General features: G+C 38.8%; 2 protein-coding genes and 1 pseudogene across 3 annotated transcripts; 2 read left to right on the plus strand and 1 right to left on the minus strand.

The window, feature by feature from the left end:
- Positions 1-11,147: 11,147 nt before the first annotated feature.
- LOC143600276 (uncharacterized) lies at positions 11,148-16,510 on the plus strand. Its single transcript, XM_077078013.1, has 6 exons — positions 11,148-11,286; positions 11,514-11,577; positions 11,751-11,998; positions 13,200-13,328; positions 15,774-15,825; positions 15,944-16,510. The coding sequence occupies exons 1-6, from the start codon at positions 11,155-11,157 to the stop codon at positions 16,327-16,329; spliced, it is 1,011 nt and encodes a 336-aa protein (XP_076934128.1). The 5' UTR covers positions 11,148-11,154; the 3' UTR covers positions 16,330-16,510.
- A 4,408-nt stretch (positions 16,511-20,918) lies between these two features.
- LOC143600277 (pyruvate kinase isozyme A, chloroplastic-like) lies at positions 20,919-25,671 on the plus strand (annotated as a pseudogene). Its single transcript, XR_013147445.1, has 8 exons — positions 20,919-20,987; positions 21,063-21,220; positions 22,173-22,263; positions 22,342-22,397; positions 22,887-23,024; positions 23,130-23,251; positions 23,923-24,401; positions 25,198-25,671. The product of XR_013147445.1 is annotated as a pyruvate kinase isozyme A, chloroplastic-like (transcript).
- A 2,092-nt stretch (positions 25,672-27,763) lies between these two features.
- LOC143600278 (3-ketoacyl-CoA synthase 11-like) lies at positions 27,764-44,433 on the minus strand. Its single transcript, XM_077078014.1, has 2 exons — positions 43,688-44,433; positions 27,764-28,688 (listed from the first exon to the last, which is right to left on the minus strand). The coding sequence occupies exons 1-2, from the start codon at positions 44,405-44,407 to the stop codon at positions 27,906-27,908; spliced, it is 1,503 nt and encodes a 500-aa protein (XP_076934129.1). The 5' UTR covers positions 44,408-44,433; the 3' UTR covers positions 27,764-27,905.
- Positions 44,434-72,089: the final 27,656 nt, after the last annotated feature.

Genomic DNA, 72,089 nt, shown 5'->3' on the forward strand with positions numbered 1-72,089 from the left:
ACCACCGTCGTTCCCGTTCCGCACGCTCCGCCCTATCATGAAGCGCTTGTAATTCGCCGGAGGTGCGGGCCTCATCTTCAGTTAGAGATTGCAGAAGAGAGTCATACGCGGACTGCATTTCAGTAGCAGTTTTGTCTTTAAGTTCCAACTGTTCCTTCTGCAATCTTAGTTCATCCCCGAGCTTTGGATCTGGGCGTTTTGGCGAGACACTTCTTCCTGTGTCTTGGCCAATTCATCCCTCTTCCTTTGAGTTTCAGCTCGGGAAGCCTTAAGAGTAGAATTGGACCTTTCACAGGCTTCATTCCAACTCTGAGCAGCAGCAACACTCCAGTCTTGTTCCAGCTTGAGCATCGATTTGCTTCCATTTAGCCGCGACCGCTACTTTTCGCTGCTCCTCAGCTTTTTCCTCCGCAGCCTTAACGGCCTCGGAAGCTGCACCTAGCTTCCCACCCATTGTGCGCCACTCACGCAAGATTTCCTGGGTACAGGCTATGGTGTTAGCCAAATACATAGATAAATCAGTATGGAGGTCTTGGCGAGAGCGGTCTTGAAGATATGCCATCTCGGCAGGCGGCACACAATATTTAACAAAATTCATACAAGTTTGAGGGTCCGAAAAACGGGACCCATTGACGATGTCCCATGGCGGGACGAACAAATCGTAATCTCCTCCTAACTGCGCATCCACGAAGTACTGGGAGCTTGAGGCTACAAGACGGGTGGGCATTGAGGAAGACTGTTGAAAAACTTGAGTAGAACTCCCACCAATCCCTTGGACGGACGGTCCAAATAATGAATACCTCCTAGTACCCGTAGTCACGGGTGAGGAGGAAGAAAAATGTTGAGTAGAAGGTTGGAAGGGAGATCCATGCACCAAAAAACCAACATCGTCCATAACCGGGTTATCTCCCTCATAACCAGTAGCAACGCCAGCGTTAAAAAGATAGTCCAATGATTGGTTGGACGCTGGTTGCGAACTGGTCCCCTCCACTTGTGTCTCGGTGGGAGGAGTAACAGGCTTTCCCTCAACCACCCTCTCTGGAGGAGGAGACGGTTGCTTCTCAACATTCGGAGTAGGCGTTGGTAGCCTCTCAACCACGTTGTCCTCCACAATTGACGGATCTGCATAAGAAATTCACAATCAGATCCAGACTTCGAAAGAAATAAAGGTTGGACAATGAATACTTACCATCCACCGTCCCCAGACGCTCCGCAAGGCTAGGCGGAGGTGGTTTCCTCAAACGGCGAGTCTGTTGCTTCTTCGCCTTCGGTCCTTTCCCAGCATCCACGGTGCTACCACCCACGTCACTTTCCTGGGAAGTCCGGAGAGATCTCTTCCGGTATAGTTCTGCCAATAAATGTGAAACAGACTAAACTTCAGGAGCGTCATCCGAGCTTTCTCCCTCAAAAGTGGTAGAATTGTCACATAAAATGATGATCGTCCCATCGGAGGTCAGCGTATTAAGAGGAAGAGGGTTCAAGATGTACGCACCTGTTTCAAAAATAGTTTCCGAGACATTCGGCTCGGCCCGCACCTTCACAGGGAAGAGGAAATATTTGGCATTCCTCTCGAGGACAGGTACTTGCTTAACGTCGAGGATGTTTTTTCCCACGCATCCCTTGTCTTCGTACAAGGCGTTAAGCACCGACCCAAAACCTGAAAAACAAACGCAAAGTTCAAAAGCAGAACTTCGGTTATTTAAACCAAGAAAGCTATAGACTTACGGCCGTCCAATCCAATGAAAACAGGCTCTATAAAAGGAGCAGGCCACAGGCGGCTCACTCCTGCCCACACAAGGACCTCCTCAGGTAATACCCGCATTGGAGTTAGCGGAGTAGTCAACTTGTGATACCAATCACGGCCCTCATAGACAGCCGGTGTAACATCAATAAGAGGTTCATTGCCCGACCGGAGAATCATGGTCTCCGGCACTCGGAAATCCAGAAGAATTTCTTCTTCCAATCTTTTGATACGGCCTCGGTCTCTCGTCCAAGAGCCCTGTCGGTCAAAGAATGACAAATAAACCAACCATTCTGGCGAGCCATTTTGTAGAACACCGCAAACCGGTCTAACCGGGGCACCATATCGTGAGCCATACACACGAATCGAAATGGCGAATTCGCATAACGGCACGCGGATGAAGTTGGGATAAATGAATCCTGAACGCTTTAATCACCTTCATGAAAAACTTTGTGACGGGAAGACGAAAGTTCCCCGAAACAAAGTAGTCAACGTACAAAGCCATCTTCCCAGGAGGTGGGAAGCTGGCAATAGAACCGGTAGAGGGGAACTCCGGTCCCCACTCCGGTGGAATACCATACGTTTCAAGGAGTTTCTGATATTCATCCTGGTTCCATTGAACCTCTATTTCGTCAACTTCTGCCATCGTACTAGTCATAACGTAAATGTCTGGTGTGATGTTAGGTAAATTTACGAAAAAGATCAAAGGAATATGCAGAAAGTTTCAGAGAAAATAAGCAAGAAAATAATCAGAATGCAAAGGCGATAAAACTTCAAAAAGAAGTTAACTCCTCCTATATATACTCATCGCAATTAATACGATGGGAGGTGAACAGTGGAGAGAGAGAAAATCGCCCAACAGATACTCGCCACGTCACGCGGGAAATTCGAAAAAGTGAAAAAGTTGTACAGTCGGGTACAGTTGCAGCCATCACAAATGTCCTGTCACCTACACACGCGCCTGCAAGTAGTCAACTTGTCCTTTTTCATGATTATCCACAACAACAGAAGATATTTTCTACCCAACTTGAAAAAATAAAAAGTCCCCAAATACGCCTTAAGTCCGGAATTTCACCCGCATAAAATACTTAACACGGAAGAAACACTGGACTGAGGGGACTTATAGAGGTAGGGTACCAAAAATACCCAAATACCCTTAAGTAATACCCGCGGGTTAACCAGAAGTCCCTCATAAGGCACCTGCGGGACATATGAATCATCCGCATAATTCTTCTGAGGAAGAAACACCCTCACAGCACATGCGGAAGCACCCTAGCACCCTCAAAAATCATCCGCAAGAAGGAATATCCCTCCACGTAAATGACCACGAGGTAATGCTCCGGGACAGCTGTCAATAAGTAATTACCTTTTAGAAGATGTGCCAAGATGCTTTCTCGGGCAATACGTGATCCTTCGGCCAATCAGCCAGTGACACCTGGCAAGGCCGTTATAACCGTGCACATGGCCAATGATACATGTTCAGCCTATAACAGAGAGACACGTGTCTAGGTGGTTATACATGCACATGCAACATATAAACCGAACCTATCAAAAGAGGACACGTGTCCAGGTGGTTACGAGAGCATCTTCTGAAAAGGACAGCTGGCCCAATTACCTTCCCACACCCTTCGGCTATAAATACCCTATCAATCATCATAAGGTATTCATTCACTCCCACTGTACTCTCTCAATTTACTTAAGTGCATTATCTTCGTCAGAACTGTACTTATTCTCACGCCGGAGGGTGGTTACGGGAAGACCCTCTCTTTTCCTTCCCGTAACGAGCTCACGTGTCTGTTTTGCAGGACTTCGTCACTGGACTTTAGGCAATTGGGTTCATATCGTGTTGGCAATTAACCGTATCCTACCATGTTGATTCATCGGATCCAGGACCCATTAGTGGGGAGCGGATTCGTGTTTCTTCAGTAACGATTATGGGTTTGAATCCCAATTGATTGAATGGCGGTTATGGAAATTCAATCAACACCTGGTTACCTATCCTCTGCTTTAAATATGCCCCATGTTTTTGATGGCCTAATCCAAACCTAATTGTTATTTTCTGTTGTTATCAACGATGTTTATTGCTTCCTTGTGTTTTTTTCAAAACATAGCTCTACTTCGTTACCTCTTTTGTTTCAAACCCTGCGCTTCCAAGAGTACTTTCTGTTAATCAAAATGACCCTTCATGGCTGTTGTAAGTTGAACTTTACTAGAAACCAAGTCTTCATATTTAATCTTCATTTTCTTTTGTTAGCAGGGGAAGTGAATTTATGGATAAAGGCTATGATTTCAAGCAATTGCAGGCTCTATGTTTCTTCCCATGTACTAGAGGTGATTATTAAAAGTTTTTTTTGTTTTGTTTTAAGATATCCAGCTATCAGGTTTGTTAGTTATATTTTCTTTTGCTTTGACTCGTGCTAAACTTGCAGGCTCTCATGTTTCAACCGTTGCTTTCTTCAAGAATTTCACTATGTATAAATTTAGGTTGATCTTTTATTTCTCTAAAATGATATATATATATATATATATATATATATATATATATATATGTTTAAGTTCATGTGAGAAATCATATTAGTGTGAGAAGTGTGAGAAATAAGTTAAACCAATCAGATTTTTTCTTTTCCTTTTCTCATTTAATTAATTGTATGAATATATTAGTAAAGATCATAATTTTTTTTATGTGGTAAGTATTAATGATTTTGAAGTTTCAAATGACCAAAACAATTATTTGGTATCCTATATGTTTGTTAACTTAAAAAAACATTAATAGTCATATTATAATTCCGACAGTTGCTCATATAATTATATATTATATTAGTCAAAATAATATATTTACGTAACTAGTATGTTGTTCAGGAAGTTTTCAATTTAAACTTTTGGTTTTATTCTTTTTTATTTCCTTATATTCTTATTTTTCATCAAATTGTATGTATAAATTATTATATACGTAGGCTTATGTCTATTCGTGTAGTTTGATTCCTTCGATTTATTTATCTAGTGCTTTATCCCACATATTTATTAATAACCCTATACATTATTTTGAGTCATATTCATATGTAGTATTCATGTAACATCCTACACATTTAATATTTGAGTCGTATTCATGTGTAGGATTTGTTCACTAGACCAACATAATTTTTTCATTAGTATTCAGATAACATCCTACACATGTATAATTTGAGTCGTATTTATGTGTAAGATTTGTTCAACAGACCAACATAATTTTTTTAGTAGTATTCATGTACCATCCTACACATTCATTATTATTCCTACACACATAATAATAACCCTACATATATATATATTTTGAATGTGTAGACTTTTATCAAACCGCGTAGGTTTAAATATCCATTCGAGTTCTTTATAATTCAAAACCTACATAAACACATCATATATACTTACAGTGAACTAAACGATAAAAGTTATTCATAAACAATGTCAAAATAATCGTACACTTGAAGTAACAATAATTAATTACAAACAAAATAAAAAGAAATTTTGTAATTCGTAAGAGGATATTTATAATGTAAAATATAATAGTTTCCTTTTATATTGAAAAAAATAACGTAAGTAATGTTATCAAAATTGGACAAATATTTGGAATGTGGCAGACCACAATTTTAGAAAGGTATTAATATATGGACATTTCCTTAATCTTCTAAATAATTAAATACTAATATACCCTTTTAACATTAAATACACTAAAAATGGAGCATCAATATTACAATATTGCTATCTTAAATGTAGGTCATAGATCAAACACAATCAAGGGTCAAGATTAACTTCTCACGCTTCTCGCACTAATTTCATTTCTCCACTGAACTATCCCCTATATATATATATATATTGTGTGTGTGTGATGGCAGGGGACTTGTTGTCTGGTGATGCATGGAAGGAAGCACTTTATAGAGTTACTTCTGTTGTATTTATTTCCTATATTTTTTCCTAAATGTCCCTAATAAAATGTTTTATTTTATAACTTAAAATGGAAATATAAGGAAACATTAATGTGCATTATTGTTGTTTTAAGAAAATTGAAGACTCAATGCCCTTAGAGCTACAGCTGAAAAACGTTTAGGCTAAATTCATTTTTTCCTTCTATCTTCTTTAGTGTTTTTTATGTTGTTATGTATGTAGTAAGTATATGATACAACCTCAGGACACATTGAATAGAACTGATCAACGATTTGGGCTTCTTATGTTTTTAGCAAGCTAACACGGATAGTTTTGCGACCCCAACAACTTAAGATGTTGCGACAATAAAATCAGTTTCTTAACCAACAAGGCTGTCAAATAGAATAAAGGATACGACACGCTTGGCGCCTTGGCCTATGGTGATTCAAAAACATAGAAACAATCATGTTCTAGCAGGCCATTTTATATTTTTTGGGCGGAAAGAAAATTATATGAATTCATATTTCAAACCGAAATGCATATTGAATGAATTTCGACCTTAACCATTAGGCCTCATTTTGAAACAATGTTGCTCTTACACTGTCAGTTATGGTTTTCCAGTGTGAAAAGGAAGCAATTGACAGCTCTTGATCACAACAAGATAGTGGTTCATTGTTTTGTTTGATTAGATAGCTTATGTACCTTATGAGATGTTTGATGTTTGTATCTGCTTAAAATTAAACAAGGTAACCCCAAAAGGAAACCGAGTAGAATAGGGTTCTTGATGAAGGAGACGTGCATTTGACAAGATGTTTTCAGTTATTTTTTTTTTGGAAGTGAAATAAGTAATAATTTACTTTTCTAAGTAGCCTACCAAAAATGGGGATGTGAATGATAATTATTTTCATTTGTTTTGTTCTTCGTTAGTATGACACAACATAGTATGACATAGACAGTAGTTAATGATCTATAGTTTTGTGCTATTTTGGTTTTAGTAGTTCACTTGGGTTTAAAATGGTTCATCTGTTTATTTAGGTTTAATAGAGACTAGACAGAGGCATACTTTTTAGGAATAATTGCTTATATATATTGTCAGGGCCGGCTCCGAAAAACGAAAAAAAAATTTGGGCCAAATGCGAACTTTTTTTTGGGCCTTAAGTAAAAGAAACATTTTGTTGGGTTTAAACAATTTAATTATAAATAGGCTTATTTGATTATGATTTAAGTTATGTAAAAAACTTTTGTATAAAAATAAGCTTAAAATTGTCTCAAATAAGATTAGAACTCACAACATTTTGTTAGATGTCATACCCCTTTACCATTAGACCAAGCTAGTAGTTATGTAATTGTGTTGAAACATTGATTATACACATGTGTTTAATAAAAATACATATAATTTTTTTTGAAAAAAAAATCTTTTGGGCCTAGCGGGGTGCCGGGCCTGTGGCCGTCGACTACTCTGCCATGCCAAAGACGGCCCTGTATATTGTTTAACCGGTTATTGTGAGTAAAAATGGCCATTTGTTTTTCTGTTTCAATTATTAAAAAGAAAACAATCAGTAGTCTACTTGGGTATGAAAAGAAACACAAGATCATATGGTAATATTAGAGGAATTAATAAATTTGTATAGTTATAGGATACTGTTTGTGTGTTGAAATCTTGTTTTGCTTATGTCTGGTCATCTATATTTAGGTTTAATAAAGATTGGATAGAAGCAGACTACTTATAAATAAAAGTAAAAAGGTAAAGAAAAGAGAATAAGATGGTTGGATATGGAAGATTACATACTTTGCTTTATGTAACTCACTTTTGATGACATGCTTAAATGTTATGCTCACGACCAAACACATAATTAATCTAAATTAGTTTACAACCACAAAACCTACTTAAAATAGTGTTTGACTTAATATTATCTGGATCGTTTACTTTCGGCTGCGAGTAGGATAGTTGTTTGGTTTGGTCGTACAGGTGTCAGTAGCAAGGTTTAAAATTCACGTCCAAATGCTTTGGTTAAAATGTTGACTAATTGGCCTGAAATTTATCGAGCTCTTAAACGTGTAGTTCCTTTGTATGTTTGTTTTGCTTTGTGTAGGTGTGATCTCTACATTGCTTTATCGAATCCCGTGGGTTTTGCGTTTAAAGGTAAATTACTAAGGCTATAAGACTAATAATTAATCTCTAAAACACTTGCTAACTAAGGTTGGGTCGCTTACCCCCTAGCTAGCAAGTTCATATTGCTAATAGTCTATCAAATGTTGAGTGTGTAATTGAGCCTCATAATAATGTATATAGTAGTAGATTTAGAGGGTATGTCTTGGTTGTTTTAGAAAATATATATTTAAAGTAGGTTCGGTTAATTATTTAGTCTATTGAATGTTTTCTATTTCCTTTAAATTGTATGATGAAGAGAGGGCTACACTGAAAGTAAAATTCAATTTCTAATTTTTCACGTGTACAAAAATTACTCACTAGTTGTTAGAAGCACATGGTTATTGTTAGTAGCTATTCTTTTTTAAATATAAGAGTTGGTTTTCTTTTTATCAATTGTATTGTAACACCAAAATTAAATTTAGTTTTGTTCATGTTACTCTTATGTAATAGTGTGCATATAACATTCTATTTTATAACATTTGCTTTCAGGGGTAGAACAGTCAATATATTGTTATATTTGGGCTCGGTTATTGAATTTTAGAATGACATCAATCCTTAGATGAATCTTTTAATGGTTTATATATATTTGAATTAAGCCGTTTCATTCACGCGATAGCTACAGTTAAAGGAAATAAGTAAATTATTTTTGAAGTTAAACGGGCTGGGTTTTATCCAAAGTTGTGCGCTCTACATTTCATGGTAAATGTCATTTTTAAAGCATTGCAAACCATATTGTTAAGTAGTTATGTGCATGTAACATTATGGTTTTTAACAATTGTTTCTCAATTAAATGACTATTATATCCTTCAGCATCAAACATCTTAAATAACCTGCAACAAGAGTGTACAATGTATGTTATGCAGCATATAACTTCTTTTGTAGACCACGAATCATATTGGTTTAAATTGTATGCTATTCTATATATAATGATATAATTAAAAGAAAACTAAACTATATTAATTTGATATCATAAAATATGAAGTAGCGGTCTTCGTTGGCTGGAACAAAAAATATGTTCCTGTGAGCTCGCATATCCTTAACACATGTTTTCTTTTACTTAAGGTATACATGATGAAAAATAAAATCTTTAAAAACTATAAAACTTTTTTTGTTTTGGTTTCTCTTAATTTCAGATGATGGCACACCAACACTATTAGACAAACATGTGGCTGGCAATAGAACATAATATTAATATCTTTTCGCTTCAGTTTCTATCAATATTGTATCTGTGCTTTGCGCAATTGCAGAACAATGTGCTTGTGATATCATACAACTAATCTAAATATCCAATACTTGTAATTGGTGGATTAGTTTGTATGTAACATGTTATTGCTTGAAATTTTAATGTAACACCAAACACAAACACAAATACCTAGCAAAGATAATTACACCTAAGGGTTCAAAAGACGCTCTTTCAAATTTACTTATATAAAATTTGAAACCATACTGTTTTTCATATTTATGTCCAATTTAATTAACTTAATATAACACTGATAGTTAATTTCAAATGTGACCTCCACTTTGCAATCTTAGTTTAGTCAAAATTAAATTTTATTAGTACTAGAACAGACCAGTTCACAAATAGTTTTCAACTTTTATCTCAAGTATTGTACCGGTAGTTAATCCATATAGAAATATCATGCTTTTATGTGGGATTGGTACATCAGGTATGTTGGGAGCGTGAGAAACTTTTACGGGTATCAGCTCGCTCAGTTTTCTTATAATTTCCAAAATACTCCCTGTTGAAATAAATTATATGTTAATTATATTAAAACTAAAAAAGTATTATAGCAATATGATACTTAGGGGATGTTCGGTAGTCTCTTAATGGTCATTAAGTGGCTACCTCTTAATGACGCATAACCTTTGAATGGTTAAGAGGTAACTTTAAGTCTGAATGGTTAAGAGGCTACCTCTTAATAGTTACATCTTAACCATTCAGACTTAAGGCTATCTCTTAACCATTAAGAGGTTACGAGTTATTAAGAGGTAGTCTATTAATAATTGTTAAGAGGTTACAAAACAACCACTAAGTTTCATATTTATATACTTTTTTAGTTTTAAAAAAATTAACATGTTACCTGATTACCAGTTAGAACTTGCAACTGGTCGAGTCGAGAACTGGATTAGGGTCGAAACGAGTCGACAAAAACGGGTTAATTTGGTTCGGGTTGGGTTGGTACAGGTTTGAGTCGAAACGAGATAGGTTAGAACACGTTTTAGGTTAGAACGATGTCGGGTCATAAATGGATTCGACCCAAAATGGGTTAGTTTAAAAAGTTATTTATTTGAATTACTTCAAATTCCATCTTTTTTTTGTTTTTCGCCACCAACTATGTGGATGTCATTGTTTACATGTATCGGGCCGATAAAGCATGCCCAGCACCGCGTAACGCGCTTAACTCAATCTTGGTAAGCGCTCAACCCAGCGCCTCACACCAGATCATTGTGAATCGTGCGCTCGGTTTTGATAAGCATGTTTAATGCCGGTAACGTGCATTTCATTGCCGGTTACACGTGTTCAATCTTCGGTTACACATGCACCGGCTTTGCACGAGTTAGACGTTGAATTTCAGGCTATGTACGCACTGTCATCAGGTGAAACATGTACCGACGCTTATTATGCGTTCAATGTCGGATTACGCACGCACCTCATCGCATCACGCGAGCACCCATTTCACAAAACACAATGTAACCCCTGAACAAAAAAAAAGATAAAAATCCAACAAACCATATGCACATGTGGTAGCGTGCTCGCATTGATAACCCGTTACACACCACACCAAACCCTGCAAACCAATACAAGGGGATATTTTTATGAACCCGCAGCAACGCGCGGACACTTTTGCTAGTAAGAAGTAATGATGGAGTCTAGCCAATTTTAATTATTTAATTTTAAATATTTTAAGAAAGTAAGAAAATCAACTCACTTTGATTTAATTAACATGTACATAATGTATTTAAAGATAAATATTAATTAAAAAGTAAAAATGGATTAAATATTTTGGATTTATATGTAGGCCCTAAAATAAATATCCCAGACAGAATCCCGTTGGGTGGCACTATATATGTTTTACAAACCAAACCACTGTCTACTTGTAGTCCACCCGCCGTCGTGTTTCAGTTTCAGTTTCAGTTTCAATTTAGGGCTCCTTGTTTGTCTTTCAAACCCGTTCATTCATTCTAATTCTAATTCTAAGGTTTGATTTTATTTGTATTTGTATTATACATTCCAATCAATCGACTGTCTATCAACTTGCATGCCGAAATTCGGCTACATTAATTACCATCGCTAGGGTTTATGTGATGATTACTTTCTTTTCTTTACATTTTTTTTTATTTATTATTATTCATTATGCTTTGAATGCTTTTGTTATCAATCATCATAATAGAATTGTTAATGGAGAACCCTGGTGGCTTCAACTTTCAAGTTGGTCAACTCGTTGAATTCAAAACATTTGAACACGGTTTTCGTGGTGCCTGGTTCAGATGCAAGGTATATATATATCCGTTTCATACAATTCTTCTTACACTTACATTGATATGCATGTACTACATAGTTTGGAAAAAAAAATGCATTTATTGATTTATATGTGTTATAGGAAAGAAAGGTACTTGATCTGTGTATCGGTTTTAATGTAAATAATATAAACGCTCGACTGTATATAGAATTAGGTAAGAAATTTACGAAAAGTCTAATCTCTCTTTTGCCACGTGCAACAGATTAAGGATATCCAACTGCAAAAGAACAAGATTTGGTTGGAACACTACGATTATGACTCAGAAGGTGAGTTGATTCACTAGCTCTACGAGCCAATGTTGATATGAACATTTAGTTTTAGATATCTCTTTTCGCATGCATATTAATCAAACCTTAATACATTAAAGTAAATATTATTTTTAGAGGTAATATTTGACTCGTTACTTATTCACATTGTATATGAAAATGCTTTTGCAGAGAGCTAAGCTGGGAGGATATATACCAGATAGCTCCGTACATGATGAGGCTAAATATTGCAACAAAAGTTCTAATGGTGCGACCTTCGTATCCATTGATGTATCGCGAAAGCAAAATGCCAGCTGTCATTTCGCAACCATGTGTCATCATCAGTGGCACTTGGAAGGTTGGAGACCATGTAGATTGGTTTGAACAAGGCTGTTATTGGTCTGCAAGGGTCGTTAAAGTTTTGAGCGATGACAAGGTTCAGGTACTATTTTGGATTTATATCAACTATCAAGTTGTTTATACAAACGCTAGCTTTCTTTTTATATACCTGGCTTGTGTACCATGGTTGGCATGCTTCTTTGTATATTTAAACCCCAAAGCTCACTTTTTGCGTGTTGACAATTCTAAAAACAGAATTGGGCTTAATAATTTCCATTGAAACAGGCCATTGGAACCCCCCCCCCCACACACACACAAACACACAATTTGAACCCTAGAAATAGTTCTTGCTAGCTAAGGCTAGGGCAACACTATCCTTCTTTGGTAAGCCCGTAGCCATAGGCGAGTCAATTAAATCGACGCGACTAATGAAGCTATCTGATATTTCTTATAACAGGTATGTAGATGGTACTTGCTTAATGGCAAATATTTTTACTTAAATTATTTCCTTTAAGGGTTTTAAACATTCTTTTTTTTTCTTTTACGTTTTTTGCTACAACAACTCATTTAGATGTCATTCCTCTCACACACTAGTCTGAGAATTATTTTTCCCACACTTAATTAAATCAGTCAAGACAAGTTATTAGAAATATGTAAAACTTTCTTGTTTTATGTAAGATCTATGCCTCAAGAAATATCTTAATTCTAAATCTTTTGGGTCAAAGTTTGTTTACAGTTTCTATACTGCTTGCTATCAGTTTAATAAACTTGGATAGCTACATTGAAAACATAATGAAAATGATTTTGTAGCTTTCATTATTTTAAGTTATTATAAAAAATAAGGTTAATAAGCATACCATTTATGTTTCTAAAGTTTTCTATTCATGAGAAACAAATAGCTGAAGTTTTTTTGTTAATATAAGTTACAGAACGAGACACGAAGTCTTGATTGGCTAAATGTTGCAGACAAGAATAATAATCCATGTTCGTACATGCTTTGATCAGTTTTGAAAAAAATTTTTTTGTTAGTTTCATGTATAAATAATTAGTTTCTTGTAACTAGTAACCCAACCCTGCCCTTAGATTGATATAAATTTACCAGCCAGTTTGTAAACTTGCCTAATAGACAGCACTTTCATGAAAGAGCTAAAGGTAACAAAATGCTTGTACATGTAAGGATGTAGTTGTCTTTTACTGAGACTCAAATTCATTAATCTTGAAGTTAATAAATGATGCATAAAACATGGTGATATTAAAGCCCGTATGAAGCATGAATAAACGATACGTGTAACTTTTTTGTGTAGGTTGAGTTGCCGCTGCCTCCAGCAGGAGAAGGGAAGGAAGGGGAGGAGGGGAAGTATGAAGCATCGGTTAGTGATTTACGCCCTTCATTGAACTGGTCTGAAACAGAAGGCTGGACATTGGCTGCTTTGGTACCTTCTCTCTCTCTCTCTCTATATATATATATATATATACACATATATATATATGTATGTATTACATTTTCATTTCTCTCTTTTTTTTAATATTATAAAACCATGCCTCAATGCTACATAAGTAAGATTATGTTTATTGGTATAGTGTTCAGTCTGAAATTTGAATCATGGCGTTAGCGGTCCATTAGTAGTTATTGGTTTATATATGCATACTTTATTTATGTAGTTGGCACTATAGTAACTTAAAGGCTGTCATAATGGACATTCATGGAAACATTCATACTTTATGTTCTAATATGAAATCAAAGGCTCTGAACTGAAACTTGAAACCAAAATTAAGAATAAAGTTGCAACAAAACAGCTACCAGATTAGAAAAACAGGAACGGCACTACACATCAGTCTAGGACACCGGAACTGGAAAAAAAACTGTTTTTCTAGTACAAAATGTTAGCGGATCTTGTCTTCTTACCTTTTTGGTACAAATAAAGAGACTGTTTTTGACTGGATTTGGCTTGATCTTCAAGCTGGATGATTCCTAAAAATTTTTAGTTTAAACAAAGTGTATATGCCTGTGGTTAGCTTATTGAAAGCATATAAAGATGGGCTGAGCAAAGTAAATCCTTTGCTGTAACTAGGACCTCCCATCGTCTTCCTAAAAATGCGATATAGTATGCAATCAGAAACCATACTAGCAAAGTTTTCATTGTTCTTTCTAAAAAACATGATTTTTTTCTTAACAATGAGTGTGGTCCTTGATCACCTGTTTAAAACATCATTATCTTCTCCAGCTATTCATCAGATAACAGTATTATTATATCTAATTAAGAAACGCTGTTAAGTTCCTTCATACGTTATTTAAATGTAGGGTTTTTGACTTTTAGATTTTCCCTTTTTATGGTCTATCAATAAGAACAGTTATTTCCGTTGCATAAATGGTTCAATTTTGTGATAGAAACCAATGTTATACTAATGATTAGTTGTCTTTTGAATCGAAATTGTGTAGTATGTAAAATTTTAAGGTGTCTTATGTAGTATGTAGAGAAGATTATGTAACATTTTTATATAGTTGTCTTTTGAATCGAAATTGTGTAGTCCTTATACTATTAGAGATTAGGTACAATTTTAGTGGTTACTGTTAGGTGTGGCAAACTGGGCGGTTGGGGTCATGGGTCAAAATAGATTCGGGTCAATATGGCTTAAGGATAAATGAGTTCGGGTCAAAACGGGTCATGTAGAAAACTATCATTTCAAGTTTGGGTTTATCAGTTTGTGGCCAAAATGAAGTCAGGCTGAAATGAGTCGTTTTAGAAAAAAGTATCGAAAACCTATAGTATTTTTATGGTGGCTAACGGTGACAACGAAGGTACCTGCAACTGCGGTGGGCGTGTTGGTTATGGCAGTGGAAGAGGCGGCGGTGGGTACATCTGTAACAATAGCAGCGGTGGACTGGCGATGGTTGTTTTAAGTTAGCATGTTTTATAATACTTGCCCGTTTAGCCCCGTTTTCTAGTTTGATGAGACCTAAATTGACCGTTGACTAATTTGAGGTGACCTGGATTAACGCATATACAAAATCTTTGCCCAAATCAACCTATAGTTACTGTTCAAAGTTACATACTTTGCTAGAGTTTAAGCTTTAAATCGAATCACAGCTTTTCATGTTATGCACATCACACATGTAGTTGGAGAAGCATTTGATGGTTGATAAACTTCATAGAATACAATTCAAACATAAAAAGGGAGCATGCACACGCATTAAGACTTGCACCCAAGACGTTCCAAACTGCACTCTGAATCTCTGATGCTGTTTTAATTGAAATCAGGAGCTTGTAAATTGTAATCAGTTAAAACTCAAGGGTTGTCCGATTTAAAGCATTGTCTGTGGGAGGGTGACGTGGCCCATTGTGTTGAGGATGACAATGTTGTTGGCTGCTCGTTCGACCCTTTATGTTTACGACATAGCGTCACTGAAGTCACATGATTGTGGCAGTTTATTAAAGTCAATTATAAAATTTGTTGAGTGGAATCTAGACATACACCAATTATAAATACTTTATAAATTACTTACCAGGGGATCCACTTGCAAATTACAAGAAACTAAAGAAAAACATTCATTGAATGTTTAGGATAATATTGCCCAATTATTTATGTTTTATGATATTTAAACTCCCATCCTTTGATGTAGAACTTATACCCTTGGTTTGAAAAATACTTGAACATGTGATTCTTCAGCTAATATACTGTTAAGGGATTGTTTACAGACATAAAAGTAAGGAACACACTAATAATGAGATATAATAACCATTTAGAGCAGTAGAACTTAAGTTGAAGATATGCATGAAACGCAAAAGTAAGGTGCATGCATCTTCAACTAAATAAACCATTTTACTGAGCGATGGTTGGACATCATGATTGACATTGTTAAATTTTACTAAATGCAGGGTGGTCATACTTGTGACGCACAACTCATTTTTCCAACAAACCAAGGTGAAGGTACAAACTAGTCTTTTTTAATTTTAAATCTGAACTGCTTTGTTTGTAAACTGTTAAAATCTGTACACTTTCATATGATGTAAATGATCAAAAACTCTAAAATGCGCATATGATTCAGGCATGAATTTGGAAGCCGAGCGTGAGCATGAAGCAGCTGGTTCCACCGCTCGTGTATCAGGTGAGAAAGATGGAGAAAACGAGCATACTGAAATACGTGTTGAAATGGACTGTGCTTTGATGGAATCTTCCGAGAGTATTTCAAGTTCGCAGAGGACAGTAGTTGCAGATAAGGTTAAGGTTGACGTTGTGGCCGGGAAAGAAAAGTTGAATACAATGCGTGAACAGTCAGATAAGGTTAAGGTTGAGGTTGCGGTCGAGAAAGAAAATTTGAATATAATGCATGAGCGGACACTTGAGGCAGTGGGACTTGATCTTGAGGGTCTTGTGAACAAAGTAAACTGGTTGCAAAGGCTTCTAAAATCTCCTACCAATGGTAATGCTTAAATGAACTTGTTACATACAAGGTAAATGATGCATGTTATAACATCATGATCATCTTTTTGCTAGATGTTTTTTTGTTTTCTCTCAATTATGTAAAATCTGTTCAAATTTCTTAAATTTGGATTCGTAACTGAACAGTTAACATTGTTTAGTGTTATGAATTTATGGTTAAGTGTTGTTTTAGTCATGGTGGTTTGCAGTTTGCTCATATTCCTCTTTTCAGTCTAAATGATTTTTTTTTTTGACCTTTTTTAGTCATTTAGTTTTCTTTTTTCATTTTCATTCAATAACTTAACACCGTTAGTTTTTTTTTTTTACCTTGCACCCACTTGTCACTTACATGATTGGTAACTTTGTAATTTGCATTTTCTCTTTTTTATTTAATATCTTATATTAACATTAGTTTATCTTTACTATAACAATTTTATTTTATCTTTCTATTTACAACAAATCCTGAAACCCTAATATATGAAAAAAGAAACAAGGATAGTATGTTTCTCATGTTCTTTGTTGTTCAATCAAGCACAATTCTAGATGAGTACATCAACTATTTTTAAACATCCTATGTTTGTTTGTATTGTTTTTGTGTTTCTTAGTGACAATTTAAAAGAGTTGAAAAGTGTGAATACGTATTTGCTTTCCTTAGTGACAATACTTCCTTCTTATGGGCAACGCATAGGAGTCGTAGATCAAGCATGGATTGGAAAGATTGGTGTAAATTCAACTTTGTGAATTTCCTTTTGTAACTTGTTTGTTTGTTCTTGTTTGACTCTTTGCTTTTGTTTTGTTTGGGCTCTTGTTTTGTTTCTTGCAAGTCGTGCCTTTTTTTGGTTTAATATACGGGCAAATATCATGAAAACCAATATATTTTTTCTGTTTTTCATCACAGAAGTTTCTCAATAATTTTTTACACATTAAAGTCCCTTCACATGTTAATTTTGAACAAACCAATGACATAACTTATAATGGATCTTGTGAGAAGTCATATTACAGCGAGAAGTGCGAGAAGTGAAGGTATAACTCCATTAATCATTAATTTCACTTCATTTCATATGATGTTTCATGTAGGTTGGTTGTATTTATCTCTTAATTACACATTCAAACCTACCTACAAACATATAAATGTACCGAGCCACATTCAAACCTATGTACCTACACACATACAAACATACACACATATATACAAACATACGTACACATATACAAATATACGTACCTACACACATACATATGCACCTACACAACGCACATACACATAAGAAAGAGAGTGAAATTAGGGATTAATGGAGTTACGCATTCACTTCTCGTACTTCTTGCTGTAAAAAAACTTCTGAAATGATCCAAAATCTATATATATATATATATATATATATATATATATATATATATATATATATTATTTTTGTTTATGGCATACATGTAATATATACTATGCTGATTAAAAGTATTGGCTTATGTTTGTTTTATTTTGTTTTCTTTGTAAAAAATCATATGACTATATTAAATAGCAAAACCAATATTATTTTGTTTGAAAACGAGATTTTTTTTATAACTAAGGATGTTCACAGTTCGGTTTAAAACCGTGTTAGCTTTTCTACTTTTGTATTTGAAGCACTTTAAATTCTTTGGGTTTTGATTAATAGACACTTAGTACGTATTGCTTTGATGCCAATCTGAACCTGAATGAGTAGATACAATACTAGTATTTGTCGATCTCGGTCACTTTGTATCTATTTTGAATTCTCTGCAACTTTGGTTTTAATAAATTTTTTATATATATTTTTCCATTTTTCATGTTATGAAAAACTACGTTTTGGTAAGTTATGACATTTTGTTTTTCAAAATTAACATATGGAGGGACTTTAACGTAAAAAAAAAATTGTTGAGTAACTTTTGTAAGAAAAACAAAAAGTATATTGGTCTTTATTTTTTTTATTTGCCCTTAATATATGGCCATAGAAAAGAAAAACGTATTTGCTTTCCTTGTGTTTTAAACAATTTATTTATAAACCCAAAAGGTGTTATGAACACAATTTTATTATGTTTAAATCATAAATATACATATTTCTTCTTGTCAAGAAAATTATTTTATCAATATCAATTTGTATTGATAATTATTTATCTTAGCATCTTGTTTATTGTTTACTTAAATGTGAAGTATTAGTGTGGTTGCACTTGGTGGTGCACAACGATTAACTGGTTAGTCAAAAACCGGTTATTAGTCGACGGTCAAACAACCGGTTAATCGGGTCGGGTACTAACACCGCTTTGAAACAAGAAACCCCTATCCGATATAGCCGGTTTCAGAGATCATAATATAAACCGGTTTCTAACCGGCAATTAGAAGCTGATATAAACCGGTTAGTGGTAGGCCGGTTATTAACTTGTTAGATTTCTAGTAGCATCCGGTTAAAAGTTAGTTAGCCGGTTAGTATTTGAAAACTGTAACATCAAATATGGTGCTAAATGGAGATACTATTATAAGCCACGAGTTCTTGTATTTCAAGGAATTGTCAACATAAGTGTGATTTCCATCAAGTCCCAAAACAAAGTTTTGATATTTGTTTATTACCATGTCATTTGTGTTGCTTCCAAAATTGGACTAGAAGGGCTAGCTTGACATGCACATATATTATTGTTTGCGTTTTTTATAACATGGTTGAATTATTGTAGACAATATTTTTCATAAAATATATATAAGCAAACGAACGAGTGTGATAAAAATATTATTTTGAAGATATTCAAAAACTCATATCAAATTAAAGATTTGTTAAACTAGCATAAAACTTGATGTTTGAAATATCATTGATATAGGATATTATATGGATATAGGATTTTATGGTGAATTTAAAAGTGAACACATCAAGATTTATCTAAAAACAAAAGCTTTAAGAATACTAAAATAAATAAATAAAAATATTCCGTATAAAACCCTAAGTGTTAATACTTAAATGTTTTCCATAACATGAATTTTAAATCACTAAATTAAGAATGATGCCCATACTTAGGACAATCAAAAAAACAGTAGTATCCTCGGACGTGTTATAGTAAAGCCGTAGTTTCGTCTATAACTAAAACCACAACAATTTCTATTATTTAAAGGATTTGAACTTAAAGCCTCTCAATCTTTTAATGTTTTAAAAACTTTATCTTTATAATAAACCATTAATTCTATTAAAGCCTAAACTACATTATGAACATATAATACGTTTTACATTAAGAGTCATAAATAAATTTAATTACAATAATGTTATTTAATTAAGAACATATTATTGAAATAAGATATAATCAATTTACTTTTTTTAAGACGATGTTAGGCCACCACACTCTTTAAATTTGGAGAGTCTCGTTATCATATGCTGGCTTCAGAGTTTAGCTTGGACGTTCCCCCGGGAAAGCATACTGCCGGCTGCCACTTGACAGTTGTTGTGTCACCATAAGAGCATAACTCTCTAGCGTAACACAAAGTGACATGAAAACCCGGATGGATTTAGGATTTGAACTGACAACCTTGCAAAATTTAACTCAAATTATTCACTGTCATAATTCAATAAAAAGTAAAAATCCCTCTTTACCACTAGACAACATATGTGGAATATATAATCAACTTGTTAAAACATTCCCGCCCTATCCTTTACCATATTCATATAATTACACTAAAAATTATTATATTTTCTTCTTTATTTTAATTAGATAACACTTTTATATATATATATATATTTCTCATCTACTCACAACCATTTTTAAAAAGAATTAAAAGTTTATACGATATTAACGGTGAAACCCAAATTTAACCTTATCATGTAACATCTTTTGTTTTCAACACTCGTACCATTTCATATCTATAATATGTATAAACGAAAACATAAAAATTATACGTGTCGCGGTGTGGTCGCTCCCCCTTTTTTTGGAGTCACCAGATTTGCTTGATTTTTAAATAGAGGGTTCTCATGCATTTGACCCAAATTCATGGGTATGAGTCTTACCAAACCCAGATATTCCTTAATCGGGTTATAACATCTCATTAAATTAAAAATTATTCTCATCAAATTATTGATGTAAAAATCCTATAAAATAGGATATACTAAAAATTAATATCTTATTTATTTTAAAAAAGATATATATATATATATATATATATATATATTATTTAAATTAAAAAACTAATTTTATAGTAAAAAAAATAAACGGGTCTTAGGTCTCATCAAAACATAAGTATATTATTAACTTTCACACATATTATTTATAATTAAAAAAAACCAATTTTATAGTAAAAAAAATAAATAGGTCTTGGGTCTCATCAAAACCATATAACTTTTAAAACGGGTTATAACATCTCATTTATTTGTGAAACAATTTATCATCAAACCATAAGTATATTATTAACTTTCATAAAATAAAAAAAATTCAAAAAATAAATAAATAATTAGAACAAACAATATAAAACAACCCCGTAACACGGGAGATAAAAGCTAGTAATTTATAAAAGTTAATCACATAATTTGAAGTGAGAATGCTCTTGGTTGTTACGAGAAGCTATACATTCACCACCTATAGTACGACCATTGTTTTATATATTAAACAATAATCAAATGATTAATTTGATGATACAACCAACAACAACTACTTTTGCATCCATCTCATTCTCACTTGTTAACTCTGTCTGTATATCTATTACCCCAATCAATTTGCTTTTGCTTGCAAATTCATTTGATTTGATTTGATTTGATTTGAAGAAGAAGAAGAATGTGGCCAGGATTAATATGTGCCACAAGAGAGTCATTGACAAGGTCAGGAGGTTGAATGAGGAGAAAGGCTACGCCGTTGCCATTATGATGGACACCGAAGGGAAGGCAGTGAGATTCATATGGGTGCTCCTTCTGCTAAAGCTGAGGTTCATATTTTTACAAAATTTTAATCAAATAAAATTGGGGATTTTGAGTTTGTTAACCTAGAATCAGTAGCTTTTAAGTGATTATTACATTGTAAACATAGCAATTACTTGATGATGATCTTCAAATGTAGGGCTAGCAAATCGTGTTTAACGGGTTAGAGACAATGCAATTAACACAAGTATCAAACATGAAAACAACTTGTTTAACACATGGCTTTACAGTTATATGTTTTATGTATCTAGAAGGAGAAATGATGAACCCTAGCCTCCTAATTCTAATTATTTTAACAAACTAAAAAATATGCATAGTGTACGTTTTGCTAAACATGTCTTATCATGTGTAAAAAGGTACCCAATTTACCAGCCCTATTCAAGTGATTGCTTTTAATATGAACATCCCCTAAATTTCAATTCATCTTTCTTAGGATGTTGTTAGGCCTCTAAACGAACCGAAAGTTCATGAACTGTTCGGCGGGAAGTTTGTTTATGTTCATTTATTTAATAAATGAACTAACATGAACAAATTTTTTTGTTCATCCATTCATAGTTATCAAATGCGCTAGGCGCATTGGTCTTGTCTGGAGCCTAGGCGAAAAAAGGCGAGGGCTGGAGAAAAAAAAAGCGTACTTAACGAACATGAATGAACACGAGCTAAACATGTCTAGATGTAGTTTAATGTGGTTATTCATGACTTCTGTTTGTCTCCATCACCTACTTGTTCCTAAAGATTGGGAATTGGAATTTTTTAATACTAGAATCAGTATCTTTATATCACATGTCACTAGATGATTTGTAGGGTCTTATTAACTTATTTATGAGTTTCTTATTGTGTGTGGATTTGAACAATCATTTTATGTTTGTTTTCTTAGTTTATAAACAACGTATCATATAACAAATATTAATCTGAAAAACTGTCAGTTTGTTTACTTATGTGAACTATCACTTGATGCAGGATGGAGAAGTATGGACTTTCAGTGTTCGGCCTTATGACACCCTTCGCCCTGAGCGATGTATCACCGTGAACTATGACGGTTTTGCAGAAGGTTAGTATTTGGGCTTAATGAGTAAAGATAATATCTTTTGAATCCAAATTGATTTTTAAACGCTTTTTGACACAACAGATGTTAAAGTTGGGGATGAACTCCTTGTTGATGGTGGAATGGTGAGGTTTGAAGTCATTGAAAAGATAGGACGACCGAAATTGACTTGGGATGAGAGGATTAGGCATGATTTGATAGACCTAAACCTCTCCGAGGACATGGTTGAGGATAGGAATTTGTGGAGAAGTAGAATTAAAGTTAAGGATTTTTAGAGAGAATTGAATACCTTAGGGCTTAGACTTAACTTATTTAGGTCACATACCATAATGGTATTTCCCTTACATATATTATTATTATTATTATAATTATTATTAGCTTTTATATAGCTGTTAAACTGTGATCTTATTATTAATATTATTATAATTAGTAGTAGTTTTTATATAACTGTTAAACTTTGATTTCCTTTATTTTGCTTCATACACATGTACTTAGAGCTGAGGGTCTCTCTGGAAGCCACCTCTTTATTCCTTTGGATAGAGGTACGGTGTGCCTACATCCCACCCTCCCCAGACCCTACTTATAGCTTTGCTGTCGGTGGGATTTTACTGGGCATGATTGATTGATTGATTGAAAAGATCGGTCCTGATGTCAAGTGTTTGTGTACGGACCCTGGACTTTTGCTACCTCGGGCTAATTTGACTTTTTGGCGAGACGGAAGCTTAGTTCGTGAACGTAATGCCATGCTTCCAACAATTTCCTCAAAGGTTAGTGTTTACAATTATATACCTTACAATAAAATTGCGACAATTATAAGCCTTTCATTGCTTTAGTACAAATGTACAATCATGGATTTTGTGTTATGTTTTTAGGATTGGTTGGATATTGATTTTGGGATTGCAGAAGGTGTTGACTTTATTGCCGTATCGTTCGTGAAGTCAGCAGAAGTGATTAATCATCTTAAAAGTTACATCAAGGCGCGGTCTCGTGATGGGTATGAAATTGTTTGTTGGCTTTATTGCAGTACCCTTAACTCTCCATTCTGTGGGTCCCATACAAGTTTTTTCTTTGTACCAAACAACAAAATGAATGCAGAATTGTTAAATGACTTAATAGAACCTAAAACTTTTTAGAAAAATGGGATTATGTTTTTCTTATATTTTTTAGGGTGCTGAAGACGGTTTCTAGAATAATATTTAGCTTAATAGTAATATATTCAGTAAAATGATTTTGGATGTATGATAACCGATTGGTTATGGATAATTGTCTTTACAAGTTGATTCGGTTCAGTTATGGGTCGATAAAAATAATACAAAAGAATGTTATTGGGCCTGAAAGTTTGGCCTTAAATTCTGTAACAACTTAATAAATTGTTATTAGATATTTAGGCTTGAATGATTTAAGCTTTACCATTTCACATTTGTAAAACTTGCTAAATCTTCGGTTATGAGTCAGTTAAAGGTGGTGGGTCGGGTCAGGCCGGTTAGCTGTGGTTTATAAATCATGGGTCTGTTCGGTTTTTAATTTAAAAGAAAGTCAAAACGACCCATTGGTTTTTGGATAGTTTGGTTATATCGGTTCGGTTAATTCGTTTTTTTTATCAAACTATTGTTTGTCTGGTGATTTTTTGGATTATGCATTAAAACAACTATGTGATTAATGCAGGGATATTGCGGTAATTTCAAAGATCGAAAGCATCGACTCGTTAAAAAACTTGGAAGAAATTATTCTAGCTTCAGATGGAGCCATGGTGGCGAGAGGCGATCTGGGTGCACAAATCCCACTAGAACAGGTCCCATTGGCCCAACAGAAGATTGTTGAAGTGTGCAGACAGTTAAACAAACCAGTAATAGTAGCTTCTCAACTACTTGAGTCTATGATCGAGTACCCGACACCCACCCGAGCTGAGGTGGCTGATGTTTCCGAAGCAGTGAGACAACGGGCCGATGCTCTTATGTTGTCTGGTGAGTCAGCAATGGGTCAGTTCCCCGACAAGGCGTTGACCGTGTTGAGAAGTGTTAGTTTGAGAATCGAGAAGTGGTGGCGCGAAGAGAAACGTCATGAAGTTATGGATCTTCCTGATATCGCGTCTTCGTTTTCTGATTGTATTTCTGAAGAGATTTGCAATTCGGCTGCCAAAATGGGTGAGAGCTCTTCATTATTATTATTATTATTATTTTTATATTATTATTATTATAATTATTATTGTTATTCCTTGTTTCCATGAAAAAAATAATACTTAACTTAATTTTGTTAGTCCCTAAATGTGTCTAAAATGCACTTATGTGCTAAATGTTAACTCTTAAATTGGTGGAAACTTGACAAGGTACCTTCAGTATTTTTGCAAAGAGATAATTTATACTGACCTGTTTAATGTCTTAAAAGTCATTATTTTAAAAAATAAATAAAAAACAATTAGTGCATTTTAGACAAGTTTAGGGCTTTTTAATACACCAAAAAAACAAATCAAAAAAGCGGGAAAACACCGATTCGCCTAAAAATTGTGCCTAGGCGTGCGCTTTGTTAGCTTTTAATAACTATGGGTTTTATCACGTTATGTTTTTTGAAAACCGGTTTTTCGGTTCGGTTTCGATTTTCTTCAACCAAAATCTGAAAAAAAAAACGATCGAACCAATAAACCCGATTTAAGTAATTTATAAGAAATTAATGATTATGTAACAAAAACTCTTTTAGGCTCAGATGGGTAATAATCAATTAATTATCAACTAACAAAAATGTTTAAGCCCAAATTTTGGAGCCCAAGTTCCTTATTTTGGGAAAAAAATTTCAAGCCTAAATGGTAAAACCGAAACCAAACAGAACCTGTTGTAAAAACCGAAAAATCAGACTGAACGGTTTTCAAAAAGATCTTTTTGATTCAGTTTTCAGCCCAAAACTGACCAATGCACATCCCCTTCTTATTTTGTTTTCATTTTGCAGCTAATAATTTGGAGGTGGATGCGCTTTTTGTGTACACTAAAGACGGTCACATGGCATCTCTGCTGTCGCGCAGCCGCCCGGACTGCCCAATTTTTGCTTTCAAATCAGATGTCTCGGTCAGAAGACGTCTTAATCTGCAGTGGGGCTTAATACCATTCCGCCTTGACTTCTCAGACGACATGGAAACCAATCTCAACAAGACTTTCTCTCTCCTCAAGGCCCGAGGTATGATCAAATCTGGTGATCTTGTTGTCGCCGTGTCTGATATGTTGCAATCGATTCAAGTTATGAATGTGCCATAAGAAAACACTTTGATTTACTATTCGTTATATTTCACGAGGGCTTGTTATGCCAACGCCATAAAGTATTATTGTATCCGCGTTTCGTTATGTTGACTTTTTATTGATTGTGCCGAGGATTGATGCTGTTTGAGAACTTTGTAGCTTAATATTTATGGGTGATGTAATTTGATGACTTGCCTTTGGTTCAAAATTAAAAGTAGAAGCTTGGTTATGTTTGTAATTTTATTTCTGGTCAAGAAAGTTTGTTTTTGTTTAAAAGTTGAAAATGAAAAATATTTATAAAACTACTATTGGCATGTTAAGTAGAGAAATGACCCATTGTTTGATAAATGACTTACAAAGATTAAAATGTTTTTTTAATAAGAATGTACTTATTCATTTCTTTTATCAATTAGCGTTATTTAAATTTTAGAGTTAATTACACTATGCTCCTTAAGGTTTATACACATTAAAAATTATTTTAAAATGACAATCGAAAGGACTACAGGAGAATATAGGTCTACTTTTTTAGCTTGCTTGGTTGGATTGGCTAAGCCTGCATTGCTTTTTAATAAAATATGATCCAAATGGTTTGTTGCGAGTAACACTAACAACAAATCTTTTTTGAGTATGAAGTCAGGCTACAGAATGCAGATGATTGACTTTGGGGAGAATTGTTACATGATTTGGCCCATTGAGACACTTCCATGCATTACTTATGTCTTATGGCTAGAGGTATACAAAACCTTTTTTTAAACCGAACCGGTTTGGTCAAACCATGGTTGTTTGGTTTAGGAGCAAGAAAGGTTGAACTGGTTCAACTTGATTCGGTTCGGTTTAGAACCGGTTTAACTGTTTTTTCCCCAAACCGATTTGGTAGTTTAGAAGGGAACCGGTCCCAAAACCGACAGGTTGGGTCGGTTTGGGTGAAGTCGATTCAGGTTAGTTTGCAGTGAACCGGTTTTTCTTTTACATCTCTACTTATGGCCCTCTACCACAAGACATAGCCCATGTTATTACCTTCTAAGCTGACCTATTTTCTCACTCGTTTGCCTCTATCCAACTAGTACCAATATGAGCCAGTTAGCTTCTAAAGCAGCTCTCTTATCATAAACAGTATATACTAGTATGTATCATGTAATCATAAAAAAAAAGACCTCCTCTAATATAAACTGAAGGTCTTAGGATCGATTAACAACACGATTAACACGGTAAACAAGAACACATTTGTATATAGAAATTTTATATTGAAACGAAAGTCTGTTCCTACTGTCACGACGTTTCACAAACAACACAACACATCAGCTTATTTCTAACTAATTACAATATTTACACAAACTATTAACTAATTACACTTTGCACCCTAACTTTACTGACTGAACTTTCTAACAAATTCTTTAATAAATTAACGAGATCTTTAACGAGATTGGGAAAAAGGAGTTATTAGGCCGGACTTGAGGTAGTACTCTTTTGGTCCAAGGCCTTTACATTAATGAGTTCATGTCCAATCCAAAGTAGGTAGTAGGTAGTTGGTAGTTGTCGATCACCAGAATTTAGAGCCTATATAGGTTTACATTTATTGATATGCTGTATTTGAAATACAGTGAGCTTGTGATGTTTAGGCTTAAAAGACTCAAGATTACAACCAAGCTTGTGTTGCTATTGTTATTTATTCACATGTTTAGGCTTGCATTACCAATGTTATTACCGATGGCCAAAAAGTCGCAAAATGAACCAAATGACTGAAAAATCAGGTTGAAAATGTTATCCAAAATCTTATCTTCACATTGATTACTCTGCAAAAGGTTCCCATGTAATCTAACTACACCCTAGTACAACCGCGTCAGGTCCGTGTCGGTGATTGTTGTTCGTCTACGGTCTACCTATTATGGATTCCATTGGTATATGTTGGTAATCAGCGACTGATTACCTGCAATTCTTTTGATTCACATTTTCCTTCTTTTGTATTTTGTTTCTTAATGGATTCCGTTGATATTACCAATCGATACGGGCCATTTCTTTTTTTTTTCTTTTTTTTGTTTTTTCATCAGTGATACTCATTTGTGTAATTGTGTCTGTAGCTGTCTTCAAAACTAGTATTAAAAAGGTGTATAAATTTTACGCTGTCCGCACATATTCATCAGTGAGTGGCTGTCCCCATGAACGAGAAGTCCAAAAACACCTACGGATGTAGTCGTGGCGCCTATGGGCTGACGCTTCCCCGGATGGCTCTATGCCTTTTTTCTTCATCCATGAATCCCAATAGAGGTGCCCTGTTAACCTAATTAACTAATTTTGATTTAGAATTCAGATACATCTAATCAAACAAATATCTAGTTAAAGTTCAGATACATGCCAGCTAAAGTCACTTTGACCTTAACAACACACATACATTGTTAATTCAGCCAAACATCAAAACACCACATCTTACAACCCGATTTCCGTAATCTTAGGAACATGAACCGGGAACTCGTGGATCTCATCGATCCAAGGGTTTTTCTCCTTAGCTGGATCGATAGTCCTCAGAGCTCTCCACACCGCACTGTTACACTTAAAACCCGACCCAAACGCAATCTGCCACGATCGGTCTCCCTTCTTTATTCTACCCTTAGCTTCACAATACGCTAGCTCATACCACAATGAGCTACTAGAAGTGTTACCAAATCTATACAATGTCATTCTAGAAGGTTCCATATACCAATTAGACAACTCTAGATTCTTCTCTAACTCGTCTAGGACTGCCCGTCCTCCCGCGTGAATACAAAAGTGCTCAAACGCAAGCTTGAAATCCGGGATATAAGGCTTAAGTTTCATTTTGAATACTTTCCTCGCGACTAGTGTCATGAAAAACAGTAACTGTTCGGACATGGGTAACACTAACGGTCCGAGAGTCGTGATGTTGGTTTTTAAAGCCTCACCCGCGACCGCCATAAGGTCTTTAGATAAAGCAACACCAATGTTTTTCTCCTTGTCCTCTTCTTGGAAAACACAACTGTAACATTTGTCGTCCGCACCTTTATGGGTGCGGACAGTATGAATGAGTTGATATTTTGAGCGATGTCTGTCACTCGACCGGTTAGACAAGAGAATTGCGGCCCCGCCCATACGGAAAAGACAGTTTGACAAGAGCATGGATCGGTTGTTTCCAAAGTACCAGTTCAATGTGATGTTTTCCATGCTGACCACCAAAGCATACGAGTTAGGGTTCACCTGTGTCCAACAAACATACCACAATTACTTGTTATTTAAATTGAGATATTATTACACATCGAACATAGGATTGGGCATTACAATTTGTTATACATATGATTGAACAAGTCATTAAACATGTTTATGTTACTAATAGCTTATTTTATGTTTTTGGTTATTATAATACTATTATTGAAGAAACACTAAGTGACCCCGGCAGATTATGGATAATCTTAGGGTTAAGTAGATGTTTCCCACGAGGGTTAGGTCCGGCGAAGATGGTTATTTTTCTTGACCTGCAAAACAGACACCGTGAGCTCGTCACTGAGAAGAGGGGGGGGGGGTTCCTCCTTGTGACCACCCTCCGGCGTGAGAATCAGACTAGATTGCTCTGAATATAAGTGTATATAGAGAGAAATAGCTAAAGATAAGATTATATGAGATGCCGATACCGTTCCAAGGTGTTGGAGTATTTATAGCCGAATGTAGGTTTTCAAGCAGGTACGGCCAGCTGTATAATATTCCTTTTCCACCAACTATGGGCTATGTACGTGCCATGATGGGAGTTGGTGGGTAGGCAGCGGCTGATAGTGACATTTTGTACTAGAGCGTGCTCCTCCTCGTACTATTGTCGGTGAGCTGTCACCCTGTGATTGGTTCATGGGCTGCTTTGGTCAGATCTTGTCTATTTTGTCCATACCTTGGCAGGTATAGTACAAAAGATCTTCCAGAAGCGTACGGACTGGCTCTTTTGGGCGAGAATATTCCCGCCTTGCTCATTCCTTCAGGTGACATTGCTGAAGTTAAGAGTTAGTGCCTTATGCGTGTAGCCTTACCGTTAGTGCGGGTAGCCTTCCTTCTTGGCTTGTACCCATAGCTACGGGAACAGGCAGGGTACTGTACCAAGGGAGGCTTTCCTGCGGGAACAGCTGGCTTACTGCGTGTAAGGTCTTCATCTTTGAGCATGGTGGGTCCTGCGGGACCAGTTAGTCTTTGCGCAGACGTACCTCTTCAAGGTGTGTCTTGCGGGTCCAACTGGGCTTTGCGGGGACCTACCTCTTCAAGTCCCCCCAGTCCATTGTTCTTCTCATGAATTATTAATAAGTGAGGTGAACTTTTGGACTTTAAGCAAGGGGTTTTAAAGAGATTTTTGTTTTTTAAGGTTTTCCGTGGGGATTCTTCCCGCGGTTTTCCTAATGTCACTTGCAGAAATTCCCGACATTTCTGCCTGATCTTTGGTTATGATGCAGGTAGGTGTTTAACCTCTTCGCAAGTCGGGAGTGTTGAATTTCACTTGTATAGACTCTTCACGAGGTTTTGGTAGTTTTGGACATAATGATCAGTTATGTTAAAACTACCAATTCCACCTTGAAGTTTCAAACAATCTAGTTCTCAACGTTCCCGTCATGCGGAGGTGTTATTTCCCTTTCCGCAAGCATGGCCCATAAGGTCCTTCTTGGCTTCAATTCCCTGCAAGTGCTAAGTATGTGAAGGGTTTCGCCTTGACACTGTACCCGCATTTGTCTTATGGTTTTTTGCTTCCCAAGGTAATGGGGTATATTCCCTTTTATTTTTGAATCTTTTTGAATCTTTTTGAAATTTGAAGAGTTGGTGAAAGGATAAGAACAGTCCAAACTGTTGAAGGGACGTTAGCGTCTTCTGACGGTTTCTTCTGGCAGTTCAGGATGTGCAGGAAGTTTTGGCGACGTGACAGTATATGGTCATTCCAGACGCTTTTTCAGGCGCGTGGGCGCAAGTTTTCGGGCACGTGGGCGCGAATTTTACGGCACGCGTCTTGTCGACAGCCGTTGCCAGCTTGCTTTCCACATGTTGTCATCTCATTGCACCTGCGCTCTTCTCTCTCCCCCGCATTAAATTCATCGCATTCATTGCGATGAGTATATAAAGGGGGGAGAGGATGCATCTCAACTCACACTTTCACTTCTTCTTCTTCTAAGCGATTTCCGGCGAATACTCTACTTTTGTCGAGCATTCTCCTGAAATCGTTCTTTACATCTAAAACATGTCTTCCATTCACGATCCTGAAGTTACTGCTGAAGAGTCCGACGTGTATTCCGAGAACCCGACGTCCACGTCTGACAAGGACGATAAGAGTACTGCTGGCGAGTGCCAGTGTGCTCTTTCCGTCGACCTGTATCACTACATCGGGAAGAAGTTCATGCTCGAGCCCTTCGAGCCTGAGTTTCCAGAGCCCCACCAAACGGTGTATGATGCCCCCAAGGGCAAGATAGGGGTATATGCTGCATTCTTCATATATGGGAATCTCAGATTCCCATTGACGAAGTTTGTATATCGTGTTTTGGAGAAACACGGTGTACACTTGACAGAGGTACACCCAATGGCGATCGCTAAGATCCGCCACTTTGAATGGGTGTGCCACATTCTGGGTGTTGAGCCCCGCGTCGACCGCCTGATGACCTTCTACTCTTGGAGGTGCATCCAAGGCTGGTACACCTTGGTCACTCGGATCAAGGGTTTGAAGATCTGTGCTACCGAGCGCAGTCTTCGATCTTGGAAACGGGAGTTCTTCTATATCTCTGCCCGTGTCGTCCCTATCGCGATGACATTCAAGAACGGGAGAGCACTCCCCAACCTTCACGCCTCCAACTACCAGGAGGCGGAATGGTTTACCAAGATCTCCCGGATCCAGACTCCGGTTTACCGCTTTGCGGAGTCTGGGATGGTGATGCTCGGGATGAGCCGGGTATGGAAGGATGCCGGGGCAGAGACGCCGCAGATACCCATCGTCCTCGAATACGGTTTGAACTCTATCCCTTACGGTATGCTCCGTCTTATTTGCCAATTTAGGGTTTTTTTTTGTAACCATTTCTCTTTTTATTTTCAGAGGGAAACACCTTGCAGTCGCTTCTGCAACCGCGGGAGAGCGGTGGTCCCGCTCGGCTGGGTACTCGTGATCTTGACGAGAACGAGTTGCCCATCCTGGAGCAGACGGCGGGTCTGTTCGTGGAGGTCTACCCGCCGGGCCACGAGATTCTGAGCGCCACGCGGCCAGGTAAGGGATTCTTTAACCCCCGCCCTCTTCATGCTCAAACCTCTGCTGGAATTCCTCTAATTTTGTCATCTTCTGATGAGGAATCCGCAGATGGTCCTTTCTTCGCGAGGAAGAAGAAGGCTGCCGGCGTGAAGGGCAAGGCGAAGGTTACCTCCGCCGATCAAGGGAATCGGTCTGATTCGGAGACCGAAAGCGAGGAGGCGGCGGGGAATCCTGGTGATGGTGAGACCGCTGTCTCGGAGGTTGAGACAGCTGTCACCTCCGAGCAGCCCAGTACGACGACGGCGACTGGCATGAAGAGGCCGGCTCCATCGGGTTCGTCCCCACCTGTCAGAACCTTCAAGATCAAGAAAACCCGTAAGTATAAATTTCATTTGTCTTAACCGCATTTCTTTCCGCCATTATATTTAATATCTTGTCTTCATGCAGGCGTGGATGCAACCGCATTCCAGAGTGTTGCGGGAAGAAGCAGTTCTGGACCCATGACGGTAGGTTTGGTCAACCTACCCGAGGCGATAACCCAGGCTCCTGCGCCTGTTTCACGTATTGGTTCAGTTGCTCATCCCGTTGAGCCAACTGTTCCAATTGTGATATCTCCGCTGGCTGTCAGTGCCATCTTCACTGCCTCCTTCACTGAGCCGGCGGTGATTTTTTCTGCAGGTTCCTCCGCACCGGCGGCCACGGTTGTGAGTTCACCTCAAGTGAGTTCACCTCCGTGGTTTCTACCGCGGCGGATTCTACCGTGCCTCCTCCGGCACCGGCGACTACCTCGTCCATGGCCGGTTCCTCAGGTATGTCCAGGGTTGGGGCTTCTAGCCAATCTCTGCCTCCTTCCCATCTCCCCGACCTCTTGGATGGATATCCCTTAGGTTCGGGTGATGGGTTTGGCGGCTACCGGCCTGTTGTCGACCCTACAGGTGCGTAGGGTTATTTTGGCATATTATCTTTTTTTTTTATCATTTTTTCCTAACTGTTTCTTGTTTTTGCAGTTTCAGATTCCAATGAGGTGTATGTTCCACGGTGGAACATCCGCCGGGGAACAACCCTTCGAACGGCTGTGGACTGCGTCGAATGGGCGCGCCACGCCGCCCCAAGCGGTGCGTTGGGGGAGGCCATGGCTAGCTACCAGGAGGGTAGGCTAACCAACGAGCTCCGAATCCTCCTTGCCCGGATGCAGCCGCGCGTCGAGTTGCTCTGTCGTGAAAACGACAAGTTAAAGACGGCGCGTAGCCTGGAAGTGGCTCAGGCGCGAGCTATCCGGGAGGAGAATAAGAGACTTGCCGCCATCGCTGCGGAAAAGGAGAAGGCCTTCAAGGACCTCGAGGTTGAGGTTCATGCCCGGCACGAGGCCCGTTCCAAGGCTACCCAAGCTGTTAACGAACAGCTTAGGTTGGCTAAGGAAACTGCACGGAACGCAACCGAGAGGGCCACCAAAGCTGAAGCCGTTGCTGAGCCTTTACGTACAGAGAACGAAGAGCTTAAAGCCGAATTAAAAGAGCTCCGACAGGCTCATGATGCTTTGGCCTTGGAAGATGCCAAGAAGCTCCAGGAGCTACTGGACCAGAGGGGTATGCTTGACCGTACTGAGCGTAAGCTGAAGGGCGTTGAAGAGGCTGCAGCCAAAGATGTGTTGCTTGCTAACCTTAACAAAAACGAAGCCGAACGCGCCCGTGATCAAGCTCAAGCTACCCTCCAGGAAGCTCTGGTCACCAAAGAATGGCTACTACGAGAAGCGTTGTCGCAGGTATGCGTAGTTCCGTAGTTTCTTTACGCTTTTCTTTATACTTAGAAAAGTTTGATATATTTCTATTTTGTAGGTTGTGCATCGGGTTCTTACGAACACATCTTATGACGATGCCATGAGCGCGGCCCTCAACGTTTCTCATGAGGATGGGGAAAAGGCTGGCTTCCTGCTTGGTCTAGGGTTTGTTGAGGAGGGCATCCCGCCTTCCAACTTCCCTCTTTATGACATGGACACTGAAGCTGCTTATGACCAAGCAGTGAACCAGTATGCTGCCTTCCCGCATCCGGTGGTGGAGAAGGTGAACGAGATTGCTGCTGCTGATGATGGGCTAGCCATTCTCAAGGCTTTCCTTGAACCGCCACACTCAACTGATGGTGCGGGTTCAAGTGGGTTTGGAGGGAGTGGTCCTGAAGCTTGAACCTTTAGATCCCTTCCCACCGTTAGAATAGATTTATATTTTTGTATGCGGGTATATGCCCAGCCATTCTTGTAATGTTTGAATTTTTATGGAATATTAATGTTTTGTTAATGCCTTTGCCTTGTAAACCTTATATGTTTTTCGCATGCATATTTTAGTTTAACTTATCAATTTCTTAAGTATTTTGGATAAGTTAACCTTTCAACGTGATAGATGATAAGTTAAAGTTGTTTCCTCCCTCATGATTGTGCGGGTAAGACCGCCACTTTCATATGGTAGGATGGCCAAACTTTACCTACATCTGACCCGCGTGAAGGTTTTTCTCATCTTCCTTAGAAATTTTTACCGTTTTTATGTTTATGCGGGTTTTGCCGCCTTCCACACGCAACGACTTCTTTTCACACTTATTTATGTGGTGAATACCGGCATATCAGTGTGGAAATTTCATAAGTATAGAGGTAAGGCTATCAACACAATGTGATAAAGGAGAATCATTTCCATTAGAAGTGGCTCTGGGCCTTTTCTTTACAAGTTTGGAATTGATCTACATGTAACATTTGCGTAATTGAGCTCCATTCCATGTTCTTGGGATGGGGGCGCCATCGAGCCTTTCGAGCCGGTATGCGCCCTTTCCCAAAACTTCTTTAATAGTGTATGGCCCTTCCCAGACCGGGGCCAGCTTTCCTGGGCGCTCTTGGTTCGAAGCCTCGTTGTTACGCAGTATGTAGTCTCCGACATTGAAGTTGCAGAGTTTTACCCGCGTGTTGTAGTACTTTTGCATTTGTCGCTTATAATTTTCTTCGCGCGCTGCGGCTAAGTCTCTGCGTTCTTCGGTTAGCATAAGGTCTAATCGTCTTTCCGCATCATTGTCTTCTGGTTGAGTCAAGACCCTTGGTGAGGGTAAACCAATTTCGACCGGGACCATGGCTTCAGTGCCATAGGTGAGGCTGAACGGGGTTTCTCCCGTACTTGCCTTTTTTAGCGTTCTGTTCGCCCAAAGGACATGTGGAACTTCATCCACCCAGCCAGATCTATGCTCCAAGAGTCTTTTCTTTATGCCGTCGACGATGCTCTTATTTGCTCTTTCCACCTCACCATTACCCTGCGGGTGTGCCACTGAGGTAAAGGTGTGGGTGATTTGAAGTTCTTCCAGCCACTTTTGTAGCTTCTTGTCAGCAAAGTTGGTGCTGTTATCGCTCACCAAATTCTGTGGAAGTCCAAAACGACAAATAATAAATTCCCAAATAAATTTTTTGATATGTTTTGCGGTTGTTTGGGCCAAGGGTTTTGCTTCTATCCACTTGGTAAAGTAGTCGATGGCTACCACTAGAAACTGAACGTTTCCTGCTGCCGTGGGAAATGGGTCTGTCACATCGATGGCCCATTTCCGAAATGGCCATGAGGAGGTGACTGGAATAAGTTCATTCTTCGGGCGATGCTTGTTGGGTGCGTAGAGTTGGCAAGACCTACATTTTTCCAGGGTAGAGTACCGGGTTTCTACGTCTGTTAAGACGCGGCTAACATAGTAGATTGGCATCTGGATGCCTTTCCGTTCTACTAGTAGAACTGCCCCGGTTGCTCTATCTGTGGCGGAGAGGTATAGGATTAATTCCTCCCCCGCTTCTGGTGTTGTGAGCGTTGAGAGTTCGATCAAGCGTGACCGAATTTCCTGAAAAGCTGTTTCCGCTTCTGGTGTCCAGCGGAAGTGCGTTTTCTTTAAACAGTTTCTCAATGTTGATACGAATGGGAACGACCTATCCGCATGGTTCGCCAAAAAGCGATTAAGTACGACTAGTCGTCCATTCAGTGTTTGAGCTTGTTTGATGGTAGTAGGTGATTCCATTTTGATAATGGCTTCGACCTTTTCAGGGTTCGCTCTGAAGCCATCTTTGGTAACGATGACTCCTAAGAACTTCCCTTCTTCCATCCCAAAAGAACACTTGCTCGGATTGAGCTTCATGTTTATTTTTCTGAGCGTGTTGAAAGTTTCTTCAATGTCTTTCAACATCGCTTCTGGCTCAAGGCTTTTGATGACCAAGTCATCCATGTAAACTTCCAAGTTCCTCCCAATTTGGGCATGAAACTCTTTGTCCATCAGGCGTTGGTATGTGGAACCGGCATTCTTAAGTCCGAATGGCATCATTTGATAACAAAATGTGCCATCGGGCGTCCGAAATGCGGTTTTGTCCTGATCGTCGACGACCATGTGGATTTGATGGTATCCCTTATACGCATCAAGGAAGCATTTAAGGCGAAATGGTGCTAACGAATCTACCTTAAGGTCAATTTCGGGTAACGGGTAACAATCTTTGGGGCACGCTTTGTTTAGGTATTTGAAATCTATGCACATGCGCCATTGTTTGTTAGATTTCGGTACCATGACGGGATTTGCAACCCATGTTTGATATCTGCTAACGCGTACGATGCCTGCGTCAAGGAGTTCCTTGACTTGGGTTCTACACGCGTTAGCCTGTTCCGCCCCCATTACTCGACGCTTTTGTATGACTGGCATAAAAGCCGGGTCACACTTGAGCTTATGCTCTGCCTTACTTCGAGGTACACCAGTCATGTCAGATGGTGTCCATGCGAAGATGTCAGCATTTTTCTGCAGTAAGCGTTTGAGTAAGGTGCGTGTAGGATCGGTGATTGTTGGGCCAATGGTAACAGCCTGGTCAGGGTATTTGCCATTGAATGCCCATTCTTCTGGTTCAGTGATGGTTGGTTTAGCCATCTTTGGTTTGGGTTTAGATAAGACAGATGCGATGCATACCTGGGGAATACCGGTGATCATCGCTACACCCTCAGCTGTTGGCCACCCCATCATGCCGTGGACTGAAGACACCATGGCATTGAATCTTGCCATCCCGTCTCTCCCGAAGAGAATGTCGTATGTGTGGTGTGGCTTCCTCATTACGACGAAGTCCACGTCTTCTGTGCGGGAGTGTTTCCCGTCCGTGAGAGTGACGGGGAAAGATAGGATACCCAGGGGGGTATTTGTGCTGCCATCGAACCCTTCCATCGAGGCGTATACCGTTTCCAGGCGTTCCTTGTCTTCGTCGTCTAGCTTGTCGAAGAACTGCCTGTACATGACCGTTGACGAAGCACCGTTATCAGCAAGAGTGCGGGAAGTGATGTAGTGCCCCAGCTGGCTTTTGATGACTATAGGGCCTTCTTTGTTGGGCCCTCCTGGCACTCGCGGGAAGTGCACTTCAGCTTCCTTCCACGCACATGGTTCTGTCGTTCGTCGTTTTCTTCCTCTGACGTTACCATGAACCATGTGGATGCTGATGTCAACAGGCTTTCGTCCGTTGCCCTTGTACCGATTATCGTTCCTCCCTCCATTCTTGATTGATGCCACAAGGTGTAAGTTTTCCATCTTTGACGAATGTTTCGACAACATCCTTCAAAGATGTGCACTCCTCGGTGGTGTGGCCCTTTGTCCCGTGGAAGTCACAGGATTTGCTCTGATCCGCATTATGACGCTGCCGGATCATTGGAGCTTTTGGCCATGGGAGTTTCTCGGTGGCAAATATCTCCGTGACGCTTTTGGTGAGTGGCGTCCATCGGGGGTTTCGGTTTGATGGGTGCGTGTTATCCCTTCCGCCTAATAGAGGGCTAGAGCTGGATGAGGTGTCAAAGTTTACCCTTGACTGCCAAATACCTAGCTTCCTCTTCTTGTTTTGTCGGGTGGTGCGGACATTATTCTCTCTGGTCCTTTGCGTGTAGAGGTTTGTACTCTGGGGAAGGTTTCTACTCAGTTGCTTCTCCGTTTCGGCAAAGCGTTTAGCTGCCGTCATGATGGCATCCCATGTGGATGGCATGCCATCTTTACCCGTCAGTGTGCGGATAAGCTCTGGGTATTCGGCGCCCTGGATGAAAGCGGCGCGAACGAGATCTTCACTTATGGTGCCCAGACTCAACTTCTTTGAGTTGAAGCGAGTGATGAAGTCTAGCAAAGATTCATCCTCCTCTCTAACGCATTTGAGGATCGTCCACTGCTCTTCAGTATATTTTCTCTGTTGACTGAAGTGCTGGCTGAACTTGTGCTAGAAGTCTGCCCAATCATAGATGTGGTGGACCGGTAGACGGTCAAACCATGCCCTGGCCGCTCCGACCAGCGTCATCTGGAACATATAACACCACGTGGGTTCCGTCCAGTTGCTGACGGTTGCCCCCGCTATGAATCTGTTCAAGTGATCGTCTGGGTCGGATATGCCATCATAAGTGCCGATGTTGGACATCTGTTTGGCACTCTTCGGGGCGATTGCTTCCGCAATGTCCCTCGCAAACTTGGACGTTCCCGCATTTGCAACAGTTGGCCTGAAAGTCTTGGAGAAGTCACGCGGGTTTCCCTCCGCGTTCCTTGGCTTAAAGATTTCTCCAAAATTTCTTCTCGGCTGGAAGTCTGCTTCCTTACGCTTCCCTTTCGTCTTATGACGAGGGTTTGCGTCACTGTCAGATTCTTCCCACTCATCATCCGAATACTCGCAATCATTGCTCATGTTGAGCTGTTGTCGAGTGCTTCCGAGTTCGTCATTAGCCTGTTGGAGTGAACGTAAACGTTCATCCAACTCAGCTTGGAATTCTTTTTGACGTGCTTCCGCCCAAGCCTTAACTTGATCAAGTCATCATCCGAATACTCGCAATCATTGCTCATGTTGAGCTGTTGTCGAGTGCTTCCGAGTTCGTCATTAGCCTGTTGGAGTGAACGTAAACGTTCATCCAACTCAGCTTGGAATTCTTTTTGACGTGCTTCCGCCCAAGCCTTAACTTGATCAAGTGTTTGGCGGGGGAGCCTCGTCTGTTGTTTCTCCAACTGGGTATCAATGAATCCCAGGGGAGGATTGTTTACTGCACTTGCCCCGACTTGAGTAACCGGGGTAGTGTTCGTAAAAATCGTGTACTCGCCGGTGTTCCCCCCAGTAGCTGGGGTTGTGGTTACCGGAGTTTCTTGGTCACTCGTTGGCCTTGTCATTGGAGTAACCTTAACCATCTTTCCAGAGGTTTTGAAAAAACTGAAAAAGAATTAGTTCTAGCTTCTATGCACGGATGGCGCCAATGAAGAAACACTAAGTAACCCCGACAGATTATGGATAATCTTAGGGTTAAGTAGATGTTTCCCACGAGGGTTAGGTCCGGCGAAGATGGTTATTCTTCTTGACCTGCAAAACAGACACCGTGAGTTCGTCACTGAGAGGGGGGGGGGGGGGGTTCCTCCTTGTGACCACCCTCCGGCGTGAGAATCAGACTAGATTGCTCTGAATATAAGTGTATATAGAGAGAAATAGCTAAAGATAAGATTATATGAGATGCCGATACCGTTCCAAGGTGTTGGAGTATTTATAGCCGAAGGTAGGTTTTCAAGCAGGTACGGTCAGCTGTATAATATTCCTTTTCCACCAACTATGGGCTATGTACGTGCCACGATGGGAGTTGGTGGGTAGGCAACGGCTAATAGTGACATTTTGTACTAGAGCGTGCTCCTCCTCGTACTATTGTCGGTGAGCTGTCACCCTGTGATTGGTTCATGGGCTGCTTTGGTCAGATCTTGTCTATTTTGTCCATACCTTGGCAGGTATAGTACAAAAGATCTTCCAGAAGCGTACGGACTGGCTCTTTTGGGTGGGAATATTCCCGCCTTGCTCATTCCTTCAGGTGACATTGCTGAAGTTAAGAGTTAGTGCCTTATGCGTGTAGCCTTACCGTTAGTGCGGGTAGCCTTCCTTCTTGGCTTGTACCCATAGCTGCGGGAACAGGCAGGGTACTGTACCAAGGGAGGCTTTCCTGCGGGAACAGCTGGCTTACTGCGTGTAAGGTCTTCATCTTTGAGCATGGTGGGTCCTGCGGGACCAGTTAGTCTTTGCGCAGACGTACCTCTTCAAGGTGTGTCTTGCGAGTCCAACTGGACTTTGCGGGGACCTACCTCTTCAATTATATACATAATTTTTTTAATTAAGAAGACTATATACGTATAATATAAATATGTCAAGTATCGTAACAACTTATAATACTTGCACATAGTATTTCGCTGATTTAATTGAAGAGATAACATTGGCACACCTATAAAAAATATTTTTTTAGCTGTTATATACTTACATGGATCGGTCGGGTTTTTACACTATAAAAGAATTTTTTGCAGATGACGGTTAACCCCTTTGCCACAAGAATAGGTCCGTCGGGTGATTATATAACAGTTTAACAAACCGTGTTAAAGTGTATTATGTGTATAAATGTTAGTCCGCCAGATCGTCCAAGATCTAGATTTGTAAGTTTCGAACAGGTGAAGGCCCATTCTGACCACTTGTCACATGGCTCCCTTAGTGGGCCCCGCACACAAAACGACATATCCAGATCCAACTCACTAATTGCCCACCAATGTTTATATGATGCTTTAAAGCATTTTCATCCAATTTTTTATCTTTAAATTATATATTTCTCTTTTTATAATTAAATAATACTTTTATATACCTTTAATCTTTATCATTTACTTTCTTCAGTAATAATCACTTTTAAAATATATTAAAAGATTATATGATATGAACTGATATTTCAAATATACAGAAAAATCACTGCATTTCTCTCTCCTCCACTCACAAATCCTAAATCACTCACTACATTATAAAAACTCAACTCACATATTTTAATAAATTGAATGTAAATGCTCTTAGGATTATAATAAACTAAATAAATAAATACCAATAACGAACAAAACAATCATGATTATATATATATATATATATATATATATATATATATATATATATATATTAGATAATTTTAAAAGCTCTTAAAGTTTTGTATCAAATACAAATGAAATTAACGTGTCAATTGTGACAATCAAGTAGGGTAATTATATATACAAGTAGAGTAATTATGTCATTACATCATACAGTAAATACATAATTACTCTATTGGAGTAATTACATAATTAATATACTTGTATATATAATTATTTTACTTAATTCTCACAATTAACACGTTAATTTTATTTGTACGTTAACTTTCCCCATTAAGTAAGATATTAGTATCTAAGAAAATTAATTAATTCGTGCACATGCCTCGTCCTAAGAGTGAAGGATGGAGGTGACATATTTCAACAACACCTAAACCCAAAATTACTCTCATTTGTGGCCTAGTGGCAATATGCTTGAGCTGATCCTTGCTTGTAACACTTTGGGTGTATATTGACAATGAATGATTTTAACTAAGCCGTGCGAGGTTATCAGCTCGAATCCAAATCCCACCCTTTTTAGTCCAACCGTGTGTTACACCAGAGAGTTATGCTCTTGTGATTTCCCGAAGGAACGACCAAGCTAAACTTTGAAGCCAGTATGAGCCCGGTAAAAACAACATAGTCTGGCAGAGTAGGGCAACAAAACTCTCCAAATTGAAGAGTGTAATGATCAAACACACAAAAAAAGTCACCGTTTAAAAAAAACAAACAAACCAAACCAAACCAAACCAAACCAAACCGTATTGAATAATTTATTGTCACATCTATATTTTGTTGTTTGTCCTTTAAAAAGATAACTATAAATATGAACATAAAGGACATACATTAAAGTGAGACTTTAAAAGTGAGACTTTAAACTTACAAAAATAGTTTTATGGAAGAAAAAAAATTATGAAGGTTTGGAATGATATTTAAAAACCAACGTTACATCTCAATCATATGAACAATTAAAAAACAATAATCACGTTATTTTATACTCCGTATTTGTTTTTGTTTCCCCACGCTTTTTAAAAAGTCACTTAGCCACATGGTCAAATAAATTATTAATTAGCCTTTTTAGTTTGTTGTTTTAGAATGTCATTTTTTTAATTATTATTTATTAAATAAATACAACCTTCTTTATCAGATTAAATTGAAAAAAAATATTCAATTTAATAAAAGCAAAAAAAAAAAGAAAGGATATATCTATACATATACAAGAGAGACCTATGAATGTCATCTAAGCGACTAAGCTTCTCAAGTATAAATATTTACGATTTCTATACGAGTGGTGGTTCAAACAAAAAATATTGTCGTTTTAAGTTTTTTAACCGACTCTGAAATCAACAAAATATAGTTTATTTTCTATTGGATCAATTAAATAATAAAGTCTCAAAAATCTTTCATCCTCCTTTCACTCCGATAAAGATGTAGAAGGTGATGAAAGTAGCATAACTATACCACTTTAGCGAAATTACACATCGATTGTGAAATGAAATGAGCCGCCGGAGGTGATATTTGTAACGACTTAGGAGAATCCCACATTCAACATGCATACAAGAAATATGTTGGGTTCATAATGTATGGCTAGTCTCAAATACGAGTACTCAAATCAACTAACATGTTTGTGAGCTTTGATTGAGGACAAGATGAGAGCTTCACAATATAACATGTATGCTTAGGAGTAAGATCATGATGGCTGAACTCAAATACCGACCATTATTATTCATCTAAGATGATGATGAATTCCTAGGACTATGTTTATTCAACCCTTATGGTGAGACAACCCTCGTCCTAGAATGATGCAAGAGAGGTTTTCACAATACCTTAAACAAATCCCGCATTAATCAGGGAAATGCAAATTGAGTTCATAAGGAACATGTGAATTCAAATACCGACACATCTTGAAGAGATTAGTCATCGACAAGGAAAAAAACACACACTTAAACATGTTTAATTGGACAATTTCAGGGCGAGCGAGCTCGTAGAAAGTAGCCCAGCAGTGTAATGAAAAGCAAAGTCGTGGTCTTAATTATTATTATTATAAATTTATAACTTTTATTAGGATGAAAAAAGAAACTATCTTTGATTATACAAGATTTAACTTTTATCCTTACTAATACTTTAGTTTCTAACAAAATAAGGCTTAGCATGATGAATTAGTTCACGCTTCAATAAATGTTTGGTAATGTTTATTACAAAACCTAAAATGGTCAATAAAAATACCTTTTTTTTTCTTTGAAAGTTATAACTTTAATTTTGCAAGTACATAGTGTTGTTCAGGAGAAAATAGCTAAAAAACAAAAACCTACACGTAGCTTTTTATCAGTTCAACATTTGTTTTTTTATGACAACAGAATATAATATATACCATATACTTAATAGATTATATAATTTTGAAAAACAATGTTACAAGTGATTTCGTAGATTTTCCACATCAGACTAACGAGGCCAGACTATTAGCAGTTGTCAATCTTTAAAGTGATACGGCAATCATGTGGTTTGACAAATTAATTAATTATTTTTCAAAATTGTCCTCAAGGCTCAAGCCGGCCATTTTGGAGAACTTTAAATTTAAAATAATAATAATCGGATTTCAAATAATAATTATTTGTTTCTTTGCTTCTTGCTATAGTCATTAAACAATATTTCATGAAACACTTACGCAGCGGTTTTAATATAAAGAAACTTAACTTTTAAAACCATCTGTCAGAATGATCGTCTGAACATTATTCAGACGATCATTCAGGCCACAGAGATCATACTTTAAAAATTATTGGTTAGAATGACTACTCAAAAAAAAAAAAGACACTCTAACAACCGTTTAACCAAAAAAAGTCAAAATTTGAAAATCATAGACTAGAGTGTCCGTTTGAATGAACAAAGTCTGGCATGTTAATATCCGGACAGCCGCTCTGACCACAAGGTACAAACATTTGTTATTTATTGGTCAAAACGGTCTTTTAATTAATTATTGATGAGAACGGTCGTTTAGCTAATATCCAGACCGTCATTCTAACCATAAACAATCAAAATTTTTGATCAAAATAATTATCTGACCTCTATCGTAACAAACGTAAAAAACCATGTAAGATTAATTAGAAAAACATACCTGTAAAAGCTGTTTGGCAAGATCAATAGAGATCAAGCCAGCACTACACCCCATCCCACCAAGATTATAGCTCAGCACATTCCCTCTAAGCTTATAATGATTCACCACCATCGAACTCAGGGAAGGCGTCGGACAAAACAAGCTGCAGTTCACCACCAAAACACCGATATCCTTGGCCTTCACCCCTGTCTTGGCCAGCAGCTCATCAATCGCCCCGAACATGACCATCTCGGCCTCCTTCCTCGCCTCCGCCATACACGGGTTCGGCGGTATCTGCAACACCGCGTCAGGGAAATATGTCTTCTGGCCTAGCCCGGAACGTTCCAGAATTTTCTTCTGAAACGCCAGGTTGTCCTGGCTGAACGTTCCGGCCAGGGCCGAATGACGCATGAACGTTTCGCGTGTTACGAAGTTGGAAGTGTCCGGCTTGTAACACGCGAAATCGAGCAGGTAAACCTTTCTGGGCTGGCTGAGGAAGTAGAGGGTGGCCAGGAAGACGATCATCATGGAGCCGATCCAGACGGTGAGGAGATTGAAGCGCCAGAGATTGATCAGATCCTGTGGCGTGAGGGTTGAGAGGTGCACGGAGACGACTGCGAGGAGTGGGATTAATAAGAGGTACATGAAATGGGAGATGAGGTAATGGTAACCTAATTTCACGTATTTGAGTTTTACGGATAACAGCAAGTTTGGGAGAGATCGTCTTGGTGGATCCGCCATATTCTTATTCTTATTGTTGAGTGTGGGTGTGTTATGTGATTGAAATACATACAATGGGGATTTATTATGAGAATGCACCTCGCATACGACAATTCAATACAACAATGTGTGATGTTGATGTTGATGTTGATGTTGATGGTCATGGTCATGGTATCTTCCTGTGTGATGTTAATAATAATATGCCAGCGGTTAACAGAAAGAAAGCCACGTGAGAGGGGCGAATTGAAGAAGGGCCGTTGGGGGTGGCCCATTTAACAACAGCTCATTAGTGTGATCAATGATGGACAAAACTAGGGTAGTTGAGTCGAACTGAACGAATGCTTGCTCATTGCTTAGCTTGTTTATAACTGAACCGAATGTTTGAAATTCGTAACGAGTCAAAATTGAAACGAGCATTTTTCGATTAAACATCAAGCGATTTTTAAACATTATTTATTTCTTTTTCACTTAAAATTTATAATAAGAAAAAATTTTGAAGGCTATAATAATATATTTTGTAAAGAAATTAGTATTTTTAAACAGGTGTGTAATATGTTGTAAATTTTTATGAGATTAAAATTTGAAGAGAGATATAACGAACATAAACAAACTTTTATTATTTTGAAAACTTGAATTGAACGAATGAAACCATAACATTGACGGAATAGAAAAATTTAAAAGGGTTTAAAAAATTGTATATTTATATTTTATGTGTGTTGTCTATATATTTATATATTTTTCATATATAATTATATATAAAATAAATTAAATATATTCGTGCCGAACCAAACCGAGCAAGCCTTTGCTCGTTGCTTGGTTCGTTTACAAATCGAACCGAGCAGAGCAGCTCGTTTACAATTGAGCGAAAAAGCGACCGACCATTTTTCGAGCAATTTCCAGACGAGCGCCGAGCGATTTGGACGGCCCTAGAAAAAAGTCACAAAACGGTTAACAAATAACAAGGTTTCAAAATACCGGTTATTAATCAAAAACCAATTTGTGGTCTAACACGGTCAAAATTGGTTTGACCAAAAACCAATTCAAATCATAACTAGAGTCTGCATATCGAAAACCCTAACCTATCAAACTTGTTAATTGAAAAAAAATAACGAAATTTTAATAAACAAATAATAATAAAATATAAAAAACCGGTTTGATTCTCAATACTCAAAACCGGTTAGGAATTGTGTAACATCATGGAAATTTCGAGCCAAAAATGCCAAAAATCCAAAGTTAAGGGACCCATTCTGCCAAATTCCAAACTCAAGGGTTTAAAATGTAAATTTTGTTTTCCTAACCCATCACGATACGCGATGGATCAGAAGAGAGACCCATCGCGTAGCGCGATGGGTTGTCTGACACGTTTTGACACGTGTGCCACGTGGCACACGGTGGCACCGTCTGTCGCCACGTGGCGCAACGCATGCCACATGTCGCCACGTGGTAGGCCTACACTATGACTCAGCTGGCCTACGTCGCGGAACGCGACGGGCTAGCCAAGGGCAGTGGCGGCCCAACCATTTAGGAGGCCTAAAGCGAAGTAAAAGTCAGGAGGCCTTTTGATTATTTTTATTCAATGAATAGTTTCGAAATTGTTCAATTTATTTGATACATTCACGAAATTTGACCCGTTAACATAAAAGATAATCCAAAACCATTTTTTTACACCCAACTACAACATATAAGTAATTTGCTTATAAAAAACAACTTTAAGTTATGTTCAATGACTTTGATACAATGATACAAATATGTTTAGGACACACATCTTTAGGACATACTTGCTGTGTAAGTAAAAAGAAAAAAAAAAGACTCTTTTATAATACAAATGCTAGCAAGAAAATACATATAGAATACAAAAAATAAAAAATAAAAAAAGAAAAAAGAAAATGCACGAGTAGGCATTGGAAAAAATGATAAAATGAAATGGATGTGTTCTGCATTAGTGCAGTAATGAAGTTGAAATATTTTTGGGCTAGAAATATAAATATATGTGAAGCTGCAGGGAATTGACCGTGGGTGTTAATGATAGCAGCTCAAAACACTTATCACTACAATACAGCAAACGAATGTTTATGAAGCAAAAGTAAATCTAATATATGCGTATAATATTTTTTTTAAGATGAGGCCTTCAAAATTTTGGGGGCCTAAAGCCCAAGCTTCACCTAGTTACCTTATTGGGCCGGCCCTGGCCAAGGGACCCATCGCGTACCGCAATGGGATCCAAAATCATGTCTATAAATAGCAAGGTCCGGGTTCTCATTTTCACACACCAAAATTCGGTATCCCACTCTCACTCTAACATCTCTCTACACCTCGAAGTTCGTGCCCTCGATCCACCTCGATAAACGTGCCCAATTCCTTGATTTCCGTGCCATACCTCGATATTCGTACCACTCCCAACGACATTCCAAACAAGAAGGTGGTGTTGTTCGACACCCCGACGATCATCTCGAAGAACGTGCCATGAAGAGTTGGTGTCTCGTTTTGCGTACTCGAGTGAAGTGTTGATCAAGCGAGAGTTGAAAAGAGTGAAAGGCGTCAAAGTGCTGCCCAACTTTCTAGGGTATTTATAAGCCGACAAAGGTAGGCATAATGCCCGAATAAAATAATAAAATATTATAAAGGCTTAATACCCTAAGTCGAAATTATACTCGATGTCTCAAGAAATATACATAACTAAGAAAAGAAAAGAGATATAAATATACTTGTATATATATGTGTAAATATATATATATATATATATATATATAAAATTCTTTGTTATAAATATTATTTAAGTAATAAAGGGTATTCTTAAATAATAAAGAAAAGAATACGTTTCTTAAAGAAGAAGAAACGTAGGGTTTTTTTTAATAAACTAAAGGTTTATAAATATTACTTTTTAACTAAAGATTTTAAAGTACAAGAGTATTGAACTAAAGGTTCATCGAGGTAAATAAGATAAAGGTCTTAAGCCGGATTGTATATCCGACTAACAAAAGTTATACTCGTACTATAGGTGCGAGATAGCAAGGGAAAGACCCACGGACGGTGTTTGAAGCCGATCCCAAATTGAAAAGGTGAATACGCCCCACTTTACAAACTTGATTTCAAATGAGTCAACTTGATTATGTGAAAAATTTTACATGAGACTAAGTGTCTCTAAAAACATTATAAATAAAAGTATAAGCTTAGCCCTCAGGCTGTAGTATACGTTTGTCTGGATCCTTAAATAAGTGAAAAAATGCGGTGGGAACATCGCACCACGCTTGGTCACGACCTCTAGCCACGATGGGCCGGACCTAAGTTACGTTCGAGTGAGACTGACCATGTTTATATTTATGGTACCTAAGTTATGTCGAAACGCTGCGGTGTTTTGCTGAGGTGACCTAGTGTAGAGACTCGAGTTTATAATGATGTTGTTTTAACTTGATTATTCCTAAGCCAAGGTGGGCCGAGACTTACGTGGTCTCAAGGGGTGATTAAGTAAAGAAAATATTTTTACGTTAGCATATTACCAGCATTCGTTGCTGACGTATTTTCTAACATTTTGCAGGTAATCAAGAATAGAGCTTGTGAAGACGAAGGGCTCAAGAATCCGATGGCTCGGATAATTTTGTTAAATATTAAATGGTGATTTTGTAAAACTTATAAGCAAGTAAAACTAAACGAGACTTTCGTCTTGTCTTTTGTAATGTAAATATTTATAAATTCGATCCTTATGTTTTTATAAGACTTCCGCTAATAACCGTAACTCTGATTTATTTACAAATATGGTACCAACTATCGATCACACGCTTAGGCCTAAGATGGGGGTGTGATAGGTTGGTTTCAGAGCCATCGATCTTAGCTAATTGGGTATCATAAAACAATACCCACGCTTCGATCCAAGCATAGGAAAATATTTTACTTATTTATTTGATTAGGGATAAGATTGGCTGATAACCCTTTCTTTCCCTCTCCACATTCTAAACCACCCATCAAAGATGTCTTACGAGAAATTAATGGAGTACTATGATAATGAAATAAGAAGGGTAAGAAAATACTACAAGTTTCCAAGAGGTGTCATGAGTAAGGATTATTATGAAGCATTCTTCAACGAGGAACACAATCAAACCAAGCCATGCTATTATCCCGAAAAAGAGCCAAGTCCAATTTACCATCTAGACAATACTCCACATCAAGTATACCAAGCACCAAGGCACTCAAGTTACCATCCGACAAGTTTACCCATGTATCAACCATCCGAAATCCCAATATACCATCCTTCCGAGATTCCTACCTATCAACCAACTGAAGTCCCGTCTTATTATCCATCCGAAGGTTCAACACACTTACCACCGAATCCTCAGCCTTCATACGCTTTCCTCTCCAATCGATCAATCAAGGAGGAACCACGATCTCCCTCATCCGACTGGATGCAATGCCACTCAGATCAACGAAGGTGGCATACCGGAACTTCTACCATGGATGCAGTCGATTCCCACCCCAATGATGAAGGACCATCTCGCAAGCCCAAAATGAGGGTGACAATGACGTACGAGAGCTTTCACATGCCCGAATTGCCAAAGGAGACTACCCAAATTGAAGAAGAGGAATTGGGGGAAGAGGAAGAGCCAGAGGAAGAAGATCCGGAAGAATAAATGGAAGAAGAATCCGAGGAGGAACCTGAGGAGGAATACCCTGAGAATCCCAATGAAGAGACGACACCGAATGCGGAATTATCTGATGATCAACTGCATGAACAAGAAGATGTAAAACCTTACTTGGGTTATGGTTCCATAGATCCCTACATGCAATTTCTTCAAGAGCTCAAGGGAAAAGCATTATCAAGCTTCTCACCGTACTCAGGCAAGATCCCATCAGTTGAAGAACAAGCGAATGAGATCCGAGAACAGAATGAGGCCGCTGAAGCTTTCTTCAACTACCAATCCGATGTGACTGCTTCTCCATATCCGGATCCAAGGAATCATTTTGACGTGGTTATGATGGGGTACCGTGATCCACCACCTCGCTACGGTTATCCCAATGACATTCCCCAGTCACAGGAGGAACATCTTGATCGAGCCTTACACGAGACGGATGAATTGAGAAAGAAGATTGCTATTGATGGGAAAAAAAAGAAGAAGATATGAGAGATTCTTCGAAAATGCATCAAGTTGACAAAGGTTGTGAAGAAATTCATGAAAGATTGAGTGATGATGGTGTGATCTCAAGAAATGGAGTTTATGTGTTAAGTTAGTTTGTGTGTTATATGTAATGTTTGATGTAATAAGGATAAGGGTTTATATATCGCATGAACGATATATAAGTTTGTTGTAAGATAATATATATATATATATATATATATATATATATGTGTGTGTGTGTGTGTGTTTAATAAAGATAAAAAAAACTTGTAATTAAGAAATGAAATTGTTTAATTTCAGATTTAAAAGAAAAAGATAAAAATGTCTCGACAAAGTGATAATCGTGAGGTTTCTCGAAAAGAAGTCGATAAACAAAAAGATAAAGGGAAAGACCCCGAAATGAAAAAGAAGAACCAATTCCCGATAAATATCTAAATCAAGTCCAGCAAATGATTAAAAAGGCTGTTGGAGAAGAATCCGAAGCTAGATCACAATCTAGGCAATCTAAAAATTCCCGATCCGTTAATCCTTCTAAAAAATCTGTTAAGTCTCGTCCTAAAACCATCTCATATTGACGAAAGTATTCATGAGTCAAATGCCGATGGAGGTGTTCGTCAAGAATTTAAGAAACTCAAAATTGGTGGATGTTCGTTCAAAGATTTCAAATACTATGGACCAAAGGAGTCCATGGTGACAAGGGAGCCATCACAACCGTGAGGTGGCTTGAAGAGATGGAGACGATTGTGATAACAAGAAAGTGTTCTGATGAGGAGAAGATTCAATATTCTGCCCTTATGTTTAATGGCGAAGCGCTAGAGTGGTGGAACACATTGATCTTGAGTAGATGAAGGGAGGTGATGTACAACATGACTTGGAACGAGTTCAAAGAGTTGTTATTGTCGAAATTCTGTCCGATGCACGAAACGGACCAAATCCAAACAAAATTCTTAAACCACAAAGTTGTTGGAACAAACCTTCGTGAGTACAACACGAAATTTCACGAATACAGTCGATTGGTTCCCCAGCTGGTTACTCCAGAATCCAGCAAAGTGACACATTATATTTGGGGACTACCACGAGAAATTCGTGATATGGTGAGGTCTCACTTGCCACAAACCGCCGATTCTGCGATGGAGTTGGCTGGTTACTTGATGGGCGGAATGATCCGCAACAAAGAGGAAGACAAGAAGGTTGTAACCACACACGAATCAAGGAAATGAGGAGACACCCGTTTCAAGGGTAAGGGAATTAACCAACGAAGGTCTGGCTTCAATCCTAGCATTCCGCAATGCAAAGTTTGTAAGAAGTATCATAGGGGTAAATGCAATTTTATTCCACGAGTCTGTGAATCGTGTCATCGACTACGGCCGATTGTTGGAAAAAGAAGATGACCTGCTACAACTGCAAGGAAATGGGACATCTTAGCTTTGAATGCCTGCAACTGGTGGTGCGGGTGGTAGCGGTCAAAAGAATGAGCCCAAGAAGGGCAACGCAAGAGTCTTCGTCCTAGACACAAAGAAAGCGGCCGACATGCCGGAAACCATTACCGGTACGTTCATAGTTAATAACACTTATGCTAGAGTCTTGTTTGATTCGGGTGCCAACTTAAGTTTTATAGATTATAACTTTTGTAGTCTATTAAACGAACCTTTAGTCAAACTTAATAAAACTCTAAGCGTCGAGACCGCTAGTGGCGAAATTGTTAAAATCTCCGAAGCTTTAGAAAACGGAAAAATCTTATTAGCCGGTTACGTATTGCCTATTCAATTACTACCTATGACTCTTGCGGGTTTTGATATTGTATTGGGTATGGATTGGTTATCCGACAACCATGCTCGTATCCTTTGCAATAGCAAGACTATTGAACTCCGTGCCCCTGATAAACGAACCATTCAAATTGAAGGGGATAAAGATGCTGGCCGAGTTAGCCTAATCTCAATGATAAGGGCTAACAAATGTTTAAATCAAGGATGCTTAGTATTTATGGCCTACGTCACCAAGGAATCTAAACCCAAAGAAATCAAAGTCGTTCCTATTGTTTCCAATTTTTGCCGATGTTTTTCCCAACGAACTTCCCAGAATCCCTCCCGATCATGTAGTAGAGTTTAGGATTGATCTTATTCCTGGTACTGCTCCGATCGCCAAGGCACCATATCGTCTAGCACCAACCGAGATGAAGGAATTAAAGAAGCAACTTGACGAACTTCTCGAGAAAGGCTTCATCCGACCAAGTTCATGTAACGATTCCGACGAAACCAGGGATACCCTAACCGGTAGACGATAGTTACGTCATATTTAATGTCGGGTACATGAGTTACCATAGTAATTATACGAGAATACATGGTTCATTGTATTGATTGTACGTGAATATATAATTCACCGCATTGAATATGCGATTAATCGATCGATAATTATTGAAACCCGAACGAATCGAGGGTTCAATTATAGACGATATCTATAATATTTAGTGATGTTACGAAGCATTAATGCTTCGGGATAAGTAAAGTACGACACAGAAAAAGAATTTCGATTTAATGGTACGTCGGTACATTAAACGAAACCTTTAATACCAAACCGAGCAAGAGATGATCGATCAAGCCGAAAAAGATGCGCGATAATTAATGATATGATGTTTTAAGTTAATAAATGTCATGGTTTAAGTTTTTAAAGTTTTTAAATCGGTTTTATATAAATTTCATTTTTAAGCCGAAAAACGACCGTTTTAGCCTCGTTTTAAGCCGAATTAAACATTTAACCGAAAAACGAACTGAACCAGATTATCCAAAACATTATCCGGATTACGAGAATCCAAACATGTGGACTAGAATGGAGAGGTGGGTCCCACCCCACCCCCCTAACCAAACCGATCGGACCTTAGGGTCTCATTCCATTCCCTCATTTCTTTTTTTTACACAAACACTCCCAAGTTCTTCAATCCTCTCAAGATCATGAGCTAAAAACCGAGAATTGTAGCAAGAACAACGAGGTAAAAACCGAGTTAATCACGTGTTCATCTTCGTTTCTTGAGTTAGTTTGCAAGAAAATGAGGTTTCAATGATGAAAACCGATTCTTGCATGATCAAGTGATGTATACGGGTTATACAAGGGATCTTGGTCCAAGAAAGGAGTTAAACGAATCAAAAACGAATTTTTACGGTTAAATCCTTGTTTTTGAATCATAACCGAAACCATGAAATAAATGGCTTGATCGTGAGTGTAACTTTCTTGGTATTGTGGTATGTTGGTTGTAGGTTCTGTATTTAGTGGTAGATAAGGCGAAAAGACGAGTTTGTAGCTTGTAGTGGTGGAAAACGAAAGGTATATTCGGTTTATGTTCGGTTTTGGAGATTTGGACAGATTGTTGATGCTTTAGATTTAGGTCATGAAATTTTACAGAGGTGTTAAACACATGAAAATATGAGTTCTGTGAGTTTTTGGTAATTTTTGGATAAAGGATGAATATTTGGTGAATTTAATGCTCGGTTTTGGCCAAAAATGATGAAAAATAGTTAAATATCATGAAAAATTCTGGAAAATTGCAGATAAGCTTTTTATATCATGTATAAGTCACACACAAAATTTGAGGTCCGTTGGAGAAGTCTAAGTAGGCTTTTCGGTTAAACGAGTTCTAGGGTTTTCTAGCTCGGTTTTAGTGAAAATGGCATGTAAAAGAAGATTTTGGTTCTGGAAAAATTACAGGGGACTATGTGGATGGCATGGGACATCCAGGAGAAATTTTGGATTTTTCTAAGATCGATTGTTATTTACGACATATTTAGTGTTTAAATGGTGTTTAAAAATAGATAAATAAATTTTAAATATAAAAATTAATTCTGGAAATATTTTTATAAAATTCCCCACTGTCAAAAAGTGATTTGTGCAAAATTTCAAGATCCGAGATTAAACGGATAATTATTTGTGCAAGAAACAAACTTTTAAAGTTTAAAAAGCGTAAACCGGTAAAGTTCGCCTAAGCGAGCTGACTGGTGTATAAAAACCCTAAAAATGAACTATTTTCATATAATTGAGTTAAACAAGTAAAAATAAATCATCCGAAAATAATTCGGATGATTTAGGTAATTTTTATCCGATAAAACAGTTTCCGGTGCACTAAAGACGGAAACGGGTCCCGCGGCCAATCGGGGCGTCTAAACCGAGTTCTAATTTCACAACTTTAATTAAATTATCAGTCAACGACTATTTTCGGGTCATGTGTGACCAAACTCAATTTTGGAACGTAAAAACGGATAACCGTGCTAGGCACGCAAAACGGGGAAAACAAACTAAAAGTAATCATGACTGTTGAACTCTAAACGATATCACAATCTGAGTCCGGGGAAGTGTTTCTGGGTTAACATTGCCCCCGGAATGGGTACAGTACTGGGTTAACAGTGTCCCCAGATGTACCGGTTGATACGGTTAAAGATTATATAAACAATAATTGTATAATAACGATCGTAGGGATCATATTACAGATTGGATGTGTTAACTGATAATGATTGTTGTTACCTGCTTGCATGTGCTAAGGTGAGTTTCACGAGCCCCTTATTCTGAATTGTTTTTAAATATTTTCTCGGGGCGGAAGCATGTTTTTACTGAAATATATAAGTACATACTGAACGCATGGATTTGCGTGGATTTATATATATTTTATTGTACGGGAATCGTACGGAAATGTACTAAGATGGTAATTGTCTGAGTAGCTAACATTCTAAGGCCCCGGAACACGAGTGATTAACTGAAAGCCGGTAGAGTGTGGATAGTACTATTGGTCTGACAAACCCAACTGGTCCGGCATGGATTTGCTGATGTTTCCCAGCCAGTTGCACATGTCTATTTTGTTGATATATATTTTGCTATGTAATGTTAGACATAGCGGTTTGGGGCAGGTCCGTGGGCGGGGGATATGCCACGGGGGTTGTGTGTGATAGTCAGAGGTTTCACTTGTGGGCTCAGCATAATTACATCGTGTTTCTGGGTTAACATTGCCCCCGGAATGAGTACAATACTGGGTTAACAGTGTCCCCAGATAATAATATATTTTGATATGGATTTATCATGGTTTACTCAAATTGTGAAACTCACCAACTATTCGTAGTTGACCCGTTTTCTCACATGCTTTTCAGGTACAATTAAGATGAAGTGATTGCTTACGTGCTAAGTGCTTGATGTGTGTAAGATTTGCGTGCAGGATGTTAGGATACATTATAACAAATAGAATTGTGTATCGTATTGTATGATGTGTGTATCACCTAGACGGTAATGAAATACAAGATAATGTAATTTGAAGTATATTAATGTATTCAGTTTTCTTTATAAACAATGTGGTTGATATCAGAGGTGTCTGTTGCATCCCGTTTACGTTTCCGCTGCGGTTGCGGGGTGTTACAGAAGTTGGTATCAGAGCCATTGGTTATAAAAGAATTAGGATGTCTTTAAAAGATACCTAAAATATAACCAGTAGCTCAAGTATTATAGGATCTGAATATTAACTAATAATATATAGTGACGGGATCTGGATGAACTTGAATGGACAAGTGAGTTATTATGGTCCGGAACATAATAACAGACTTGTCTGCACGAGGGAATTCAGGGAAGTCACTGGGTACATTAATAGGTAAAAATGGCAACATATGTGTAAAGTATATAATATTATTTATACGTGCTAATGTGTGTATATATATATATGTACATATCTTGTGGGTACATGTATTGAGAAATGGGACCCGGATAAGGAACCGGGGGATGAAATAATAAAAGTACCGAGGATGCTGAAATTTCTAGAGCATCGGTTGATAATGAGTCTGACTTATCGGGCCATAGTTATGATAGTACCAAGTTAGATCTCCCGTTTGACATTAACCAGAAATATCTAGTAACCGTCACTCCCAACCAAAATTGATAAATCCCTTACCCTACCAACACCGGTACCGTATATCCTAATAACCCCCTATGTTCACCCGTACCGCCAACTCTCACGTACGGACGGACCTGTACCTGAACCCATTCTTATTCCATTAAAATAAAAATAAAATAATAATAATAAAATGGATAATAAATGAGCAGATAAAAATAATATATAGAAATATATATATGTATTGCTCACTCTCAAACATATGAGACATACCACTTCCAGATCGAGAATTACTGATTTTAGCAAACCTAGAACGCCTGAGGACATTGACTGAGCAAGTGATAGAGTTTCCCATAATAGTAATTAATAATATTTGAAGGCAACCCATGTTGCGCGATTACCTTGAACCTTGCAACTCCCTATGTTAACCTTACATCCGTTAGATGCCTATACCCATGTATACTCGAATAGAATGATTACCCATACACAAAGAGGTGTTGGAATCATTATAGCATAGTTGGTTATTCGTTCGTAGGTGGTATACTGTGTATGCCGGATATACGAATAAACACAGATATTATAACTCCGTGGTACGTAATCGTTTGGTGCGCACGGTGAGCATGTATCGGTTATGCTGACATGCAGAAGGATATTGAAATCAAGTATATTAAACATTAATCTTTGTTGAGAAAGATCTATATGTCGGTTGGTGACAAGGGTTATGAAACATATTTAAACGTTAACCGACGTCAGGTTAAGTCCATATGTTATTATACTTGTGGGACATATATACTAGATACTGGTATGTGTAATATGTATGATAATATTTGGTGTGTATGTGTACCTGCTGTTATGATTGAACTGGTAACGAGTTATACGGTGAGATTAGTATTGATTACTGCGTACGGGATGAGTACGGCAGAATGACATAAAAGAGTAACTCCAATGATGGAGATTGATATGATTCAGTTGATTGCTCAAAGATAGCAGATGATGATACCGAATGTCGTATCACAGATCACTGCTAGTGTTGATGTAAATGTGATCGCAGACTTATAGATCGAGCAATCACATGATTATGAATATTTCAATTCTTAGTGTTATTACTAAGAGTGTTAATGTCCCACCGAATACTATTATCACTACAAGTATTAGTTATAAACTAAACATGAATGGTAGTCGTAATGAATTAGATCCGGTATGAAGGATATGTTTATCGGTTGTGTTAAGGGGATTATTAATAGTTTACTGATGGTAAAGGGAGGAATAGATTAGCGAGTGGATAGAAAAGATCGAAATGGTTAAGGATATTGGTAAGAGTCTAGAACATTGTGTAGTGAAATATGCTACAGATATGTTGGTAGATTATGTTGTATCGTGATGGAACACGATGGTACAAAATTATAGTTAGAAAATTTTTGCTCAGATGATATGGTCAGGATTTAAAATTCTTGTGCTAGAGCACTTTTATTCGAGTAATTAAGTTCAGAGATTGGAAAATGAGCTATGGAATATAGAAATGTTGTATGCTGATCACTTAGAAAACGCTAATCGTTTGAAGGAATTGTCATGTCTGGTAACATGGCTAATTACTCTTGAAACTAAGCGAAGTGAGCGCAATATTGGGGACTAACTCCATCGATAAGGAGTATAGTCAATCCTGTAAAATATACAACCTTTGGAAGGGTTGTGTCACAAGCCAGCATTGATATATTTGACTCTATGGGAAGCGGACTGGAAGGACGTTAGGTGAGACATCGAGTATTAAAGAAGAGAAATGATAAAGGTATAGTGCAAGATAGACTTTTGAATAAGTAGGTATGTCCTACAACCCAGAATTATACCAAGACTAGTTCTGGTGTGAAAACATGAACCGCATGAAGGGTCCTTCCCTAAATGTGGAAAATATGGTCATCGGCAGGAAGAAGAATGTCGAGTGATAGTAGGCCACGGGTGTGGTAAAGATGGACGTAATGCCCTAATTGTAGAACCAATTGAAGCCATGTGAACCGGCAACCCCAACCCATTCGTGTACAACCACTCCGAACCCAACAACCTCAATAACAATCCATCCAAAGAAATCAAATTATGCCAAACAGTTGTACTTGCTATGAATGTGGCAGTACAGAACGTTTCAAGAGAAATTGCCCAAAGTTGAACCAAGGTGTCGTTGGAAGACGAACCTCAAGACAAGCATCAACCTCGGATCAAGCAAGGAGCCGTGCTTTTGTGAGTAATTCGAATAAAGCACGTCATGATCCAAAGGTGGTATTAAGTACGTTGTAGTTTTAAATCAATGGGCTTCAGCGATATTTTTACGGTCGTCGATAGAAGTTAGTTCTTGCTAACCTCCTATCATTTGGAAAGATACCGATTAGTGAAACTATAGAACCCCATACGGTAGAATCGCTAACGGTAAATCCCTAATGGTTAACTAAATTGTTCGGAATTGTCCTATTACTCTGAACGATTAATCCTTTCCTTATTGACCTACGACCAGTAAAGTTAAGAAGTTTTGACGTAATAGTTAACATGGATTGGCTAACTCAACATGAAGCTGAAATCAAATATGAAAAGAAGATGATTAGAAGCTCTCCTTCGGACGATGAAGCGATTAGATACAGAGAAAAGTGTACGGTATTATGTTACCACTTTAATCTCATCTTGAGATGTTATAATATTTACGACAAGAAGACGTGGTGTATTTAACAAACGCGATTGCCAAAGTATTTAAAGGAAAACATATAGAAGATATCCCGATGGTACGCCAATTTCCACAAGTTTTCCCAGAAGAACTTCCTGGATTACCGCCAACCCGACAGGTCGAATTCAGAATCGATTTAATGTCTCAAGCTGGTCCTGTTGCTAAAGCACCCCACCGACTTGCACCGTCCGAGATGCGAGAATTATCCAATCAGTTACAAGAATTGTTGGATAAAGGATTCATACGACCTAGTTGGTCGCCATGGGGTGCACCAGTGTTATTTGGGAAATGAAGGACGGAAGTGTTAGGATATGTATTGATTAGGGAGAATTGAATAAAGTGACGATCAAGAATAGGTATTCACTTCTTCGAAGTAAATGATCTGTTTAACCAACTGCAAAGGGCGATTTATATTTAGAAAATTGGTCTTAAGTATAGTTATCACCAAATGAAAAATCCAAGAGGAGGACGTTGCAACAACAGCGTTTCGGACTCGCTACGGCCATTATGAATTCTTAGTTATGCCTTTCGGGCTAACAAATGCGCCGGCAGCATTCATGGAACTCATGAACCGAGTCTGTAAACTTTATTTTGACAAATTGTCATAGCATCCATTGATGATATTTTGATATATTCGCAACGTAAAGAAGAGCACGAACGACGGTTAAGGAAAATTGTGGAAGTGTTAAAGCAAGAGGAGTTGTACGCGAAGTTTTCGAAATGTGATTTTGAATAAAGAAGGCATAATCCCTTGGTCATGTTGTAAAGCAACAAGGATTTTACATAGACCCAAATAAGGTAGAAACCATTAAAATTGTGCCGAGCGCCGATTTTAAGTCTCCCCGATGGAGACGATGGTTTTGTTGCGTATTGTGACGCATCGCGTAGAGGGTTAGGATGCGTGTTAATGCAGAATAATAAGGTTATAGCCCATGCTTCCCGACAGTTAAAAGTACACAAGAAAAATTACACTACTCATGACTTAGAACTGGGAGCGGTTATCTTCGCACTTAAAATCTGGAGACATTATCTCTACGGTACGATGTGCACCATCTTCACCGATCATAAAAGTTTGCAGCACATATTCGATCAGAAAGAACTGAATATGAAGCAACGAAGATGGGTCGAGTTGTTAAGCGATTATGACTGTGACAGCCGTTATCACCCCGGCAAGGCTAACGTCGTAGCCGATGCCTTGAGTAGGAAAGACCGGGTTAAGCCATTGCGAGTGCGAGCGCTGGGGATGATAGTCCAGTCGAACCTTTCGGATCTGATTCGAGTCGCTCAACGTGAGGCGTTGAAAGAGGAACAATTGGAAAAGGAGGGACTTTACGGCAATTAGAAGAATTTCGAACAACGCGTGGACGAAATTCTCTATTTCAGAAATCGGGTTTGGATCTCGACTCTCCATGACCTTCGTGAATTAATCATGGACGAAGCGCATAGATCGAAATATTCCATACATCCGGGATCGGATTAGACTATTGATGATGCGAATATCTGAAAGGATTTTATTAATGACTGAGTTTAGAGAAAGATATGGATACGTATGTTGGAGGATATTTGAGTTATGCAAGAGATAGGGCTGCACACCGAAAACCCTGGGGAACGCCACAACGACAGAAAATTCGCCAATGATAGTGGGAATAAATTACAATGGATTTCGGGACGCAAATTCCCATGATATATCAAAGGCATGAGGTAAATTGGGTAATCGCGGATCGATTAACCAATCCTCGCATTTCATCCCAATCCATGACGATTACCACAATGAATTCTCGCTCAAATTCATGATGGTGAAATGGTATCTCGTCGTGGGGTACCATTTTCAATTATCTCAGATCGAAATGGTCATCCTACTTTCATTATTGGAAGGCGGGGAAGGAAGCATCGAGAGCTTGAAGCTTTCTATGGGTGAAGTAATTATCACCAATTTGTTAAATTGAAAATGGGCGTCAATCAAGCCATAAGATTTGAATTGATTCGGGAAACAACCAATCGGATTTATAATATTTAAGATGAGTTGAAAGCAGCGCGTGATTGGCAAAGGATTTATGCCAACATTCAAAGGAAACCATTGTCACTGGAAAGAGGTGACAAGGCATTTTTAAGGCATCACCTTAGAGAGGTGATATGAGGTTTGGCAAAACCAAAAATAGCTCCTTAATATATTGGACCTCATGAGACTATCTCCATGATTGGTCATTTAGTTTATCGATTAGAGTACTCCAGGGGCTAAGTATTATACATGATGTTTTGCCATGTATACGGATTGAAAAGTACCTAGACGATGAGGCAACGAAAGTACCGGTAATGGAGGTACTCATAGAAGACATGCTTGATATCATAACTAATTCCGTAGAGATAGTAGACGGGAAAACTAAACAGTTTGGACATACCAAGCTTTATTGATTAAGATTAAGTGGAATTCACAGCGAGGACCAGATTATACCTAGTAACACGAGGGTGAATTCTGAAGGAAAAACCCCCCCACCTTTCTCTCGAAAGGGGATAGTGGGCGTGTAAAATTTCGAGGACGAAATTTCTTAACGGGGGGAGAATGTAACGATTCCGACGAAACCAGGGATACCCTAACCGGTAGACGATAGTTACGTCATATTTAATGTCGGGTACATGAGTTACCATGGTAATTATACGAGAATACATGGTTCATTGTATTGATTGTACGTGAATATATAATTCACCGCATTGAATATGCGATTAATCGATCGATAATTATTAAAAACCGAACGAATCGAGGGTTCAATTATAGACGATATCTATAATATTTAGTGATGTTACGAAGCATTAATGCTTCGGGATAAGTAAAGTACGGCACAGAAAAAGAATTTTGATTTAATGGTACGTCGGTACATTAAACGAAACCTTTAATACCAAACCGAGCAAGAGATGATCGATCAAGCCGAAAAAGATGCGCGATAATTAATGATATGATGTTTTAAGTTAATAAATGTCATGGTTTAAGTTTTTAAAGTTTTTAAATCGGTTTTATATAAATTTCATTTTTAAGCCGAAAAACGACCGTTTTAGCCTCGTTTTAAGCCGAATTAAACATTTAACCGAAAAACGAACTGAACCAGATTATCCAAAACATTATCCGGATTACGAGAATCCAAACATGTGGACTAGAATGGAGAGGTGGGTCCCACCCCACCCCCCTAACCAAACCGATCGGACCTTAGGGTCTCATTCCATTCCATCATTTCTTTTTTTACACAAACACTCCCAAGTTCTTCAATCCTCTCAAGATCATGAGCTAAAAACCAAGAATTGTAGCAAGAACAACGAGGTAAAAACCGAGTTAATCACGTGTTCATCTTCGTTTCTTGAGTTAGTTTGCAAGAAAATGAGGTTTCAATGATGAAAACTGATTCTTGCATGATCAAGTGATGTATACGAGTTATACAAGGGATCTTGGTCCAAGAAAGGAGTTAAACGAATCAAAAATGAATTTTTACGGTTAAATCCTTGTTTTTGAATCATAACCGAAACCATGAAAGAAATGGCTTGATCGTGAGTGTAACTTGCTTGATATTGTGGTATGTTGGTTGTAGGTTCTGTATTTAGTGGTAGATAAGGCGGAAAGACGAGTTTGTAGCTTGTAGTGGCGGAAAACGAAATGTATATTCGGTTTATGTTCGGTTTTGGAGATTTGGACAGATTGTTGATGCTCTAGAGTTAGGTCATGAAATTTTACAGAGGTGTTAAACACATGAAAATATGAGTTCTGTGAAGTTTTGGTAATTTTTGGATAAAGGATGAATATTTGGTGAATTTAATGTATATTCGGTTTATGTTCGGTTTTGGAGATTTGGACAGATTGTTGATGCTTTAGAGTTAGGTCATGAAATTTTACAGAGGTGTTAAACACATGAAAATATGAGTTCTGTGAAGTTTTGGTAATTTTTGGATAAAGGATGAATATTTGGTGAATTTAATGCTCGGTTTTGGCCAAAAATGGTGAAAAATAGTTAAATATCATGAAAAATTCTGGAAAATTGCAGATAAGCTTTTTATATCATGTATAAGTCACACACAAAATTTGAGGTCCGTTGGAGAAGTCTAAGTAGGCTTTTCAGTTAAACGAGTTCTAGGATTTTCTAGCTCGGTTTTAGTGAATATGGCATGTAAAAGAAGATTTTGGTTCTGGAAAAATTACAGGGGACTATGTGGATGGCAGGGGACATCCAGGAGAAATTTGGGATTTTTCTAATGTGACACCCGGTAATTTCCCAATCCCATAAACCAAGTAATCAACCTAATTATTAGGTGATTGTGAATATTATGCGCGCCATGTTATGATCAGCGCGGGCATGTGTTATATGCGCCATGCGCGGATGCGATGCGCGCCATGTTATGATCAGCGCGGGCATATATTATATGCGCCACGCGCACAGGTTTTTGTTGTGTTTTCATGACAACTCAATTTTATGTCGTTTCTGTCTAATGGGTTGCATACCTCTTCAATGATCAATAAGTAAAACTATGTTCAAACAATATCCTAATTTCCTAATTAAGACCCAAATCATTTATGCGCGCGCGGAAAAAGGGAACTAACCTCCCCGCATGGCGGGAACATTGAGAGCTAGTTTGTTTGAAGCTCCAAGATGGAATTGACTTCAACATAACTGATCACTATGTTGAAATACCAAGACCTCATGGAGAATCTACAAATGAAACTCAACGTCCCTGACTACGAGAAGGTTACGCACCTACCCGCATCAAATAAAAAGGAGTTATGTGCGACACCTGCGGGAAGAATCTCCGCGGGACACCTTAAAACTAAACCCTTTACGCATGAACGTCTGCACAGAAACCAACCACCTTTTCGCTTAAATCCAAAAGTTCACCCTGTTAAACTCTGAGAACGCTGGTTCCAGCAGAGCCAGATGGACCCGCAGGATTCCTCAGTGATACGCGCAGGATTCGCTACAAGGATGCTTGCGCGAAGACCAACTGGAGCCGCCGGACCCACAACGTTCAAAGAAATGGCCTACACGCAGAAGGCTATACGCGCAAGGTTACGCGCACAAAACACTTAGTCTATTCTTCAGATGAAAGGGGATTACCCCCGCCCAGAAAGAACCAGTTGCGTGTTTCAGAGATTTTTACCTTTTGACAGCACACTGACAACAGTACCAGGAACAGTACTGTAACACGAAATGTCAACTGTCAGCCGCACCTACTCTCACCAACCACAGTCCTGCATGTACTGTCAAATCAATCAGAATCTTCATAACCACTCCCTAGGACCATCACCACCATCCCTAAATAAATAATAATAAACCCCATACCTAGTCATCACTACACCCAAAATGATAAGATCTCAATCCCCTAAATCAAGGGATTGTGTTCCCTTGAATTTACCTATAAATATCAATTCTTGAATAAAAATATCACAACCACAAGAAACACACTCCAAACTCCTCTCTTAAACCCGTAATTCTGCACTAACCATCTCCCAAGCATTCGTTTCCAGTTCCATCGCTAGGTAAGCCGAAACTTTAGTCTTGAGATTTACTCTTCTGACCAGCCCTTATATTCTTCGATTACTTGGTCTTAATACACATATTTCTTGTTATTTAAACATATTCTAGACTACCAATTTCGAGGCTAACACCAAGAAACCCGAATCTCGTTTAATCTCTCTAAACCATCACTTAACAAGAATCACAGGTGAGTCTCACAGCCCCTATTTTCACTGTTTTTAAACTGTTTTCGGGGCGAGGGACACGTGTTTAAATTATGTTTTATCATGGTATATTTACAAGCAATGCAAACGATTATCTGTTCATAGTGTCTATCTTGGTTATCAATGTGAGTGCGCTAGAACGAGAAAGTGATCACTTTATCAATGAAACTAAGAGTAGGGACTACAGGTTTGATCAACCCGCTCGTAGGGGTAGCACCTCTTTGCATAGACGAGCGCCTAGTATGGTCATGGGGTAGTACTACTGGTTAAATTCGCTCGTAGTGGCCGCGCCACTTTGCATGGACGAGCACATAGTTTTCAGAAATGTCCGCGCGAAACCCGCGGGACGGTTTTATCAAGAATATGTTTTAATGATGTTATCAGAACTATGTTTCAATATGGTTTTATCAAGAATATGATGCAATACGATTTATCAAGTCACCGAAACTTGTGAACTCACTCAGTTTATACTGATTCAAATATTTTTACGTGTCTTTCAGGTGGTATTTAAGTAGCGCAAGGGGTCACACGTAGAGCACTTCACGCAGAACAGCTATAAAAATGGTTTTTGGAAGATTTTAGTTCTATCCCTTCCACACGCGTGGTTGTTCCCGCCGTGTAAGGGGATATGGCGCGGAAATCTTCAACGTTTTTCATATTTGGATGTTTTTATATGTTCTAAACAATGTAATGTATTTTGTACTAGACATGTCATGAGAAATGGGAAATTTATTTGAATGTTTGCAATGACCCATGCTTGATTATCAATCCCCACGCGCGCACGCCCGGCTGTTTCCGCCGTTTAGGGCCGGGTGTGACAGATTGGTATCAGAGCACTGGTTATAGCGAACTAGGAAAGAAGTTTTAACCTAGACTATAACCGTAGGGGAATCGCATGAAATATTTTTTTCAAAGAAAATATTTTCGAAAGAAAAATCACACACACTTAGGAACACGGGTCACACAATGTCTAGTGAACACTAAGGATAAAAACATTATGTGCTCAGGGTACATGCGCTAAGTTTGATATATTTTCACTTTCAAGAAAAACGAGAATGCCTCCAACCAGAGCCAAAGGAATTACCATGACACCCGAGGAACTCGCAGAAATAATCGCACAGGCGATCGCAACGCATGAGGCCAGCAAGGCGGAATCCAGTCAGGGCCGTCAAGAGACCGAAACCCCAGAACCCGAATCAGGAGCTTTGGACAAAGGATGCTCCTATAAGACATTTATGGCCTGTAAGCCTTGGCCATTCAAGGGCACCGAAGGGGCCATTGGGCTCTACAACTGGATCGACAAAATGGAGACAGTTCTCTCCATTAGCGGGTGTAGTGAAAGTCAAAAGGTCCTTTACGCGACCTGCATGTTTCAAGAAGCGGCCTCGTCTTGGTGGAAGCTTCAAACGAAAACATTGGGACGAGAAGTTGATCTCCACAAGACCTGGGAGGAACTAAAGGATATGATGATGAAGAAGTTCTGCTCTCGCGCCGAAATTCAGAGTCTACAGCAGGAATTTTGGAACCACGCCATGGTAGGAGCTGATATCGACGCCTACAACAACCGATTCAACGAACTTTGCCAGATGGTGCCGGATATGGCAAACACGGAGGAGAAAAAGATCGAGAGGTATATCTTTGGGTTACCCCATGTTATCAGAGTTCCGCTCAATGCCGCAACGCCTCCAACCTTTGATGATGCAGTGGCGCGGGCCATCACTCTTACAAGAGATACGGTCCGTGCAGGCATGTTGACCTCGCGTGGGAACGAGCAGCGAACCTCTGACCCCAAGAGAAAATGGAACTCTCACCACCGAGGGTCCGACTCCAAGCAACCACCACTCAAGAGACAGGAGAGCGTAAGGGCTTACGCGATACAAGCCTTGGAGCCACCACGAAGAGGGTACAATGGGCCTCGCCCATGGTGCAGCAGATGCAAGTATCACCACGAGGGTGAATGCGCAAGCATCGTATGGCCAAATGTAGCAGACCAGGGCACAAGGCGATAAATTGCCATGTCAAAGAAACTGGAGTAAACGATAACTGCTACGCATGCGGGAAGCCAGGACATTTCAGTCGGGATTGCCCGCAAAAGAGAAACCAAGCTCGCGGGAGAGCCTTTGTGATCAGCGCGGGCGAAGCAAAAGAAGAACCGAATGTGGTAACCGGTACGTTTCTACTTAACGACCATTTTGCATCTGTCTTATTTGATACTGGCGCTGACCTAAGTTTCATATCCACTGAGTTTAAAAACTCCCCAGGCTTAGCAACCAGTAGGCTAGACACGCCTTATACTATAGAACTAGCCAATGGTAGGCAGATATGCGCGAACGAGAGGACTGAGCAATGTGTATTGGTCATGGGAGGTCACGGATTCAATATTAACTTATTGCCAATAGACTTGGGAAGTTTTGACATTGTGGTAGGCATGGATTGGTTAGTCGAGAACCACGCGGAAATTATTTGCCATGAGAAGTAGGTTCGGATCCCACTGTTGAGCGGGGAAACCTTAGTAATTCAAGGGGAAAGAAGTGGAGTTGCGATAAAACTCATTTCGTGTCTAAAGGCGCGCAAGTGCCTGAGGAAAGGATGCTACGCCTTCCTGGCGCACGTAGTAGAGAAGAAAGGAGAACGAAAGATTGAAGACTTACCAGTGGTGCGCGAATTTCCAGAAGTTTTCCCTGAAGATTTGCCCGGATTACCGCCACCGCGACAAGTCGAGTTTCGGATCGACTTGGTTCCAGGAGCTGCACCAGTAGCTCGAGCACCTTATCGACTAGCTCCATCCGAGATGCAAGAGCTATCCAATCAGTTGCAGGAACTATTGGATAAGGGTTTCATACGCCCAAGCTTTTCACCCTGGGGAGCTCCAGTGCTCTTCATGAAGAAGAAGGATGGTTCATTTAGAATGTGTATTGACTACAGGGAACTGAACAAGCTGACAGTCAAGAATCGGTACCCCTTACCAAGGATTGACGACTTATTTGATCAGTTGCAGGGATCCAGTTATTATTCGAAGATAGATCTACGGTCAGGTTACCACCAACTTAAGGTCCATGAGGAAGATGTGCCGAAGACAGCCTTCCGAACTAGATACGGCCATTATGAGTTCTTAGTGATGCCCTTCGGGCTAACTAATGCGCCGGCTGTATTCATGGATCTGATGAACCGTGTGTGCAAGCCATACTTGGATAAGTTTGTGATTGTGTTTATAGATGATATTCTGGTTTACTCCCGAACCAGAGCTGAGCATGAACAACATCTGAGATTAATTTTGGAAATGCTGAAGAAAGAAAAGTTGTATGCAAAGTTTTCTAAATGTGAGTTTTGGATTATAGAGGTTTACTTTCTCGGTCACGTTGTAAACGAGAAAGGAATACACGTCGATCCTTCTAAGGTCAAAGCCATCAAGAATTGGGAAGCGCCAAAAACACCAACTGAGGTGAGGCAATTCCTAGGACTAGCTGGCTACTATCGACGTTTCATTGAGAACTTCTCCAAGATAGCTTTACCTCTGACCGCGCTAACACAGAAAGATAAGAAGTTTGATTGGGGCGAAAACCAGGAAGCAGCGTTTCAAATGTTAAAGCAAAAGTTATGTAGTGCGCCAGTTTTGTCTCTGCCCGAGGGGACGGACGACATCGTCGTCTACTGCGACGCTTCACATCAAGGGCTCGGATGTGTCCTTATGCAGAGAAACAAAGTCTTAGCGTATGCCTCTCGTCAACTCAAGGTCAATGAAAGGAACTATACAACGCATGATCTGGAACTTGGAGCAGTTGTTTTCGCGCTAAAGATTTGGCGCCATTATCTTTATGGTACAAAGTGTTTAATTTTTACGGATCACAAGAGCCTTCAACATATATTTGATCAAAAGGATTTAAACATGAGGCAACGAAGATGGGTAGAATTATTGAATGATTATGATTGTGAAATAAAGTATCATCCTGGAAAGGCGAATGTGGTAGCAGACGCTTTAAGTAGGAAAGAGCGAGCAAAGACGCTACGAGTTAAGGCTCTAAGATTGACCATTCGCGCAGATCTCACTACCCGCATCCGAGAAGCTCAACAAGAAGCCTTGAAACCAGAGTTTGTCAAGAACGAATCCCTTGGGGATATGATTAAGAATTTAGAGCTCAAAGAGAACGACACTCGATATTTTGCTAACCGCATATGGGTCCTTCTCAAGGGAGGATTGCGCGAGCAAGTGTTAAACGAAGCTCACAAAACGCGGTATTCCGTACATCCTGGCGCAGACAAGATGTACCAAGATGTTAAAGCGCTGTATTGGTGGCCCAATCTTAAGGGCGACATCGCGACGTATGTCAGTAAATGCCTGACGTGTTCGAAGGTGAAGGCTGAATACCAGAAACCGTCGGGGTTGCTTCAACAGCCAGAAATTCCCATGTGGAAGTGGGAACAAATCTCCATGGACTTCATTACCAAACTGCCAAGGACACCTGGGGGTTACAACACGATTTGGGTTATTGTAGACCGACTAACTAAGTCAGCACACTTCCTGCCGATCAAGGAAACCGATAAGATGAAAAAGTTAGCCCGATTGTATATTCGAGAAGTAGTTTCAAAACACGGAGTTCCGGTATCCATCATTTCTGATAGAGATAGTCGGTTCACCTCAAGGTTTTGGAGGTCGTTACAAGGGTCTTTAGGTACTCGTCTTGACATGAGTACGGCTTATCATCCCCAAACAGATGGACAAAGCGAGCGAACCATTCAAACATTAGAAGATATGTTGCGCGCATGCGCAATCGATTTCGGAGGTAGCTGGGATACTCATCTCCCATTGGTTGAATTTTCATACAATAACAGTTACCACACAAGCCTCAAGGCTGCGCCATTTGAAGCCTTGTATGGGCGCAAGTGTAGGTCCCCGCTGTGTTGGGCTGAAGTGGGTGACAAGCAAATGACTGGTCCAGAATTGATCCAAGAAACGACGGACAAAATTTTCCAGATACGGGATCGCCTTAAGGCAGCGCGCGACAGACAGAAAAGCTATGCAGATGTGAGAAGAAAACCGTTGGAATTTCAAGTAGGGGATAAAGTACTTTTGAAAGTTTCTCCATGGAAAGGAGTCCCCCGTTTCGGCAAGCGAGGAAAGTTAAATCCGCGATACATCGGACCAATTGAGATCCTGGAAAGGATCGGTCCAGTTGCTTATAAACTCCATTTACCCGCCAAACTTAGTGGAGTTCACGACACGTTTCATGTGTCCAACCTCAAGAAGTGCTTATCTGATGAAACGTTAATTTTACCATTGGACGAGATTCATATCGACAAACAACTACACTTCATGGAAGAGCCTATAGCAGTAACCGATTGGAAAGAACAAAAGTTGCGAAGAAGCCGAATCAAGTTAGTAAAGGTTCAATGGGACTCAAAGCGTGGACCTGAATTCACTTGGGAAAGAGAAGACCAAATGCGCAAAAAGTACCCATACCTCTTCCAAAGGATAGCTCCTACCAGCGACACCTAATTTCGGGACGAAATTCTCCTAACAGGGGGAGAATGTGACACCCGGTAATTTCCCAATCCCATAAACCAAGTAATCAACCTAATTATTAGGTGATTGTGAATATTATGCGCGCCATGTTATGATCAGCGCGGGCATGTGTTATATGCGCCATGCGCGGATGCGATGCGCGCCATGTTATGATCAGCGCGGGCATGTATTATATGCGCCACGCGCACAGGTTTTTGTTGTGTTTTCATGACAACTCAATTTTATGTCGTTTCTGTATAATGGGTTGCATACCTCTTCAATGATCAATAAGTAAAACTATGTTCAAACAATATCCTAATTTCCTAATTAAGACCCAAATCATTTATGCGCGCGCGGAAAAAGGGAACTAACCTCCCCGCATGGCGGGAACATTGAGAGCTAGTTTGTTTGAAGCTCCAAGATGGAATTGACTTCAACATAACTGATCACTATGTTGAAATACCAAGACCTCATGGAGAATCTACAAATGAAACTCAACGTCCCTGACTACGAGAAGGTTACGCACCTACCCGCATAAAATAAAAAGGAGTTATGTGCGACACCTGCGGGAAGAATCTCCGCGGGACACCTTAAAACTAAACCCTTTACGCATGAACGTCTGCACAGAAACCAACCACCTTTTCGCTTAAATCCAAAAGTTCACCCTGTTAAACTCTGAGAACGCTGGTTCCAGCAGAGCCAGATGGACCCGCAGGATTCCTTATAAGGACGCCTGCGCAGTGATACACGCAGGATTCGCTACAAGGACGCTTGCGCGAAGACCAACTGGAGCCGCCGGACCCACAACGTTCAAAGAAATGGCCTACACGCAGAAGGCTATACGCGCAAGGTTACGCGCACAAAACACTTAGTCTATTCTTCAGATGAAAGGGGATTACCCCCGCCCAGAAAGAACCAGTTGCGTGTTTCAGAGATTTTTACCTTTTGACAGCAAACTGACAACAGTACCAGGAACAGTACTGTAACACGAAATGTCAACTGTCAGCCGCACCTACTCTCACCAACCACAGTCCTGCATGTACTGTCAAATCAATCAGAATCTTCATAACCACTCCCTAGGACCATCACCCCCATCCCTAAATAAATAATAATAAACCCCATACCTAGTCATCACTACACCCAAAATGATAAGATCTCAATCCCCTAAATCAAGGGATTGTGTTCCCTTGAATTTACCTATAAATATCAATTCTTGAATAAAAATATCACAACCACAAGAAACACACTCCAAACTCCTCTCTTAAACCTGTAATTCTGCACTAACCATCTCCCAAGCATTCGTTTCCAGTTCCATCGCTAGGTAAGCCGAAACTTTAGTCTTGAGATTTACTCTTCTGACCAGCCCTTATATTCTTCGATTACTTGGTCTTAATACACATATTTCTTGTTATTTAAACATATTCTAGACTACCAATTTCGAGGCTAACACCAAGAAACCCGAATCTCGTTTAATCTCTCTAAACCATCACTTAACAAGAATCACAGGTGAGTCTCACAGCCCCTATTTTCACTGTTTTTAAACTGTTTTCGGGGCGAGGGACACGTGTTTAAATTATGTTTTATCATGGTATATTTACAAGCAATGCAAACGATTATCTGTTCATAGTGTCTATCTTGGTTATCAATGTGAGTGCGCTAGAACGAGAAAGTGATCACTTTATCAATGAAACTAAGAGTAGGGACTACAAGTTTGATCAACCCGCTCGTAGGGGTAGCCCCTCTTTGCATAGACGAGCGCCTAGTATGGTCATGGGGTAGTACTACTGGTTAAATTCGCTCGTAGTGGCCGCGCCACTTTGCATGGACGAGCACATAGTTTTCAGAAATGTCCGTGCGAAACCCGCGGGACGGTTTTATCAAGAATATGTTTTAATGATGTTATCAGAACTATGTTTCAATATGGTTTTATCAAGAATATGATGCAATACGATTTATCAAGTCACCGAAACTTGTGAACTCACTCAGTTTATACTGATTCAAATATTTTTACGTGTCTTTCAGGTGGTATTTAAGTAGCGCAAGGGGTCACACGTAGAGCACTTCACGCAGAACAGCTATAAAAATGGTTTTTGGAAGATTTCAGTTCTATCCCTTCCACACGCGTGGTTGTTCCCGCCGTGTAAGGGGATATGGCGCGGAAATCTTCAACGTTTTTCATATTTGGATGTTTTTATATGTTCTAAACAATGTAATGTATTTTGTACTAGACATGTCATGAGAAATGGGAAATTTATTTGAATGTTTGCAATGACCCATGCTTGATTATCAATCCCCACGCGCGCACGCCCGGCTGTTTCCGCCGTTTAGGGCCGGGTGTGACATCTAAGATCGTTTGGTATTTACGACATATTTAGTGTTTAAATGGTGTTTAAAAATAGATAAATAAATTTTAAATATAAAAATTAATTCTGGAAATATTTTTATAAAATTCCCCACTGTCAAAAAGTGATTTGTGCAAAATTTCAAGATCCGAGATTAAACGGATAATTATTTGTGCAAGAAACAAACTTTTAAAGTTTAAAAAGCGTAAACCGGTAAAGTTTGCCTAAGCGAGCTGACTGGCGTATAAAAACCATAAAAATGAACTATTTTCATATAATTGAGTTAAACAAGTAAAAATAAATCATCCAAAAATAATTCGGATGATTTAGGTAATTTTTATCCGATAAAACAGTTTGCGGTGCACTAAAGACGGAAACGGGTCCCGCGGCCAATCGGGGCGTCTAAACCGAGTTCTAATTTCACAACTTTAATTAAATTATCAGTCAACGACTATTTTCGGGTCATGTGTGACCAAACTCAA

Source organism: Bidens hawaiensis, unplaced genomic scaffold (genome assembly GCF_021521415.1).
Source record: "Bidens hawaiensis isolate Kalapana, Puna unplaced genomic scaffold, B.hawaiensis_p1.1 tig00053889_1, whole genome shotgun sequence".
Classification (NCBI taxonomy): Eukaryota; Viridiplantae; Streptophyta; class Magnoliopsida; order Asterales; family Asteraceae; genus Bidens; species Bidens hawaiensis.

Excerpts from the sequence above, each read along its gene's own strand:
- LOC143600276 (XM_077078013.1), top strand. The coding sequence starts at position 11,155 with ATGCTTTTGTTATCAATCATCATAATAGAATTGTTAATGGAGAACCCT. Across the intron at positions 11,287-11,513 it reads GTGCCTGGTTCAGATGCAAG|ATTAAGGATATCCAACTGCA; the intron begins GTATATATATAT and ends CACGTGCAACAG. Across the intron at positions 11,999-13,199 it reads TGAGCGATGACAAGGTTCAG|GTTGAGTTGCCGCTGCCTCC; the intron begins GTACTATTTTGG and ends TTTTTTGTGTAG.
- LOC143600278 (XM_077078014.1), bottom strand. The coding sequence starts at position 44,407 with ATGGCGGATCCACCAAGACGATCTCTCCCAAACTTGCTGTTATCCGTA. Across the intron at positions 28,689-43,687 it reads TTGCCAAACAGCTTTTACAG|GTGAACCCTAACTCGTATGC; the intron begins GTATGTTTTTCT and ends TGTTGGACACAG.